The sequence below is a fragment of the Triticum urartu genome, chromosome 1A (genome assembly GCF_056163025.1).
Source record: "Triticum urartu cultivar PI428250 chromosome 1A, HENAU_Tu73, whole genome shotgun sequence".
Lineage (NCBI taxonomy): Eukaryota > Viridiplantae > Streptophyta > Magnoliopsida > Poales > Poaceae > Triticum > Triticum urartu.
Genome location: NC_141873.1, coordinates 527262245 through 527334333, shown reverse-complemented (window position 1 = coordinate 527334333; position 72089 = coordinate 527262245). Strand labels below are relative to the sequence as shown.

Sequence of the window (72089 nt, the reverse complement as noted above, 5' to 3'; positions counted from 1 at the left end):
TGGTCAAATCTGTTCCCATTGGCGCAACTGACACATGCAACAGCTGCTTGCTCGGACCATGTTCCGATTGTTTTGACATTCTCTGATGATCTTATGCAGAAACACGGTGTGCGCCCGTTCAACTATGAGCTTATGTGGGATACACACCCGGAACTGAAGGCCTTTATTGACTCGGGGTGGCAGAAGAAACCAAGTAGCCTATCAGTCTTGGTACTTCATGAAAAACTAAAGGGGCTCTCAGGTGATCTTTCTAGCTGGACCGGAAGACATTTGGTAATGTGAGGCATGAAATTAAGAAGCTGAAAAGGGATCTTGAGATCCTTAGAGGAGTTCCAGGCAGGTTGGGCCCCTCCCATGACGAGTTAAAGATTTCAGAGAGACTAGTTGAGTTGTATTACAGAGAAGAGATCCTTTGGAAATAACGTTCCAGAATTGAATGGCTAATAATGGAGATAAAAATACTCGCTACTTTCACATAAGAGCTTCAATGAGAAGGAGGAAAAATCTGATAAAATTTCTGAAGAAGGCTAATGGGGATATTATGAATGATTTGGTGGAACTTGAGGAGGAAACCACTCAATTTTATAAGGACTTGTACACATCAGAGGAGGTCTCTAATATGCGGAGGAAGTAAAGACTGCATTATTCCAAATGTTTCCTACTAGAGCTCCAGGACCGGATGGCTTCCCAGCCCACTTCTTCCAGAAGCATTGGGATATTTGTGGTGATGAGGTGACACGAGTGGTGCTACACATTGTTGAAGGAGAAGAGAGTGCACAGGCAATTAATAATACTATCTTGGTTCTTATACCAAAGGTAAAAAAACACATCCTCTCTTACACAATTTCGTCCTATTAGTTTATGTAACGTCATGTACAAGATTGCCTCCAAGGTAGTAGCCAACCGCTTGAAGGAGATCCTTCCAGAGATTATTTCGACGAAGCAATCAACTTTTGTCCCAGGCCGTCTCATCACTGATAATATTATTGTGGCATACGAATGCTTGCACTTCATGAAGAGAAACAAAGCGATAAAGCACCGCTATTGTGCTCTGAATCTAGATATGATGAAAGTGTATGACAAAATTGAATGGGAATATCTGGAGGCAATAATGAGGAAACTTGGTTTTTCTAACAAGTGGGTGGCACTAGTTATGAGCTTTGTAAATTCAGTATCTTACTTGGTTTCTTTTAATGGTAAGAAGCTTGACGAGTTTGTTCCAACAAGAGGCATACGGCAGGGAGATCCTATTTCACCCTATCTTTTCCTGCTAGCAGCAGAGGGCCTTTCAGGCCTCCTCAAATCCAGAGATCAATCGTCTCAACTAGGTGGATTACAAGAGGCCCCTTCAGCGCAGCTGGTTAACCACTTACTGTTTGCAGATGATAGCCTGTTGTTTTTCAAGGCGAATGGTATGGGAGCAATGGAGGTGTCAAACCTGCTTTAGTCATATTGTCAAGCTTCAGGGTAGAAAATAAACAACAGTAAGTCTTCTGTTTTCTTTAGCAAAGGGTGCCCAAGGAAGAGGTGAAAGGAGTTCTGAATGTGTAAAATGAAAATTTGAGTGAAAAGTATCTTGGTATGCTATCTGACATTGGGGCATCCAAACCGGGTGCGTTTAAGTATCCGAAGGATATTTTATGGGGCAAAGTTAAAGGATGGATTGAGAAACTAATCTTGGCAGCAGGCAAAGAAATTTTGATCAAGTCTATCGCTCATGCAGTATTCCATGTCATGCTTTAAATTGCCCAGGGGTTTATGTGAACACTTGAACAAGCTCATCCGACAGTTCTTTTGGGGGAGTAAAGAAGGAGAGCGTAAGCCTAACTGGGTTGCATGGAAGGATATGATCCAGCCAAAGCACTGTGGTGGCCTTGGGTTCAGAGACTTGGAGCTCTTTAACATAGCATTATTGGCCAGGCAGGCGTGGAGGATCCTTGTGTCACCGGAGGCACTAAGTTCCCAACTACTTAAGGCCATCTATTTTCCTAACACGACTATTTTTTAAGCCGAGTTGGGTTCACACCCGTCACAAATATGGAGAGCGGTCTTGGAGGGAAGAGATGCTTTGACGCATGGTATTATTCGCAAAATTGGCAATGGGCATAGACCTAGGGTCTGGGATCACAACTGGATTCCAAGGGAATCATCCATGCGCCCCTTGGTGTGTCTTGTGCCAAACCCCTCAATCCATGTGAGTGAAATGATTGATAGTAACTCTGCTTCATGGGGCACAGATATCTTGGACAAATTTTTCCTACCAACGGATGTACAAGCAATCAAACAAATACCCTTGTGTACTAGTAATGTGGAGGATTTTTCGGCAGGAATATCCTCAATACGATCTGCTTACAGGCTTCACTAGTAGAAAACAGGGCTTTGGTCCAGGCCGGGTCAGCCCATTAGTCCCGGTTCAGTCCAGAACCGGGACCAATGGGGGCATTGGACCCGGTTCGTGAGCCCAGGGGGCCGGCCGGGCCACGTGGGCCATTGGTCCCGGTTGGTGGGACGAACCGGGACCAATGGGCCTCGCTCCTCGCCCACCATCATTGGTCCCGGTTGGTGGCTTGAACCGGGACCAAAGGCTCCCCTTTAGTCCCGGTTCATGCCACCAACCGGGACCAATGAGGTGCCTATATATACCCCCTCGTGTAAGAGCAGAGCACACTGCTCTGTTTATTTTTGGCCGAGGGGGAGAGGGCTTGGTGGTGCTCTAGCTCACCTCCTATGCACACAAGGTGTTCGATGAAATACCCGAGCCACACTACTTAAGCTTTCTCCACTTCAAACTCGACCTCCAAGCTTCATTTTCCTCAATATTTGTCTAGATTTAGCGGCCCGTCACGCCCCGTCCCCGTCTTCACCGCCGTCGATCACCCGCGCCGAGCTCATCGCAGACACCACCGTGGTGAGCCTCTTGTTCTTATCTTCTTTCTGAAAGGAAAAATATTCTTACTTGTATGTTTACATAGATACTTGTATTATTTTCTTACTTTTATTATTGCATCTTATATAGTGCAATGGTTTTGGTATCCACCCCCGTCGGCCCTCGTCCTGTCTATGATTCGGATGTGGTATATATATTATCTTTATAACTATCGGTTCGTTTATTGTTTATGAAAATTATGCCGACCAACGTGACATAGATTTTATTTATGTAGGATGTATGTGAATCGGAAATGCCAACCGACCCTATTGTCGAGAGGTTAAATTTAGTTGAAGAAGAAAACAATTTATTGAAGGAAAAAATAAAAAAAATTGAGGAGGAGAAGATGATATTGGAGTTGCATGTTGCGGATGTCGTCGATGATCACAAGATCAAGATGGATGCAATGCGCTTGAAGATTAGAAAGATTAGAAAATATGTCATTCATACCGAGGCTTGGTATCATTATGCCGATGGATCAATTGTTACCTTGGTTGCGATTATGATCGCATTTGTTTTCGCATTGAAATGTTTTACATAGTTTCAATGTATGGTTTAATTAATTAGATGCTCTGGAGAGCTATATGTTGTTAGATGAGAACTATGTATGCACTTTGGTTTTAATGTGATGATGAACTTCTATTAATTTGGACACTTAATTATATATAATGCACGCAGATGAACCGGCAATGGATGTATGGTGACAGACACACCTCCGAGTACATTAAGGGCGTGCATGAGTTTCTCGATGCGGCTGAGGCAAACAAGCAGAATGGTTTTATGTGTTGTCCATGCACTTAATGTGGGAATACGAGGTCTTACTCTAACCGGAAAATCCTTCACTCCCACCTGCTTTACAAGGGTTTCATGCCACACTATAATGTTTGAATGAGGCACAAAGAAATAGGGGTTATGATGGAAGACGGCGAAGAAGAAGAGTACAATGACAACTATGTGCCCCCTGAATACGGTGATGCTGCAACGGGGGGAGCTGGTGAAGATCAAGAGGAACCAGACGATGTGCCCAATGATGCTGCAATGGGTGAAGCTGTTGAAGATCAAGAGGAACCAGACGATGTGCCCGATGATGATGATCTCCGCCGGGTCATTGTCGATGCAAGGACGCAATGCAAAAGTCAAAAGGTGAAGCTGAAGTTTGATCGCATGTTAGAGGATCACAAAAAAGGGTTGTACCCCAATTGCGAAGATGGCAACACAAAGCTCGGTACCGTACTGGAATTGCTGCAGTGGAAGGCAGAGAATGTTGTGGCTGATAAAGAATTTGAGAAGCTACTGAAAATATTGAAGAAGAAGCTTCCAAAGGATAACGAATTGCCCGACAGTACATACACAGCAAAGAAGGTCGTATGCCCTCTAGGATTGGAGGTGGAGAAGATACATGCATGCCCTAATGACTGCATCCTCTACCGCGGTGCATACAAGGATCTGAACGCATGCCCGGTATGCGGTGCATTGCGGTATAAGATCAGACGAGATGACCCTGGTGATGTTGACGGCGAGCCCCCCAGGAAGAGGGTTCCTGCGATGGTGATGTGGTATGCTCCTATAATACCATGGTTGAAACGTCTATTCAGAAACGAAGAGCATGCCAAGTTGATGCGATGGCACGGTGAGAACCGAAAGAAAGATGGGAAGTTGAGAGCACCCGCTGACGGGTCGCAGTGGAGAAAAATCGAGAGAAAGTACTGGGATGAGTTTGCAAAGGACCCAAGGAATGTATGGTTTCCTCTAAGCGCGGATGGCATTAATCCTTTCGGGGAGCAGAGCAGCAATCACAGCACCTGGCCCGTGACTCTATGTATGTATAACCTTCCTTCGTGGATGTGCATGAAGCGGAAGTTCATTATGATGCCAGTTCTCATCCAAGGCCCTAAGCAACCCGGCAACGACATTGATGTGTACCTAAGGCCATTAGTTGAAGAACTTTTACAGCTGTGGAATGGAAACGGTGTACGTACGTGGGATGAGCACAGACAGGAGGAATTTAACCTAAAGGCGTTGTTGTTCGTGACCATCAACGATTGGCCCGCTCTCAGTAACCTTTCAGGACAGACAAACAAAGGATACCACGCATGCACGCACTGTTTAGATGACACTGAAAGTATATACCTGGACAAATGCAGGAAGAACGTGTACCTGGGCCATCGTCGATTTCTTCCGACTAACCATCAATGTCGAAAAAAGGCAAGCATTTCAAAGGTGAGGCAGATCACCGGAAGAAGCCCGCCATGCGTACCGGTGATCACGTACTTGCTATGGTCAATGATTTACACGTAATCTTTGGAAAGGGTCCCGGCGGACTAGCTGTTCCGAATGACGCTGAGGGATACACACCCATGTGGAAGAAGAAATCTATATTTTGGGACGTACCCTACTGGAAAGACTTAGAGGTCCGCTCTTCAATCGACGTGATGCACGTGACGGAGAACCTTTACGTGAACCTGCTAGGCTTCTTGGGCATGTATGGGAAGACAAAAGATACACCTGAGGCACGGGAGGACCTGCAACGTTTGCATGAAAAAGACGGCATGCCTCTGAAGCAGTATAAAGGTCCTGCCAGCTACGCTCTTATGAAAGAAGAGAAAGAAATCTTCTTTGAATGCCTGCTCAGTATGAAGGTCACGACTGGCTTCTCGTCGAATATAAAGGGAATAATAAATATGTCAGAGAAAAAGTTTCAGAATCTAAAGTCTCATGAATGCCACATGATTATGACGCAACTGCTTTCGGTTGCATTGAGGGGGCTTCTACCGGAAAACGTCCGATTAGCCATTGTGAAGCTATGTGCATTCCTCAATGCAATCCTCAGAAGGTGATCGATCCAGAAATCGTACCAAGGCTAAGGAGTGATGTGGCGCAATGTGTTGTCAGTTTCAAACTGGTGTTCCCACCATCCTTCTTCAATATCATGACGCACGTCCTAGTTCATCTAGTCGACGAGATTGTCATCCTGGGGCCCGTATTTCTACACAATATGTTCCCCTTTGAGAGGTTCATGGGAGTCCTAAAGAAATATGTCTATAACCGCGCTAGGCCAGAAGGAAGCATCTCCATGGCCCATCAAACAGAGGATGTTATCTAGTTTTGTGTTGACTTCATTCCTGGCCTTAAGAAGATAGGTCTCCCTAAATCGCGGTATGAGGGGAGACTGACTGGAAAAGGCACTCTTGGAAGTGACTCAATAATATGCAGGGACGGATATTCTTGGTCTCAAGCACACTACACAGTTCTACAGAACTCTACCTTGGTGACCCCGTATGTCGATGAACACAAGAACAGTCTGCGCTCCAAACACCCGGAGCAGTGCGACGAATGGATTACATGTGAACACATCAGGACTTTCAGCAGTTGGTTGGAAACACGTCTCAGAGGTGACAATACTGTTTGTGATGAGTTGTACTTGTTGTCCAGGGGGCCATCTTTGACTGTATTGACTTACAAAGGATACGAGATAAATGAGAATACATTTTACACGATCGCCCAAGATCAAAAGAGCACCAAGCAAAACAGCGGTGTCCGCTTTGATGCAGCAACCGAGAGCGGAAAGAACAAATATTATGATTACATAGTGGACATATGGGAAATTGACTGCGAACATGATTTTAAGGTCCCTTTGTTTAAGTGTAAATGGGTCAATCTGTCAGGCGGCGGGGTACAGGTAGACCCACAGTACGGAATGACAATAGTGGATCTGAAAAATCTTGGGTACACTGACGAACCGTTCGTCCTAGCCAATGATGTGGCACAGGTTATCTATGTGAAGGACATGTCTACCAAACCGAGAAAAAGAAAAGATAAGGAAGCGAATACATCATACGATTAGCCAAAGCGCCACATAGTTTTTTCAGGAAAAAGGGACATCCTGGGAGTGGACGGCAAGACAAACATGTCTGAAGATTATGAAAAGTTTCATGAAATTCCTCCCTTCAATGTCAAGGCTGACCCAAGCATCCTGATAAACGATGAAGATTATCCATAGTTACGGCGCAATAAGCAAATGACACAAGCGAAGAAAAAGTGAAGACTTTCTCCCGCAACTATTATGATGATACCATGCCAACTTTGTAACACACAAGTATGCTATGCCAACTCTTTCAGAGTTCATTTGAAAACTATGAATTTAGGTCGAATTTTCTCTATAGGTGCATCCATGTTCATTTTTTTAGTAAAGTTAATCACAAACTTGTGATTCACACAAATTTTAAAGAATTCAAATTTTAACTATTCAAATTTGAAAACTAATGGCACTAACAGAAAGTTTATAATTTTGCTCACCTAAAAGCAAAAAGAAATAAAAAATAAAGCAAAAAACAAAAGAAAATAAATAATGTAGAAAACAAAACAAAAAATCTGGAAAACAAAAAAAATAGTAACAATAAGTATTTTTTTGTAAATAGAAACAAAATAAAATAAATAAAGCAACAAAGAAAACTAAAATACTAAAATACTAAAAAAGTGTTTTCAAATTTGAAAACTAATGGCACTAACAGAAAGTTTATAATTTTTCTAAAACTAAAAGCAAAAAAGAATAAAAAATAAAGCAAAAAACAAAAGAAAATAAATAATGCAGAAAACTAAACAAAAAAACTGAAAAAATAGCAACAATAAGTATTTTGTTGTAAGTAGAAACAAAATAAAATAAATAAAGCAACAAAGAAAACAAAAAAACTAAAAAAATGTTTTCAAATTTGAAAACTAATGGCACTAACAGAAAGTTCATAATTTTTCTAAAACTAAATGCAAAAAAGAATTAAAATATAAAGCAAAAAACAACAGAAAATAAATAATGCAGAAAACAAAACAAAAAAACTGGAAAAAATAGCAACAATAAGTATTTTGTTGTAAGTAGAAACAAAATAAAACAAATAAAGAAACAAACAAAAAAGGGCCACCTACTGGGCCCCCACGGCCTGAATACGACTAGAAACCCTACCATGGGCCAGGATTCAGGCCCGCAGGAGGCCCAGTAGGCCCACAGGCACACAGTGCAGGGTTAGGCCCGAAAGCCTGCATTTGAGAGGAGCTCGAGAGGGAAGGCGCAGTAGCGCTTATAAACCACTCTCGAGCTCTCTCAGCTAGCGAGGTGGGACTAAAGTTTTGGTGCGGGGCAGCACAAGGCCTTTGGTCCCCGTTGGTGCCAGCAACCGGGACTAAAGGGGGCATTGGTCACGGTTCGTGGCACAAACCGTGACCAATGCCCCCCTTTAGTCCCGGTTGGTGGTACCAACCGGGACCAAAGGCCGCCGCTTCCCTCCCTTTAGGCTGCTGAAAAGAGGCCTTTGGTCCCGGTTGGTGGCACCAACCGGGACTAATGGGGGGCATTGGTCACGGTTTGTGCCACGAACCGTGACCAATGCCTTTGGTATATAACCAGGACTTGTGAAATTTTCAGATTTCCCTCGCCAGTTGCCCCTGACGACGCCGCCAGGCTGCCCCGACGCCGCACGCCGCCCCCGCCGTCGCCGTCGCCCGCGCCCGTCGTTGCCGTCGCCCGCGCCCGTCGTCGCCGTCGCCCGCACCCTCGCCGGCCATCGCCCGCGCCCGTCGTCGCCCTCGCCCGCGCCCTCGCTCGCGCCCTCGTCGCCCGCGCCCGTCGTCGCCGTCGCACGCGCCCGTCGTCGCCCGCACCCTCACCGGCCGTCCCCTGCCCCGACGCGTCGCCGCCTCTGTGAGCACCGCGCGTCTGCCGCCCCCCGCCGCCATCGTGCATTTTTTTAATTATACATGTTTTTTTACATGTTTTTAGATTTTCATATATATATGTATGTATGCATCTTTTAGATATATGTTTTTGTATGTATGTTCATATATGTTTTTTTATGTATGTTCATATAGGTATATATATATGTATTTTTTCAATTCTAATGATGTTTTAAAAATACATATATGCAAAAGTTAGATTTTTTATTAGAAAAGTTTTATCTATATATGTTCTCTGATTTAGTACATTTTAGGTTAGTTTCATTTTAAAAAAAGTTTTATATATTTAGGAAGAAGGAATAGAAGGAAGAAGAAGGAAGAAAATGTTTTATATATGAGGGTTGAGAGGGGGTCGACGGTCGAGAGGGGGTCGAGAGGGGGTCGTCGAACATGAGAGGAAGAAAAGGATAAAAAAAGAAGAGGAAGAAGAAAAAAAAGAGGAGAAGAAAGAATAGAGGAGACTGAGGAGAAGAAAGAATAGAGGAGACTCCTCTATTCTTTCTTCTCCTCTTTTTTTTCTTCTTCTTCCTCTTTTTTTATCAGGAACGAGGGTCGTCGAGGGTCGCCGAACATGAGAGGAAGAAGAGGGTAAAAAAAGAAGAGGAAAAAGAAAAAAAGAGGATAAGAAAGAATACAGGAGTTCTTCTCCTCTACTCTTTCTTCTCCTCTTTTTTTCCTCTTCTTCCTCTTTTTTTATCGGTAACGGGGGTCGTCGAGGGTCGCCGAGGGGTTGAGGGTCGAGAGGGGGTCGATGGTCGCCGAGGGGTCGAGGGTCGAGAGGGGGTCTAGGGTCGCCGAGGGGTCGAGGGTAGTCGAACATGAGAGGAAGAAGAGGATAACAAAAGAAGAGGAAGAAGAAAAAAAGAGGAGAAGAAAGAATAGAGGAGTTCTTTATTAGAAAAGTTTTATCTATATATGTTCTCTGATTTAGTACATTTTAGGTTAGTTTCATTTTAAAAAAGTTTTATATATTTAGGAAGAAGGAATAGAAGGAAGAAGAAGGAAGAATTTTTTTATATATGAGGGTCGAGAGGGGGTCGACGGTCGACAGGGGGTCGACAGGGGGTCGTCGAACATGAGAGGAAGAAAAGGATAAAAAAAGAAGAGGAAGAAGAAAAAAAGAGGAGAAGAAAGAATAGAGGAGACTCCTCTATTCTTTCTTCTCCTCTTTTTTTTCTTCTTCTTCCTCTTCTTTTTATCAGGAACGAGGGTCGTCGAGGGTCGCCGAACATGAGAGGAAGAAGAGGGTAAAAAAAGAAGAGGAAAAAGAAAAAAAAGAGGATAAGAAAGAATACAGGAGTTCTTCTCCTCTATTCTTTCTTCTCCTCTTTTTTTTCTTCTTCTTCCTCTTTTTTTTATCGGGAACGAGGGTCGTCGAGGGTCGCCGAGCGGTAGAGGAAACCCTAAATAGCAAGTATCGTCGGTGTGAGATACATGTGGCCGTCGGTGTCGGACAGTACATCCACGTCCCACAAGTGACGCGGGCTTCGACGCCCACGTCACTTGTGGGACGTGGATGTAGTGTCCGATACCGACGGCCACATGTATCTCACACCCATGATACTTGCTATTTAGGGTTTCCTCTACCGTTCGGCGACCCTCGACGACCCTCGTTTTCGATAAAAAAAGAGGAAGAAGAAAAAAAGATGAGAAGAAAGATTTCTTCTTCTCTTTTTTTTTCTTCTTCCTCTTTATTTTATGAGGAACGAGGGTCGTCGAGGGTTAGGGTCGCCGAGCGGTAGAGGAAACCCTAAATAGCAAGTATCGTCAATGTGAGATACATGTGGCCGTCGGTGTCGGACACTACATCCACGTCCCACAAGTGACGCGGGCTTCGACGCCCACGTCACTTGTGGGACGTGGATGTAGTGTCCGACACCGACGGCCACATGTATCTCACACCCACGATACTTGCTATTTAGGGTTTCCTCTACCGCTCGGTGACCCTCGACGACCCTCGTTCCCAATAAAAAAGAGGAAGAAGAAGAAAAAAGAGGAGAAGAAAGAATAGAGGAGTTCTTACTCCTCTATTCTTTCTTCTCCTCTTTTTTTTCTTCTTACTCTTCTTTTTTTTATCCTTGAAGCGTTGTCGAGGCCACCCCAAACCCTAGAGAAGCAGCGTCGAGGCCACCCCAAACCCTAGAGAAGCAGCGTCGAGGCCACTAATTAATATTAGTTCTACGTTTGCCACTAATATATCCATCTGTCATGTTTGAATAATAATTGCCATGTTGTAAATATTTGTAGAAACTATGGACACCACCCGAGACGAAGTACAAGAAGAGTTGTTGGGGGACATAATCGCACGAGGAAGTGATGTTGTCTGCTCGTTGTTTCTCAACGACACTGATGGTCTGGAAGCAGCTGGCTATGATTATGATGGCTCCGGTGACCTAATGCCGGTGCAAGAAGGAGACCATGAGGACGGCTCCGGTGACCCAATGCCGGTGCAAGAAGGAGACCGTGATGACGTCTCCGGTGACCGAACCGATTCCGGCTAGGTATATATATTAGTTAAGCTTCTGCTGACTAGCTAATTGATGCATTCATTGTTTTGATATGTACACATATTAATTAAGTCTTTGTTCTTTTTTCTAGCCCTCCGGATCGAGCACAACTTCGGTAAAGAGACGAGGCCCGAAGAAAAAGTTGATCTCGGATGAAAAGTTTGAGATCATAGCAATCGCGCCCGACGACCAACCGATTGAACCCCTCCAGACAAAGAGCGCATTTGTTGCTCAGTGCGGGGTTTTGGTTAGGGACAAGATCCCGATCAGCATCCAGCAATGGTTAAAGCCGGCTACAGAAGACCCTGAGGTGTCTTATGTCAATGATATGCAGAAAAATGATCTTTGGACTGAGCTGAAGTCAAATTTCACCCTACCGCAAGAGGATGATCCGGAGAAGCCAATTAAAGAGCAATTAATCAAGTCTTTTGCTCTTAAGAGGATGGCAGAACTATTCAGGAGGTGGAAGAAAGAGCTGAATAAGTTTGTCGAAAATAAAGAGACACCAGAATTCAAGGGCAGATATGAGATGATCAGAGATCACTGGCCCGCATTTGTGGCCCACAAGACATCGGAAAAGAGTAAGAAGATGTCGGCGACAAACAAGCAAAATGCTGCGAAGAAGAAGCATCACCATCGCACGGGGTCAGGTGGCTACCTCGTAGCCCGGCCTAAGTGGTCCAAGACTGAGAATGATCTGGCTGATAAAGGGATCGAACCAGAGACAATTAACTGGCCAGACCATTGCCGGACTTGGTTCTTCGGGGCTGGCGGAACCTTGGACCCTGTATTAGGGAAGTGCATTTGGACGAACGATCAAATGGACATACCAGTCAAGAAGCTTCAGCAGTATATTGAAGCAGCGCAGCAAGGGACGTTCGTTCCAGACAGAGAGAACGACGAGCTCACAATGGCCCTCGGGAATCCTGAGCACCCTGGACGGACACGAGGCACGCCAGGCTCCACTCCGTGGAAGGTTGGGTTTCCGGACGCAGGCGGTTACAAATGCCAGGAGAGGAGGAAAAAAGTGCAGCAGACCCAAATGTAGGCGCTGCAAGCAAGGGTACAAGCGATAGAGGAACGAGAAGAAAATCGCAGCAAACGAACTGCCGAAGCTGCCCCCGAAGCTACCTCGCCATCTCAGCGGAGAAGCAGCGTGGCTTCCACCGAGCTGCTTCAGCCGGAGCATGTCTTGATGGCTCCTGCCAGCTATCCCGTGGATGCTATCACGGAGTCTCAAAATTGCCACCTTATAACGCAATGGATTAATATGAAGGTCAAGGCGGCTGTTGGCTCTGTTTTTCCTACTGAACCCGGCGCAACTTTTCACTGCCGGCCGATTCCAGAAGAATATGCTAGGGTGATGGTGGATGAAATAACGGAGGGATTTGAGGACCTCCAGCTTGACCACCCTACTGGTGAAGGGGAGACTCGGCTGGGTTGTGCTCTGAAGATTCCATGCCTATGGCGGAAGGAGCTCATCAACCTTCCGAACTGGGCGCCTCCGCCTCCTCCTCCTCCTCCTTCGGCGAGTCAAGGCACTCCGCCTCCTCCACCGCCTCCTCCTCCGGCGAGTGACGATCAGGGCACTCGGCCGGCTCCTTCTCCGGTGCGTGGCGGCACTCCGCCTCCTTCTCCGCCTGCGCCGGCGCGCCCGAGCAGCCAGCCTCCTCCTTCTCCGCCTCGTCAGCAAGGGCGGAAGAGACCTGCCGCCGCTCCGGCTGCTCCGGCGCGTCGTAGTCCTTCTCCTCTGCCTCGTAAGCAAGTAAAGAAGACAATCGCTCTGTCTGCTCTGCCGGCGTCTAGCAGTACAGCCAGAGGCAGGAGGACATACAGATTCGGTCCTTCTCTGAAGACTCCAGAGAAGTTACCATACGAGAGGACCCCGGAGGAGAACGCCGAGATCGCAAGTCAGGGCACTCCGCCTCCTCCACCGCCTCCTCCTCCGGCGAGTCAGGGCACTCCGCCTCCTCCACCGCCTCCTCCTTCGGCGAGTGATGATCAGGGCACTCGACTGGCTCCTTCTCCAGCGCGTGGCGGCACTCCGCCTCCTTCTCCGCCTGCGCCGACGCGCCCGAGCAGCCAGCCTCCACCTTCTCCGCCTCGTCAGCAAGGGCGGAAGAGACCTGCCGCCGCTTTGGCTGCTCCGGCGCGTCGTAGTCCTTCTCCTCCGCCTCGTAAGCAAGTAAAGAAGACAATCGCTCCGTCTGCTCTCCCGGCGTCTAGCAGTACAGCCAGAGGCGGGAGGACATACAGATTCGGTCCTTCTCTGAAGACTCCAGAGAAGTTACCATACGAGAGGACCCCGGAGGAGAATGCCGAGATCGCGCGAGAAGAAGTGAGGAACTTCTTTGAAGGGGTGAAGGCAAAGAAACATCCACCTCCGGAGGAGAAGGTAGATCCGGTGAAAGCGAAGCGCACCCTGGCTGCCCTGACAAAACCACCCAAGTCTCCGCCGAAAGGAAACTATGAGCGCATTATTGGAAAGGAATTTGCCGAAGCGGAGCGGTCGGGAAGTACTGTCAGTGATCAAAGGCTGAAAGAACGACGAGCTGGGAAACAAATTGCACAGCTCGGTGAACAAGCGAAGCAATCGTGCCCCCCGCTCAAGGTGCCTAGCGACATCATCGCTAATGATCCGAGTATGGTGCCCGGTTATAGCAATCTCGGAGATTACCTGCCCGACGATGTACATTATGATTTCATGGAGGTGCAGATACAAAGATACGAGTACGGGAAGCCTCACGTCAAATATGAAAGATCTCTATCAACGATGATGCGAAGATTGCATGATTGGTACTTGAAAATTTGCAGAGAGTCTGGGGGGAGGAGTACTTTGTATGTGAGAGTTAAAAAGGAGCATGACCTCGTTGGAATTGATCTGTTGCCTGTTCCATTTGAGGAGTTCTTTCAGTTTTTCAATCAATTGGCCCTCGATAAAGCAATGGTCACCTGCTACTGTCTGTAAGTAGTACTACTTCTGTCATTAAGTCTCTCTATATAGCTCAGCCATTTCATTGCATGTATTTATGATTATCCTCACTATATTATGCAGATTGAAGATCGTCGAATTGAAGAAAAGACAAATCGGTGATATTGGGTTCATTAACACAAATATCATAGATGCAACTCAGGTTAAATTTCATGCCGCGGATACCGAGGCCAACTTTCTACGATCGTTGGTAATAAATGAAAACAAAGATATAATACTCTTTCCTTACAACTTCAAGTGAGTGTTACTGTCTTGTGCGTATTCGGTCTCCCTTATATATTAGTCAAGGTTATAGTAATGTAATTGATGAGTATGCATGCGTGTGCAGTTTCCACTATATTCTCCTAGAGAGTAAGCTTGAGCAGGGACTAGTAACCGTCTTACTCAAGACGAAAAGATCCTTAGGACTATGCGGACATGACTCAAATGCTCGAGAAGTAAGTTAAATCGATCATTATCCACCATATCAGCAACTTTGTTCATTTCCTGATATATCAAGTAATTGTTTTCTTTGTCTCGAAGGGTTTGGAAAAAATTCACCAAAAAAGCTCCGGGACTCCCGAAGAAGCTGCAATTTAGACACCCGAAAGTACGTACTATAGTAGCATGTTCCGCGCATCTCCTATTGATTCAAGCGCTAGTTTCATCAATACCATTTGGCATTCTTGCTTATCAGTTTGATTGACCTCTATTTCTTGTAAAGTGGTTGTGGCAGGAACAAGGGAATGATTTCTGTGGATACTACGTTTGCGAGTCCATCCGCCACACGACCTGTGAGCGGGGCTACTCTGACGAACAATATGAAGTGCGTAAATAACAACATTCACAATTTTATTTTATTACCATCATTTGTGTCGAGTTTCATTCATTCATATATATATATATATATATATATTGACCCCCTTCTTCAAATTAGATGTTTCGGAAGCGGGATGAACTCCTAGCACCAGCTCGCATGCGAGCAATTCAAGAGGAATTGGCGGCATTCTTTCTTGACCACGTGATCGCTGAAGACGGAGAATACTATGTGGACCATGAGTCCGTATGTTAGGAGATTATATTTGTAAGGGATAATTATTGTATATATGTAGCTGGTAGTGTCGGATAGATATACGAGAACTTGTTGTTCGACCAATCTCTCGGAGAAGGAGAGGTGGTCGATATCACTTCTCTTTGTATGCATATATGTTCATGACGATCTTTTGTTTCCTTCTTTGCTTACTAGCTAGCTAGCGTGTCTAGTCCTTTCTATACGTATGTATAGTACATAGCGTCGACCAAGCACGGACATAAGAGAGGACACTTCTCTCTATTAATTATAGCTAGCTAACACAATATATGAAACACCTAAATTAACCCCCCAAAACCCCCAACCCCCCCCCTTTCAAAAAAAAAACAAAAACCCCAGCCACAGAAATGCTGCCGCGTGGATGCCTATTGGTCCTGGTTGGTGCCACCAACCGGGACCAAAGGCCCTCCTGCCTGGGCTCCACGCACAGGCCACGTGGAGGCCCATCTGTCCCGGTTCTGGATTGAACCGGGACTAAAGGGACAGGGCATTAGTACCGACCCTTTAGTCCCGGTTCAGGAACCGGGACAAAAGGCCCTTACGAACCGGGACAACAGGCCCTTTTTCTACTAGTGCTTTTAGCATTGATCAAACAGAACAGAGAAGCCGAACTAAAAGGAAGGGCCAGCTCCTCCAACTCTTCTTATGAAGGAAAGGGTTGGACCTCTCTCTGGAGTACTCAAGTCCCGGCAAAGATTAAAGTGTTCTTATGGCGCCTTGCGAGGCACTCACTTCCCAGGGAGGATGTCCGACACCACCGACACATGTCTAACACTGATAATTGTCAGCTCTGTGGTGCTCTGGATTCATGGAAGCACTCGCTTGTCGAGTGCACTTCAGCCAGATGAGTTTGGGCTCTCGTGGACGAAGAATTATCTAAGAAGTTGATCGATATGAGTGACCCAAGTGTGAAGCGGTGGTTGTTTGACCTTCGTGATTCATTATCCCATGTGCAATTTGTTAGGGTTGCTGCGACTTTATGGGCAATATGGACCGCTAGAAGAAAGGAAATACATGAAAATATATTTCAAAGTCCAATGGCTACTCATTTGTTCATTGGACGCTTCATCAGTGAACTTGATTCTGTCAAGGTGATCAACCCCCCTTCACCTCCTCGAAGAACTGTTCGACCTAATGATCCGCTGTGGAAGCAACAAGTTGAAGGTTTTTGCAAAATACATGTTGATGATGGGTTGTCAACTGATGCAAAACTGGTGACTGCGCCGCGATCTGCAGAAATAGAGATGGAAGCTACATGGGTTCCTCATCACTTGTTCTTCCCGGAACTACAAACCCGACGACTTTGGAGATGCTTGCATGTCGTGAGGCATTAGCTTTAGCTGAAGATCTCTCGTTGTTGAAGATCGTTATTGCATGTGACTGCATGACAGTGGTGGAGGATATTACAAAGGGGCGAGGAGGCTCCCACGAGGCTATTGTAAAAGAGTTTATATTTAGATCTAGTTCTTTTTCAGTTGCCTAGTTATTTTTGAAGGTAGAGCTTCGAATACTGAAGCACATAATCTTGCCAAACACGCTGCTATACTTGATCAGGGTTGCCATGTGTGGCTTATTTCTCCTCATGACCCAACTTGTATTCCCTTAAACATTATCGGTGATCAATAAAGTGTTGGCAAAATCTCAAAAAAAAAAATCACAGTTTTTTGTTTCACAGGAGCTATTGCTGCGATTTTTACTGTACAGTGAGCTTTTCTATGGGACATGGAGCACCAAATATGCAGCAATTTTTTTGGAAAAGAGCAAAAACAAAACTCTCAGTTAACACGAGTTATAATATAGAAGAAAAACTAGTTTTGCCGTGTGTCATACAACAAAAGCTTCATTTGCATATAAGTTTGCAAATCAAAATGATCACACATCTAAAGACATGAACATGATTACTTCACCAACTGAGGGCAATGGCGGTAGCTAGTTCATGCCCGAACAAATGCATGTTAGGGGCACTTTCCGCCGGTACTGAAGCATCCGACGCATTTGGGGGAATAATGTACTTCTTATATCTATCTGGAATAGTTGGAACATAATCCGAATCCCTCTCACACCGAAGAAAGTGGATATCCTCCTTGTCATCGAGGCGGACGTAGTTGTGTAGTGTCATATTAGCCGTAACAATCATCTTTTGTGTTTTAATCGAGTAGTTATATTGAGCAAGATTTGCCGCTTCATCTTCCAAACGCCAAAAGTTCTCTTTATGGTGTTGCGCTTGGAGTAGGTCCGTTTGAACTTCTCTATAGGAGTAGTTGGGGACGCACCTGTTTAGAAGTCAAATTTTCCAGAGTGACAATTGTGATACACTGTCAAAATCTAAGAATCACAAAAGTGAAATGAAAAAGTATTGCTTTTGCTAGGGAATGACATCTGTGATATATTATCGAAAGCTAAGTGAGGCAAAAGTGAGATGTCAAATTCTACAATGACATAAGTAAAGTGGGCAAAAACTAGAGTGGCAAGAACAAAGTTTCCCCGTATTGTTGTGAACGATGTCATACAGACTAGCGAGTAGAGAATCTTCACCTTCCTCTCGTAGAAAAAAAATTGAGAATCACCATCATCGTTAAAAGTCATATTCTAAACAGCGCTTTTGAAAAAAGAAAAAGGACAAACGAGCTTCTTTCTCACATTTTTATCAAGCGTTATCTCGTTCTCATTCACATGTGTACAAAAGCCAACAAAAAACATTACATGTGAGAAAATTAATCAACAAAAAACTAATCATCGAAAAGACTTGAATTCCCTTGAGATAAAACGGAAAAGAACTTATGGATTGGAGGTGGAGGCCATTCAGTATCCCAATCCCCTTCTCACCTCACAGCTGGACCTGTAGACATTGTTGGTACTCTGCCCAAATGTTCCATCTCAAATGCAGAGCTACTTTGGCTCACATTAGTCGACATGCCAGTGGCATACCCACCGTAGCCATCCACGTTACCGCCACTCCCAGCCGTGTAGAACCCTGCATTCATGTGGTTACGCGCGGCCTCAAGCTCAAGGCACTCATGCAACAATGCCACCACCTCGGTCATTGAGGGTCGCTGCTCCGCCGCCTGGGCAGTGCACTTGAGTGCGGTGTCAGCGACTTTCCATACGCCATTGACATCATGGTCGCCGTGCATGCGTGTATCCACTACACCCTCAATATTGCCACGGGCAAGGCGCTGACGCGTCCACTGAATGATGCTCATCGGCTCTGGATCGTTCAGGAGGGGTGGTTTCCCTGTGACTATCTCAAGTAGCACTACACCGAAGCTGAACACGTCACTCTTGTTGGTCAGCTGAAACGTAGCATTGTACCTGATAAGTATGAAACACATTAGTGGGTCTAATTTCAAGAACAATCATGCAACATGGGTTTGGTTGAGACATCTTAATTAGATTCAAGCGAATTCCAAGAAAACAATCTGATTCTTGCATAAATCAAATGTTTTTTCTTAGGCTTCAATCACTCGTTTGTAGGTCAATTGTCAAATTTAAGGGAGCATGTTATGAATTTGATCACCCTAGGTGAGTCATGCTACTTTTGAGACAACCAAAGCATATTACTTCAGCTATTAATAACATGCAAGATGATTTTGAGAGCATAATCAACAAGAATTTAGAACGATGCACTTACTCAGGGTCAAGGTAACCGGGTGTCCCAATCACCCTGGCTGTGGACACGTGGGTATCACAGTCGTTATTGAAAGCCTTGAGCAGGCCAAAATCGGCGATTTTAGCCTCCAGCTTTGCATTCAGCAGAATGTTGGATGTCTTCACGTCCCTGTGAATGAGGGGCGGATTGCACCCCTTGTGCAAATACTCAAGCCCTGCACATCCACATCACGTGCTCTCAACCCCCACCACATTTGTAGTGTGTGCTTCTATACATAATGATTCAATTACATGTATAAAAACTTGATTTAAACCTTACCTTGTGCGGATTCCATGGCGATAAGGAGTCTTTGTTTCCAGGTTAAAGTTCTTGTGTTGTTGTCTCTCCCTGCGATGCAAAAACTAAGAGGTGAATCACATGTACTGGAATTTTTGCTACATGTTCTCATATTTATGTTGCCGAAGGATAAGTCTGAATTATTTGAGTGATCTGCATGCCTCTAAGATGTTTGTCTAGGGCTCCTTCAGACATGTACTCGTAGACAAGAGCCATGGACTCCCTCTCCTTGCAGTAGCCAAACAGGGACACAAGATTCTTGTGATGAATCTTCGCTAAGGTCTGAGCCTGAACACGAAACAATACATGCATTATGAAACTGAATCTAGCAGCATCGATTGCACTTACTTGACTAGATCTTTGTTAGTTCTCACCTCTGCCAAGAATTCTTGTACTCCTTGGTTGGAAGATTCAGACAGCAGTTTGACAGCCACCTGGGTGCCATCCTCCAAGAAACCATCATAGACTTTCCCAAACCCTCCTCGGCCGATCACTCGTTGGAAGCCATTCGTGATAGCCTCTAATTCACTGTACGTGAATCGGCGATTCTCGAGTCGTAGTGAGGTGTGTCCATTCCTGTTAATTTCCTCATTTTGCGGCCTTACACTATTGGTTATTATTCCTTTAGAGTTGAAAGACCGACCACACAAACAGTGTTAGTTAACCCTTGACCTTGAATTCGTGTGTCCAAAGTCATGTGTTTAGGAGTGACCTCTCACCTTGCTTTCTCCTTCGCATGCAAATTAGTACAGACAAAAGCACAACCATCAGTACCAAAAATACAGGAACTGCAACATAGACAGCAACCATAGAGTTGCTCTTCTTTTTTGCAAGCTGACATGAGTTGCCGTTACTGCAGAGATTTGTATTATTACCATATCTGGCAACAGAAGAGAAGACGAGTAAATGGTAATGTTGATCAAGTAAGATATATGGTGCTTTTTGAAGAAAAAGATCACATGAGATCTGAGGAATCTCACTGGAAAATTCTTCTACTAGAATGTACCAGGTACCAACCTAATTGTTAGGGACTCATCTTGGGTTCTTCTGAGAAGTCCGGAAGGAATTGACCCACTGAGCTGATTTCCTGTTAAATCTCTGGAAGGAAACAAAGTAGTTTCCAATGTCAAACTAAAGTATGTTGTGTGTTGAATGAGTTTTGAAAACTTTTATAAACTATGTCACAAATTACATACAGAAGTGTGAGCAATGACAATTGTGAAAGGGCGTCGGGAATGGAGCCCGTCAGATTGTTGTGTGACAAATCCCTGCCAATTAGCGAGATCACGGATAAATAACTTATTACTGTACTTCTCAAACAAATTAGCATACAATGTGTGAAATAGTTGGCTAACAACATCCTACTTACAAGTACTGTAAACCTTTGAGGCTTGCAAAAGAAGATGAAATGTTGCCACTCAGACCACTGGAAGATAAATTCCTGCATTGTGTGTATACAACAAAGGCTCAGATAATTCCGGTCACTGCTACTATTAATACAGTACCGGTTCCCGTAAAAAGTGCGGTACCGGTTTTAATTGAAAAATATATCAATCAAAATAACTCACAAGCCTTTGATAGTTGGTGGGGTAGAAACAGCATAGCTACAATGCAATCCCTTCCACGCGTAATTCGTGGGCGCGCAAGGATCGCCCATCCAGTTCTTTTTCACTTGGTACTTGTCCTTGATGGTCGTCATGGCAGAAACTGTAGCATTTCTCGGTAGCAACACATAAATAAACTATTTAGGCTCAGGGATCTATATCACTGGAAAAAATAGCGCGCTATATAGCATTGCTAATAGCACGCTATAGCGTATTGAGAATTTTCTCGCTAAATAAATCAGTGTACAACGTCTCGCTAATAGCACGCTATAGCGCGATATAGCACGCTAATAGCATATTCTGAGGCCGCCGCTATTTCTTTTCCTTGATCTATATACATAAATATGTTGAAATACTAGCTTCATGAATCATCCACATGATTCTAACCATAACCGCGGACTCTGTCTTGATCAGAGTAGTGTGAGCGATGATGTCTGGTTTATTCTAAATAAATGAAACCGGGGGAAAAGAAACCCATTTTCTTCTATAAAAAAGGCATAATTGCTTACCTTCCTGAGCTGCAGTGGATATACCAGTGGTCGGAACGGCGGAGAAGATCTCAAGGGCGTTAACGATGGGCGGGAGCGTGGAGTTGGTGGTGGCCTCCAATGAGAAGATGTATTGGTGGGAGGCGTAATCAGGTTTTTCATTGTACATGACAGTCGTCTCGAGGTACTTCAGGCCGAGAGTTTTGGTGTTCCAGAGCTTGCCGTTGAGCTTGACGTAGAACTGGCGGAGGGCGTTGCTCGGAAGAAGTTGCAGCTCTGCCATGTACATCATGAAAACGTACCTGCATATAATTTTCTTTATGGATACTTCCATTTTGGATCTATTTTCAAGTGTCTAATTATCAGGTTAACTGCATAAACCCATTCACAATAATTACATCGAGCAGAAAATGGAGATGATGATCTGATACTGGTGAACTGCATGCGCTCCTCCGCAATAAAATACAGAGTTGAAAACATGGGAAGGAGATGGATTTGGATCCCACGGATGACGGATATGCAATTTGTGAAATATCTAAGAATAGTTAGTACTTAGTAGAGTTCTACGTACCCGGGCACTAGATCTTTGGCGTTGCCATTGGGTTGTGCATCCTGGGTGAAAAAGATGGGTCTGGAGGAGTTGATGGACGTTACTCCGGTTTGTGTCACGGCGGATGGTGCCTCGAAAACGTCATTGACGTCGTTCTGCACCTCGTAGGTCGTTGAGATCGGCGACCATCCATACCCCGTGGGCAACTTGATCCATATACGGTCATGTGGATCGTCGGGGTACCTGATCCATGGGCAGATTAACCGTTCCACACCCATAAACACACATATATGTTACGTAGACATATATATGTATCCAATTCTAATTACCTGATGGATTTATCGGAGCCAATGTTGGCCCTCGCGACGAGAACCAGTGCTTGGGACGCGTCCGACTGCGGGTAGAGCTTGTTCTTCAGAGGCCTCACCTCGAGGCTGGAGATGAACGGCGTCCCGGAACCGGTGTTCACGAGGCACACCTGGACGGATTCGCCGGAGATGACAGTGATGATCTCGGCAATCACAGGCATGTCGCCGTCTGTTATGTTCACAGTCTGCCAGTAGTTCACGCCGATGTGAATGTCAAAAATGGGCCACCTCTTGACGCCGTCGTAGTTGCCGTGCATGAACATGGCCCGAATGAGATACTTGAGCCCGAATACGAGGGACCGAAGCGTGTAGCAGTTCCGCACGCCATCAGGGAAGCTGCGGACATTACGCCAGCTCTTACCTGCCTGGTACTCAGGGGAGATGTTGCGGTTGGTGCCGGCATCAGTGTAGCCGGCGTCCGGGGTGTACCAGAGCTTGGTGGTGTTGTCCGCGTAGCCCGTCTCCCCCGGGAGACCGCAGTCTATGCTTATGAAACCTACATGTGGGCACACGGCAGAGACTGATTGATGAAGCAAAATGGCAGAGAGTGATTGATGAAGCAATGTCTGTGCAGCTAGCGGCAGCGGCCATGCATGCAAGCGCATACACGATGTGCTCACCTAAGCTATCGACCTGGCCTTGGACTTGAAGAACGCCGCCACCACAGCCGGCGACTCCGAGAAGAAGCAACAACAGCCACCGGGATGCCATTTCTCTTGTGCCAAAGACTACACACTAGAACACAATATAATGTATACGTCTAAGACAAGTTTTCGCTTTATATAAGAAGAACTTAAGCATATGCAGCACACTTACCCAGCTGGGGAAGATCACATGGACATGGGGGCGCCGTGGGTTGACTTGCATGCAGGCAAGTCAGTCAACCGCCTTAGCTGGGCTCACAGGGTGGGCTCATGGCCAGGGATGCCCCAGGTCGAACTTGACCGAAATCGTGGATTTTTCGCCTAAAAAATTGACATCGTGGACTTTTGACTGTTTCCTGCGCGATTCTCGCGGCAGACAGCTCGTTTAACAACCTCTATGATTACTGATTCGATTGGCAAATTGCTGCAGCCAAGCACGTTAGTCTCGGTGTTTTAGAGCAAGTTGCACCAAGTATCTTGAACTTGGAGCATATCGTGCTTGAGCGAGGTAACAAGTGCTCTGGACTGGACATGCGGTGACTTTGCACCCGTTTCTGTTCCGTGGCTGGACAGAATCATCGAAGATCACACGAAGAGTCTACTACGTAGGAGCATCTTCACTCGTTCGGCCCCCCAGCGCATAGGCCGGCGCTATTTCGGGCGCCCGCCCGGCGCTTTCTAGGCCATGGGGCGATCTAGCTCCCAGCCACGCCCCCAAACGCCGCCCTTCAAGTTGCAGCAAATTCAAACTTGATCATTCCCGCTCACAAAAAAAGCCACAAGTCCGGCGATCAGCGGCCCAATTCGTCGATCACCTTGGCACAGTTCGGCGTACAAAAATAAGAGAGGACGCGTGGGCAACGCACCAAACGGCGGGGGCGGCCTCCGGCGTCGACAGAGTCGGCCTGCGTGGGCTTGGCGGTGTTGGAGCTGCTTCTGTGCTGGGCGGCGTCGGCGCGGCTTCTGTGCTGCTGGGCGTCATGGGGGCATCATCGCTCGGGCTTGGCGGCATCGTCGGCGTGGGCGTGGGAGTTGGCGGCGCCGTCGACGGCGGCTGGTTCATCATGAGGCTGTGCTCCGCCAGGTACCACGCCTTGAGCTGCTCGTCGTTGCTATGGAGCATGTCCGCCCCGTCCATCAAGAAAGCCAGGTCGGTGTTCTTCTTCTTCGCGGCGACGTTGGTCCGGAGTAGGTCGAGCTTGATGGCGATGTTCGTCATCAACGCCGACCACCGCGCCACGGTCTTCTCTTCACGCAGGGCGGCCCGGGCATGTGCATCGGCGAGGCAATACTCAATGGACTCCTGCACGCGCGCGGTGGCCGAGTCGGCGTGCTTCCCCTTCTTGGCCCCTTTGTTGCCTTCGGGGCGCCAGTCGCCCACGCCCGACGTCAGCGCGTCCGGCTTGTAGGTCTCCTTGGCCTTGGCGAGGGTGCGTCGGACATCCGCCCACTTCTCGCACTTCCCGATCCGCTTGAAGACGTGGAGGTGTTTGAAATCTTGGTCGCTGCTGTCCTGGTGATACATGGCGAACATCCGCAGCAGCTGCGCCGACGAACAAACAGTTGGCGGGCGCGCACGGTGAAAAGAAGTGGGAGACCGGCGTGCCATACCTGATCCTCAATGCTGGCGCCGCTCTCCAGGCGAGCCGCGATCTCCTCGACGATCCCATGCCATTTGTTGCACGCCGTTTGGATGAGCCCTCAGTGGTTCGATATTGCCTTCAACCCGCGCTGCATGTAGACGCCTTTGAAGTAGGGGTCGACGAGCTTGCGCTCGTCGCACTCGGCCTTGATGCGCTCCCAATACGTCTCGATGCTCTAGTCCGTGCCGGTGATCAGGTCGAGGCAGACGACTTTCCACGCTTCGGCGAGACACTCCTGCTCCTTGGACGCCCACTTGATGCGTGGCTCGTGGATCCTGGCCGCCTCCTTCTTCTTCTTCCGTTTCCTCGCCGAAGCAGGAGCCTCCTCCTCCTCCTTTGGCTCCTCCTCGCCGTAGTTGAGCTCGCCGTAGTCGAGATTGCCATCCATGTCGCCGTTGAGGTCCATTGTGTCGTCCTGGGCAGTGAACCCGGGGGACGCGATGGCGGCGGCCGAGCCGGCCGTGATGATGTCGTGGATGTCGGCTTCGGTGGCGTCGGTATCGCCGAGATGTGACGTGGAGGCTTGTGAGAAGGGCAGCACGCCACGGCGGAGAGGGGGCATCGGGAAGGATGCGTAGGCCGGCGGTGAGTAGGTGTACGGAGGGTACTGCACGCCGGCGAAGGCGGGCAAGGGCATGCGCTGGGCCAGGTGACCATGGGGGAAGGTGATGTTGGGGTTGAACCCGCCGTGCGCATCACCGTCGGCGTAGCCCGGCGACGGCATGCAGCCCCAAGGTTGCGGCGACGACGAGAAGCTGGCCAGAGTACCGACGCTTTGCTGGCTCCAGGAAGCGTATGGGGCGTGGCCGCCGGGCGGATTCATCATCCCCATGCGAGCCACCTTGGCTTGTTCGGCCGAGCGCTTCGCCTACTCCATCACCGCCGCAGTCGCGAGCGCCGCGCTGTCCCGGGCCTTCTTGGCGTTGGCCCTGTTCCGCCAGTCGGTGGTGACAGCCTCCCGGCGCTGAACTTTCGTTCTCCAGTCGGCGTTGGACATGCCCGGGGGCTTGGACGACGGTGCCCTCGGCTTCCTCTGCTTCGGCAGGGCGACGGCGGCAGACGCACCCGTCACGGCGCGAGGGACCACGTACTTCTTCGGCGGCATGGCGACCAACTAGGAGGGGAGGAGGAGATTGGCGGGAGGAATGGAGAGAATGAGAGGGAAGCCGGGGGAAAGCGGGAAAAAACAGCGGGAGAAGGCCCTCCTCTCGCCGATGGAGCAGCCCCACGCCCCTTTTCGCTTGTGCCGGCGCCCCCGGGTGCCCCCTAGCGCGCCGGGTTCGGCTCGGGTGCGCCGGCTGTTATTTCGGCCCAACCCGGCAAAAAAATGGACTCCTAAGGACTCGACTGGGCCGATTTTCGCCCGTTGGCACTAAAAAATCACCTGGGGGGGGGGGGTGTTGAGGGCGCAGCTGGAGGTGCTCTAACATGCGTGTGATCCCAGTAGCGGTGTACTCCGGGGAATCCGCACGCCCAGGCATGCCTCGTAAACACCGGCTCCTGGTGAGGAAATTCAAAAAGGATTTCCCAATATTTGATACAATTTCCAGTAAACATTTCAGTCATTTAACCTAAATGCAAACTGAAATCACTGAATTTCAGTGATTTTCGGTAGTGGCTGAAATATTTATGCAAGCCCAAGCAAAACTGCATGGAGCGGTAGTGGCACGGGTTTTCAACGGGATAGTTATAGCTAACTAGACCATCATGGCGCGCATTGCCGCGCTCGTCCATTTTTGCAATAGTATGGCAGTGAATTTAGAAATATATGGAGACAAATGTATGTTATTATGTGTTAATCAAAACTAACCACAAATCTAAAGTTGAAGGGTAGCTTTTCTTTTAGCCAAGGGATGCTCGGCCCTTGTTTTTCTGCTCTGGGTACCATGCCCACGCAAGTTTGCGTTCGTGCCATATGTTGTATCCTCTTTGTACTCATTTCTTTTCCTTCTATCAATAGAAAGATACGCAAGCTTTGCATATTCGCGAAAAAAACTTTTCTTTTAGCCAATCACCATGATGGGCATATACCCTCTTGATTTAAGAATGATAAAATGGCATGCCAGCTATACTCGTTGGTTAACTACAAAAATCTAATGCATCATTTTGTCGACAATCTTTTTCCGTAGATCTAGAACTTATGGTTACTTCACAATCTCGCTAAGTCGCATGGTCGAGAAAATTTCTGGAAACAAAATAGCTTAACAACATAGAAGAACATAGCGATGATGGTTAAAATAAACGGAGTTGACTATGCCACTACATCAGCTCTGACGGATGGGCCCCGCATGTTATAAACGTGTTTAAATCGTCTAAACTGGCCATTTTTCAAAAGTGGTAGTTTTTAGTCAAAAAATTAAAAAAATTTGGTAGTTATCAGTCATATTTTTTAAAGTGGTAGTTCTGTGGGAATGTAACCCCTAATGTGGTAGTTTTTTGTCTAATACTCTGATATAAATAGCATGCTGTAATTTTTTCTATGCATTGTTGCACACATTTGTTGCAGGCGTGCATGGCATTTTGTTAAAATCAGATATTATACATAGATGAGCGCACAAAGGAAAACTAAATAACAGAAATGGAAGTACTAACATTACTGAATCGACAAATGTGAGGATTTATATATACCTCCTTTAATAGAGTAACAGTTATATGATCAGGAGATGCTTTAATAGAGTAACAGTTATATGATCAGTTCACCTTTTAAGTTAGAAAACAGTGCAATGTATCCCTGAATATTGACTCGAATTTGCATAAATGTGAAAAATATGCGGATAATTACAATACATTACACTAACTATGAGCATATATACATATAGTCCATCTAAGAAGACAGGGGCTTCTATGCCTGTCTCAAATATGCGGATCATTGTGAAATCCACCTGCATGGGCGAGTTGGTTAGGGAATATAGCACAAGAGAATGTGAAAATGATTTTAATTTAATTTAATTTGATCCCATCTTAGATGCTAATACACTACAAACACTATAAATTGATTATTCAGACATTCACAATGAAAAGAACAAATCAGGCAAGATAAGGTAACATTAGCATGTGAATATGCTTACGATATTTGTCCCAATAATAAATCATATAGGTCTAGATAGACATATTGATATCTTAATTCTTCAGTAATCAATGTTCGTACAGGAAGAGAGCTAAAGATCTCATAGAAAACTTCCGTTAGAGGACATCAATGGTGGAATACTATGAAACAAAGATTTGCTATACTCCTAAAAAAGTATGTGGTAACCAAAGGGACCGTAATGAGACTAATATTTCTTATATATAGCAAATATATTCAATGATTTTGCTTGATTCAACTATCTCATAAAATCTAGATGTTGTTTTTACTCTTCATAACTAATCAAAAACAAACACTATCTGTGACAAATTTAATCAAAATGATAGAATCAGCGTGTCATGCCTAATTTGTGGTATCAATTTGTGAGGATAAAACAAGAGATTGCTGCCCCTAACTAATTCCATCTAGATCAAGCAATTTCTGCAGCATAAATCTAGTGTGGATCAATATTATCATATAGAATAAATCTATGAAGGGACGACTACACAAAAAATTTCTTGCCCGTTGTCACTGTCGTCGGGCGTCGATGGCCGGGCTCGGCCATTGGTGTGATATAGCAAACATATACACGGAATTGTATGTTGATACGTATCAAATTAGCAACCAATGCATCAAAACCAACATGTGCTGACTTGTTTGCTACTTCTCAGCTTCCTCTGAGCTCCAATCTTAAATTTACCAGGTACCTATATATGGATACATAATAAGAGAAAGAACTTTATAAGTTTAATAATCTGATAACTTACTGACAGAAGTAATCCTCTATATTTTGTGGTCTAACTTTCAGCAGGGCAAGCTTCAATAAATTGATTGACATCAAATTGCAGGAAAATAATATTGTAGGCTGAGATTTGGAACTCAGATTTGTGCGCTGCGTAATTTGTTAAATGAATGCCAGGATAAAGAATATGTCAGACATGCTAAAACCAGTGGAAATACATATCCTGAAATCTTAAAAGTGCACGCGCACTTTTTCGTAGGAACGGGTGGCTGGCTTGTTACTCACATGTGTCTTTTTTTGTCAGCTAATGGATCTTTTTTTGTTAGCATTAAACGGTTGCTCTAAAACTCAGTCGACTGAGTTTTTATGAAGTCTCAGTCGAATCTCTTTAACGTTAGATTTTTGTGTTGCTTTATGATATGTGCAGCCCTGTTGACTTGTAAACGAGTCCACGTAGGGAACGAACTGGGTGGGCTGCGTTTTTGTTCTGTTTTTTTGTGTGTCAAGGCAGGCTTTGGACAGTGGGCTGGAAAAGACAATTTTTTACTTTGTTTGTTGGGCTTTACTCTGGCCGGGTCAGCTTCTATTTTCTTATTCTTTCCAACAAGAGGGAATGGACATATATATACACTGAAGTGCCTTGTGTAGGTATTAGGAGCAGTATGAAGCATTTAGCTTACAAGCCTTGTAAATTATTATTATTATTACCTTTTTATTTTTTTTATTTTCCATTTTTGGGTTTATACCGGATTGTTATAGTAAGTTTTAGCCAAGTCCCAAACGACTCTTTGGCCGTTAGATTTTTCTATGCTTGTCTTTGTATTAAACTGAAATGTTTGAGCTATGGGCTGTTAGATTTTCCTATGCTTGTTTTTGTTTCTCTCGTGTCGCCGGTATGCGCTATGGGCTGACCTTTAGTGGTTATTTTTTCTTGTCTAGTTTTGGGATTTCCCTTTTTGTTTTTTAGGCTGCAATTTTTCAGCGGGGGAAACAAACCATCTGAAGAGGGAGGGGAATCGGTTGAGAACTATCAGGAGCAACAATTTTGTATCATCATCATTATTTTTTCTTTTTGTAAGTGTGTAATGTTTTTTTGTCTATGTTTCTTGTGATGATGATTTTTATTTTTGCATTTTGTATTGTCAACCTTCTCTTGCTTTTGTTTTTTATTTATCATTTTATTGTTCTTAAAACTCTTTGGTACCATTTTTCATTAAACAACTTTGGGGGGGGGGGGGGGGGTCAATTGCATGTCCGCCATTAGGCACACAACTGCGTGCCCGACTGTAACTCTGTGGTATTTTGTCAGGAGGTCAACTGCATGTCTGCCACCAGGCATGCAATTACAAGTGTCACCCTCGGTTGCAACTCTATTTTTCTGTGTGGGAGGGGTAGTTGCATGTTTGTCACCAGGCATGCAACTGCAAGTGTCATCCTTGACTGTATCTATGTGGTGTTTTTCGGTCGGGGAAGGGAGGCAGTTGCATTACTACCACTAGACACGCAACTACAAGTGCCGCCCCAACTGGAACTGCGTGCGACTGCATCTCTATGGTGTTTTTGTTCAGGGAGGGAGCAGTTTCATGTCTGCCACTAGGCACGCAAGTCTCAGTCGACGCGTCCACCGTTTGATTGGTATTTGCTTTAAGATTCATGATGTAAGTGGGTTTGTCTCGTTCTGGCCTGTTAATGCAGCCGGTTTTGTTTTCTTCAGGTCTTCTGGTTGTCTGGGCTTTTTTTCTCGCGGGCCGGAGGGTTTGCGTGGTGGGTTGAGGAGATGTGGGGGCCTTTTCAGTGTCTTTCCTGTGATTTGTGTTTTTTCTTCTAATTAGTTTATTAATAATTGTTTATAGTTTTAGCTTCTACTTTATTTGTATTTCTAGTTTCTACCTTTTTGTTGTACTAGGTTTTTCTGTTGTTGTTATGGTTACACTAAATCTCAGTCAACTGAGATTTAGCGAAGCCTCAGTCGATGGCACAAAGATTCGTGTGTACATATACGTTGGCTCGAACGAGCTCTCTTCTTTGTCGCTGCATGGGCGGTGGAGATGAGAATGCCAGCCTACAAAAAAAGTACTTTGTTTTGTGTCTTTTTCTCGCCCTACACAAGTGAGTTTTGCCTGTAAGTGAGGAAATCTTGGTGGCTTCTCTTTTTCCCAAAAGATATTTTCATTTTCATTTTCATTTTCATTTTTCATTTTCTTTACCTTTTTCTTCTTTTAATTGTTTTACTTTTCATTTACTTTTTATAAGTCTTTAACTTTTCTTTTTTTATTTTTATTTATTACTTGCTCGTCCCGTATCATATTTTTTGTTTTGTTTTTCTTCTTGTTAATTTAATTTAATTTTTCATTTTGTCCTTGCTTAATAATGTTGTGTTTTATTCTATTTGATTTTAGCATATTTTCCAACTTTCTAGCAGCCCTATTTTAGCAACGAAATTGCCTACCAATTTTTTGTTAATCATTTTCAGTTGCACACCCATTAGATGCTTTGTAAGTAAATGTTGGCTGCAATAGTTGAAATTTTATTAACCGAAGTCCCGGTACACATATATAGTCGTTAGATCACTGTTTCCATAAGATTCACGCAACACTGCTTGTCTAGTGTTACCCCGACCTGTTTAGCGCTCACTTCTTTTTTTTACTTTTCTCGTGTTTGGTATTGATGCGCACTATGCTGGTTGCAAGAGGCCTTTTTCATTGTTTTTTGTTGGACTTTTCAATTGCCATGTACACACCATATCTACCGCGGAGTACTTGTCTCAGGGGGAGGGGTTTTCGTCCCTCGGGGTTCTTCAGTTACATTTTTTTCATCTGTTTTCCCCTCTTTTATGCTAGATCTCTATTTGTGGATTTATTTATGTATGGATTTTATTTTTTATGCTTGTATAATGTAGGAAATGCTTTTTCTTTGATTGGAGGGGATTTTTGAACCATGTAGACATAAATGTTAGTGGGTATGTTGGTTGTTAGCAGGTTTTTTAACCATGACTTTTGTTTTGTATAGGACCGACATTTTCATATATTTTTTCTTGTTTATGCGTAAAAGAATATTAGCACATATTTTTTCTTGCACCCGGCTGCAAGTGCATGTCTTCTAACCCGACCGCAACTGGACTTTTTGTTTTGTCGGAGGGGGCGCCAGAAGATGGGCGGGCCAGTTGCAAGCCCGACAACAGCCCCGCAACTGCATGTCCCCCAACATGGTTACAACTCGACTTTTGTTTTGTTGGAGGGGGCACCAGGAGGGGGGGGGGGCAGTTGCAAGCCTGACAACAGCCCCGCAACTGCATGTCCCCCAATATGGTTGCAACTCGACTTTTGTTTTGTTGGAGGGGGCGCCAGGAGAGGACGCGAGCCAGTTGCAAGCCCAACAACAACCCCGCAACTGCAAGTGCCGCACCCGACCGCAATTGCATGTCCGCAAACATGGTTGCAACTCTACTTTTGTTTTGTCGGAGGGGGCACCGGGAGAGGGGCGGACCATTTGCAAGCCCGACAACAACCACGCAACTCCATGTCCCCGAACATGGTTGCAACTCGATTTTTGTTTTGTCAGAGGGGGCGTCAGGAGAGGGGGTCGGCCAGTTGCAAGCCCGGCAACAGCCCCGCAACTGCAAGCGTTGCACCCGCCTGCAACTGCATGTCCCCCAACATGGTTGCAACTAAACTTTTGTTTTGTCAGAGGGGGCGCCGGGAGAGGGGGCGGGCCAGTTGCAAACCCGACAGCAGCCCCGCAACTGCAAGTGCCGCATTCGACCACAACTGTATGTCTTTTAATCCGATCTCAACTAGACTTTTTCTGTTGAAGGGGACGCCGGGAGAAGAGGTGGGCCAGTTGCAAGCTCGAGAACAGCCCCACAACTGCAGAAGACGCACCCTGATCGCAACTGCATGTCCCCCAACATGGTTGCAACTGGACCTTTGTTTTGTCAGAGGGGCGGCGGGAGAGGGAGCGAGCCAGTTGCATGTCTGACACTAGGAATGCAACTGCAAGTGTCGCACCTAACCGCAACTACATGTCTTCTAGCCCGACCGCAACTGGACTTTTTTGTTCTGTCGGGGGAGGCACCGGCAGAGGGGGTGGGCCAGTTGCAAGCCCAACAACATCCACGCAACTGCAAGCGCCGCACCCGACCGCAACTGCATGTCCCCCAGCATGGTTGCAACTGGACCTTTGTTTTGTCGGAGAGGGCGGTGGGAGAAGGGGCGGACCAGTTGCATGTTTGACACTAGGAATGTAACTGCAAGTGCTGCACCAACCGCAACTGCATATCCTGTAACCCGACCATAACTGGAGTTTTTTGTTCTGTCAGAGGGGGGGCTTGTAGAGGGGGCGGGCCAGTTGCAAGCCCGACAACAGCCCCAAAACGGCAAGTGCCGCACCCGACCGCAACTGCATGTCCCCCAACATGATTGCAACTGGACCTTTGTTTTGTCGGAGGGCGTGCTGGGAGAGGGGGCGGGCCAGTTGCATGTCCGACACTAGGCATGCAACTGCAAGTGTTGCACCCGACCGCAACTGTAGTTTTTCAACACGACCACAACTTAGTGTTGTTTTCTTCCAGTTTTTTATGAAAAATTTATTGCACGCCATATCTCAATTGTAACTGCATGGGATACAAGTACCAACAACTAGCCACTCCCTACACCTTCATTATTTTCTCAAATGCACATTGAACATTTTAAAAATGCATTTTTATATTTTAAAGTATATGGCGAATATTTTTAAATCTATTTGGACATTTTCTTAATTACACAATAATTTTATCAACGCACAATGGATATTTTTGAAATGTACAAACACTTTTTTCTAAAGTATAACGACGAGTGCAAAAGAGTGTTTCCTTTTTTTTGGTGAACATGTAACTGAAAATGAAATATAAATAAAAAATTGAACAAACAACAGGAAAAATTAAATTAGAAACCCCGGGAAATAGAACCAAAAAGATAGAGAACACGCAAAAAAAGAAAACAAAAACTAGACACAGGAAAATCATACAATGAATAGGCCTAAGTATTTATATAGTGCTTTCTCCATTGTTTTTCATCTCCCCATTTTCCACCTGTTGAATAGGCCGAAGTATTTCTCTCAGGGGCCAGCAAGTTTGCTAGCCGTGTAATTTGTACCTGTAGCAGAATAGAGAAGGGAATTAAATCGGTCGGGCAAGCCCAGCCCAAGACGTGGAGACAACGAAGCAGCACCAGCCGCCAGCCCTGTGCGGGGAGCAAACAGGCCTAGGCCGATGGCGCTGACGTCAGCGACTGACACTCTCAGCATTAAATATGTACAGACTAGTCTGGAAAACAGATTCACCCACATTTATTTTGGCCTCTTAAAAATTTTTAAAAGGTCATATCTTTTAAACCACATGTCGGAATTCAGATCCGCTTTCACCGTTGGATTCATCGCGACGAGATCTTCGAAACTAGATCTCGCATGGTTATGTTTCAATTAAATTTTTTTGATGCCAACTTTGATGTTATATGATGCAACTAAAGTACTGCATTATGCAACTTTAGTACTACATGGTGTAACTTTTTTTAAAATCAACTTTGGAGCTACATGATCTAACTTCATATGAGGTTGCAACCTACCAACCATAACAACTTAATATGCAACTAGTCTACTACCACGACCAACTATCTAGTAGTGGATTGCAAGCCTACTACCCCGGCCAACTATCTAGTAGTTACACACATATGCTCAGTTGAGGCAGCAATGCAGTCTAGTTGCACACACATTGATGTTTAGTTGGCAAGACTATTGGCACACACATATGCTCATTTGGCGCGGCAATATAGTCTAGTTGCACGCACATTGATGTTTAGTTGACAGAATTACTATTGGCACACACATATGCTCAATTGGTGCGGCATGTAGTCTAGTTACACACATATTGATGTTTAGTTGACAGAAAGACTAGTTCGTCGAAACATCCTCACGTGGGATCTACTTTTGAAGAGTACGTCGCGAGGGTTTCAGACATGGGAATAAAGGGATCATTTCCAAAATTTTGCCTAGGCAAGATATGCCCTATTTGCAAGATGGAACACCCGTTGATATGGTCTTCAATCCCTTAGGAGTACCCTCCCGAATGAATGTGGGACAAATATTTGAAAGCACGGTGAAAACGGATTTGAATTTCGACACGTGGATTGAAAGTTATGCCTTTTTAAAATTTTAAAATCACAAAATAAATGTGAACAAACACATGCATGCACATGAGGAGATGCATATGCTCACATTTATTACGTAGCAGGAAAATGGACTGCTAGATGACTATTCTAATTAAAAGAGAAGACAAGAAATTACCTAAAATGACAGGTCGCTCCCTAAGCATCCCAGACGGCCATGCGCTGGCTAGAAGCGTCCATTACATATTCAGGCAGCATGGTTGACACTAAGTCAACAATTCATCTTTTGCTCAAAAAAAGTCAACAATTCATCTTCCCCCTTCTCCAAGTGTTCCATCCTTCCTAGTTCCTACCTACACCCTTTCCCCAATTCTGCATCGAGTTATAGTTTTTTTATTGACGCTATTCTTTGTACCCTGAAAATTAAAGCAGGTTCTCTCGATCCCTACTACATAGGGCAAGAATAACAGGCGGTACTGCAATCATTTCAATCAATCATAGAGAGTGGCATCATATTATATGAATAAAAAGGTAAATACACACAGATAGTAAGGTGGGGCACAAGTTAAATGAGGTATAACAACATGAGAGCACACTGATACTAAACTGTCCATTGATCACTGGATATTGGCAGATTTAGCTCCAAGAAAGAACAAAATCCGTCCTTCTAGGGTGTGTTCAGTTGGGGGACCAACTGTCATGGAATGGAATGGTTCCATTTCAGAGGAACGGGTCCGTTCCATTCCTGTGTTTGGTAGGAGCAAAAGAGTAGAACGGGTCGGTTCCGTTCTGCTGTTTGGTTGGAAGCACGTAATGAAAAATGGAACAACCTAAAATTTAAAATTTCAGCAGCATTTCGTTTGTAATTTGATTAAAAACAACATAACAATAGATATTGACAAGTTTATAACACATGAATGACAGCACATAACATAATTTTCAACAAGTTGCACATACAAACATATAGTTCACATAAGAAATTTCCAGAAGCATAAAAACAGCAGCCATTGCAGCTAGTGCAACAAAAACAGCAGCTCCCGCCGTCGAGCACCCGCTGCTTGGAGTCCTTCCGTCGAGCTGCTGCAAAACGATAGAGAAAGAGAGATTAGCAGGCATCCGGAAGGGAGGAAACGGCCGACATGGATGGGAGGAACCGGCCTCCATGGAGAGGAGGACCCGGCCGCGGCCGGGAAGAGGAGGAACGGGCGGCCAGGGATGGGACGAACTGGCGCCGACCGACTGGGAAGGGAGGGCCGCTGCAGCTCAGATCCATGGTGTGGGGGAGGAGGGGAGAGGAGGGGGACGGGGAAGGGGAGAGGAGGGGGAGGGGGAGGCAGCCGCCGGCCGACGGGGAGAGTGGACCGACAGTGGCGCAGCGCTGTCCAGATCCATGGGGAAGGGAGGAGGGGAGGAAGGGGAGGGAGGCGGCGCACCTGCGGGGCTGAGGACGAGTGCGAGGGAGGCAGCCGTTCCGCGTGGTCCGGCCGTTTTCGAGGTATGACTTCGTTCCGCATCTGGGCGGAATATTCGTTCGGGAGGAACCAGTGCGTGCTGGTCTGATTTCAACTGAACGCGAGAACGGGGGCTATGGGCGGGTCGGACCCGTGCCATTCCAGGCCATCCCTTCAACTGAGCACACCCTTAGAGAACCTGCAATCATTTTGAATTATTAGCAAAAGAATAGACATCCGTAAAAGGGGAAGCAGATTGCAAAAACTCAGATGATTACCCGCAGTGCACTGTGCACTTGGTCAAAGAATAATGCGAGCAACAAGGGATAATCAGTAGATGTCTCTAAACTGTTATAGTAACAATTCGAACAAAAAACATTCACAATAAAATCAGTGCATCACATTACAAATGGGTAATGCCTAAACCGTTTAATCCAGTATAATGAGCGAACCTAACAAAACGAACGTGAATTGTTGTGAGGAGAAAGAACAACATCATGGGCCATCATAGCCTAAACATAATGCCTAAACTGTTCCTGAAAATAAATGAAGAATTGGGGGAGAGGGGGTGTAGGAAGGAGGGGGATAGGAATTATTTAGAAACCTTAAGCATCACCACTCCCGGCTGGAGAATCGTTTGTGGAAGGAGCAGCGGAAATGTTGGGATTATATGGGCGAGCGTGAATTGAAAAGAATATGAATGGACAAACGAAACTTAATTACCTGCTTTTAATGGCCATTAACCACTCGATCAATCGTTGGCAATATAACTCCAATCAACACCCCGTTGCACCGTGCAAGTGCAACTGAGCCTAGACAACCGAGCGGACCCCGTGTCGTCACCCGACCAGGCCGACCATGCCACGCGACCTTGCGAACCAAAAGAGGGTTGCGATAGCCGCCTGATAGAAGCCCATTAAACCCGATTTAACAATAGAGGCCCAAAAAAGTCAGCGGAGCAGCGGCCCAGAACGGTTGGGGCTCAATTGCAGCGAACGAAGCGAGCGTACGTAGAGCTGTACTCTCAGATGAATTATGATGTCACAGGCTGGTCTAATAATTAAGATGAAACAAGAGTACATGACTGAAATTAAACTAAACCATCTCAGTTCAAGTTTCATTGAGTTAAATAGCAAATGGGTCTCATAAATGGAAAAGGACTAAATCCAGATTACGTTGAAACTATTTTCGCAAATAGACCAGATACATCTCCATTCCAATGTCGAAACTCATACTGCCAAACTGACAACATGTACCAATCAGCTGCTGCAATTCCATTTCAATGCTCCAAATTAAGTAACTTCTAATCAAAGTTACAGGTAGCAGCTTGATCTGAAATTCAAAGCACTATATTAGTTTCCTTCCAGGGCACACATGGTGATCCATTTATAGAGTGTGCATCAAAATGTAGAAACAACTATACATTGCTACATATATAAACTATAAAATCCATGCCACCACAAACCACAAACTATATCAGTCAACCTTGAAGTCACTGCAATTAGTACACTGAAATGGGCAAGCATGCTTGATAATTTGATCATGATTCATGCATTCCAAAGTATTGAATACTCAGATAATTCTACAAAATAGTTTGGTTAAAGAGCAATGATGGAAATTTAAGTTTGTCACTTCAATTGATTGAGATAACTGAAGAAACTATACTGAAGTTAAGCATATAAGTCATGGGTGCAAATTATGACCCAATTCTTGGTGCGTTGCTGAAAACCAACTGAACGTAAAATGCATTTATATACAGACAATTCAGCTGCTAACTACAGTCTACGGACCATAAAGTGAAGTCTCAAGTCACAAAAGAAAAATACCGCCTCTGTAAAGAAATATAAGAGCATTTAGATCACTAGGAGTAGTGATCTAAACGTTCTTATATTTCTTTACAGAGGGAGTAGTAAACAAGCAAGAAAAAACAGTTATCGGTAACGTGGAACCATTTCAAGAAGTAATTGATTTCCCTTAGCACACTTGTACTCGCAAGCGGTAAGTCTGACTCTCATGATAGGTTTGCAATATTTCAGGAAAATTATTCATCACTAAATAAACAACTCTCGAGACAGGCTTTCGCCCCACTTTAGAAATAAAGCAACATCCGAACATAGTACACGGCCGAATGATACAAAATGCTGAGGTAGCCCTCTTAGAAAGCCGATCGTGAGATATCCGGCACACGTAGGACGCACGCGACTAAATAAACAACTGAGTAGTTCCTTCTTAAACTTTTGATCCATATATCAATAGCCCAATAGACAAAATGGATTAGCACTCAAACAAATCATCTGAGGCAAACCAGACACAATCAAATCAACAGCTTCTGGAAACAAGTCAGATACTTTTACACATGCTGCTGAGTTCTAGAAAATTAATTTGGAAAACAGGGGTACATTCATTTTAAGGAAGGAAGTCCCAATTGAATAATCTGGGAAACTGGTTGGTGCTAAGTAAACTGAACAAAAGGTGCAATGTACAACTATTTATAATACTAACAAGTTACAAAACCATGAAAGTTTTCAGAACAGGGACCTGATCTCCCCTAGGTCACTAGGTGTCATGATCCGGATGGCTTGATGAGCAATTTGCACAGATAATTAAATAGCTCGATCAATCGAAGTAGAAACAAGAGACATAAATCTAGCAAACGGATCAAATAGGAGATTACCTACTCCATGCTATCAAGCATCTTGATGCTCCTTGTCATCATCTGCGGCGGGCAGTGGTGGCAACCGCAAAAAGAATGGAAAAGCAGCACCTCTGTAGCGCTCATCCGCATTGTTGCGAAAGATTTGTTGCAGCTTGACGGTGTTCAGATTGAGCACAAGAATATAGGATTCAGACTTCCTTATGGACCAGAACTCCATGTAGACATAGCCGGCTTTCATTGAGAGGATGCGCAGCCTCTTCATCCATTCGTCGCCACGAATCCTCTTCAAGTACCCAAACTGATTCAGCAAGGAGACCTCCTTCTTGACCACCCATCCACCACTGATATCACGTACCCAGAGCAGCACGCATTGCTCCTTGCTGGACACGATGCACAGCCCGCCGTGCTCCGCCATGTCCGCCACGCAGTACGATTCGCCAGCCGGGAACGGCGCGGTTATAACCGACCACACCATGGTTTTCGTGTCAAGCACATATATCTGCTCTTCATTGTCATTCATGGTTTTCCTTTTGGTGTTGGACCGCCAGTACACGAACCGCCCAGTGGCCATACCGTCATCCACGCACATCCAACTGTGTAGCGGCACGAGTTAACCACGACCCATTTGCCGGCGCCGGAGGAGAAGACGGCGAAGCGATGGCTGTGCCAGGGACATATGGCGATGACCTGGAACGAAGGGCCGACCTTGTCCGCGATGATGGCGTAGCGGACCATGTGCCAGCCCGCGGGTGGCTCGAAGAAGATGGCAGTCCGCTGGAGAGGGTCGTAGACGGCGAGCTTCGACGAATAGCGGCCGCAGGAGAGGAGGAGGAGGCCGCCGTCGCAGACACGGAGGCGCCACCTGTCGGCAGCTTCAATCCCGGGGTGGCCTTGGAAGTAGAAATCGCCATGCGCTGCGGCGGAGCCCAGCTTGGGGTTACGTGTCGAGGAGGCCCTCACGAAGCGGAGATCGTTGCGGTGGGCGGCGCACTCGCGGTCGCGCTTGGTGAGGATGACGCCGACGAGGGGGGGCGTCCGGAGGAAGAGGAAACGGCGGAAGATGACCGGGTCGGAGGCCACGCCGCCCCAGCCCTTGCAGACGAGGGCGGCGCTGGCGAGTGACGCCATGTCGGGGAGGCGGCGGAGTATTTCTCCGAGGAGATCGTCGCTGAGAGCGTCCATGGGCGGCGCCATGGGCTTCTTGACGCTGGCGCTCTCGCTCTCGCTTCTCTCCCATGGCTCCATCTTTTTCAGCTGTTTGTCGCCGATAGATTTCTTGCGACTTTTAGCTTCGATCAGGATCTCACGCCAAAATCAAACACGTTTACCGGCGCCAATTCTAACGCATTGGAGTCCTCCTGTCTAGCGCCTTTACTGATCTTTTTTTATATTCGGCCGGTAACTATAAATCTCGCTAATTTTTCTTCCGTTTATTTTTCAGTTTTTTTTAGTTGTTCTATTCTTTTTTTATTCATGTTGTTTTTAAATTCACGACATTTTTCAAAATCCCGATTTTGTTTTCCACATTCTTGATTTTTTTAAACGTGAACATTATTGGAGCTTGTGAACTTTTTATAAATTCATGACCTTTTTCTAAATTCGTGAAAAAAATAAATTCAAGAAACTTTTGAATTTGTGAACGGTTTTCAAATTCATGAACATTTTTTCAATCTGGGAAATGTTATTCAAACACTATTTTTAAAGGCATGAATATTTTTTAATTTGTAATTTTTTTGAAACCATAGACATTTTTTAAACTCGTGATCTTTTTTAACATTTGTGAACTATTTTTAGCTGAAAAACTTTTTTTAATTTGCAATTGTTTAATTCAAGAGCTTTTATTGAATTCGCGAAGATTTATTTGAATTTCACGACATTTTTTGGAATTATTAGAAAACCAACCTAGGAAAAATACGAGGTAGTTCTTTTAGGCATGTACGAGCTAGGTAAAAGAATCCAGGTGTAAAATTGAAAACAAAAATACAGTCCTAGGCGGGCCCATTAGCAGGAGGTTGTGAGCGATCCCCGATACATATCACATGAAGGATACATGCCAATGCCCAAGAATATAGGGCGACGAAAATAAAAATCCACGTTTGGAGAAAAATCCACGTACGGTTGAAAGAAATGGTAGTTCGGTGTTGGCTGGTATTATTCTAGCTAAAAATCCAACCAAGCCACTATTGGCTGATGTCCATCACAATGACATGGTAGCCACGACAGTCTGGTATGTGTGGTGGGAGCGGCGCAAGTTCACACATGGCGAGCTCCTGTACGAGCCAATTAGATCAGGGCAAGCAATCTCAACACTTGCACAGAATTTTTCAAGAGCTATGTCCAACCATAAGAGAATTAAGAGGCATGGCTGGGAGAGGCCAACAGAGGGCATGATAAAGTTAAATGTAGATGCTGCTTTTGACCCCGACAAAGAATCTGGAGCTACGGGTGCTGTCCGTCGAGATCACACAGGTTTCTTCATGGCGGCATCATGCAGTGACATACCGTTTACGAGATGGACTTCTCCTAGGAAATGAAATGGGCTGCAATATGCTATGCGTGGAAGGGGACTGCATGGAATTTACTGAGATCATGCAAAACGGTGGGAATTCTCTTGGCCCGGCAGCGGCAATCTACGAAGAATGCTCTTTTCTAGCTCGTAATTTTATACCTATAGTTTTTTCTCATTGTTCTAGGGAGGTTAATATGGTGGTAGATTTGTTAGCTAGGAACTTGGAGGTCTCTCGAACTATTGTTTGGAAATCGGAGCCTTCGGGGTTTCTGGTTGATGTTTTGACAACCGATGTATCATTGTTTACACATAAATATAAACTGCCATGATGGCTTTTATCAAAACAAAAAGAATGTAGGGCGACGACTTTTGAGAGAGGGATTTGGTGGCCGGGCTATAGGCAGGCCGGAATCCGGTCCATCTGTATGGGCTTTAGCATTTGGACACGGTTACTTCGTTGCAACAACTTGGCAGGCCTAGTGGGGGAAATAAGGTCCACCATTGTGTTCGGCCCACCCCCCGCGGCTATTCCTGGGCTTTGGAAGCACTGCATGGCCTGGACCGGCATTCTATTGGGACATGTTTGGGTTCGAAACAGCACAGGTGATTGGGCCCCGTGACCTTAGTGGGTCACATAGAGCCACGAGTCGATGAATCTTGTTGAGTATTATGTTTAGTTAGGAAATATAAGATAGATTAGGATATGTTCTGGCTTGTCTTGTACTTCAAGTTTGACTATGTACTCCTATATATATACCCACGAGACTCAAACAATACAACGAGCAATTCCACCAATCCTCTCTCCCTTGTAACATAGTATCAGCCCAATCGATCCTAAACCCTAGCCGTCGCCGCTTCCGCATCCGCGCCGCCCCTAGGGCGGTCAGCCGTCATGACCACCGCCGGGGGCCGCTGCCCATACCTAGGGTTCGTCCGCCGGTCGTGTCGACCGGTTGCCCTAAAGAGTCGTTTTCCCGATCTGTTGATCGGGGTTTTTCTCTCTCGCTGATCGTATTGATCGGCGTTTTTTTGTGTTCCAATCTAAAATCGATTTGGATCGCTCACCGCCATTTGTCGTCTTCAATGTGCATCTACTTCATCGTCTTCTGCTGGATCGGTAGCCGCACAACGCTCGGGCTATGCTGCACGTCAGCACGCTGCTAGGCAGCCGCTAGCGCAGTCGTGCGTTGGCCTGCCGTCGCGCGCCTGCGCGGGCATGCTGCATGGCCACGCGTGACTGGTTCCACGCATGCGGCTGCTGATCGTTGCCCGTGTTGGATTTGCTCCTTGCATGCGTGTATGGATCTTCTTCTTTGCACAACGTGTGCACACGCATCAGCTTGCCTGCCCGACATATGTCCGGCCCTACCCCCAGGGCCGGTCCTGGAATTTTGGGGGCCCGGGGCAAGACAAAAATTTGAGACATCTGGTATAACAAATAACAATTTAATGCAACCAATTTTGATATTTACATTCAATACTTTTTATATATTATCCTAAAATATTCTTTCAAAATCCCGCTGGCCATCAGGACCTAGTGGTAAGGCCATGATTCACATGGCAAGAGGTCACTCATTCTTCTATATGCCACGGACATATGTACGAACAAAAGCAAACATCCATCTATCTTGAGAAACATCTGGATAACTCAGCTACGGAACGACTGAGCAAACACAAAGTACAATAAATTGATACATAAGATCAAGTCTCTTAAAATAATTCTTGATACAAAGTCACTTATAATAGGTCAGTGTAAGTTTTATCCAACAATTTTTATAGATGCGTAATATTTTTAAATCATTTAGCAGTGGAAGATATGCATCATATATGTTACAATTGTTATGGTGATTGGCGATTTTACGAGCCGTCCATCCACCCTAATCTGACGGTGAAAAAATAGGAGTTACAGGGAGTTATAAAACTAAAATTACAGGAAATTACAAATAACTGTGGGACCATTACAAATTTTTGATGAGACCAGTTAGTTTTTCAAAGGGTAGATCCGTCATATAGTTTGGAATATTCCTCACCCGATCCCGTCGTCTCCTCTAACCACACCCTCCACGCTCAAATGGCTCCCCCACTCCCGCGCCGCCGCTCCTCTTCCGCCCGCGCCGTCGATGGGATCCGCTCCTCCTCGCCCGGACATGCCCGTCCCCGGCCTCCTCCTCCCCTTCCCCGTCCGCTGCGCCATGGTCGACCTCCTGAAGTCCTTCGCTCCTTCCTCGTCCGCTGCGCTATGGTCGACTTCGTGGATTACCTCAAGTCCTCCTTGTCCTCCGGCGAGGTGAAGCAGCTCTTTGCCGCCGACCAATTCCGCAAGTCACCCGGCATGCCACCCACCCGCCCACTTCAAATTCCCCAAAAAACTCATCTCACTTGTGGCAAACATTGCATGATAGATAACGTCATCTTTGCTCTGTTCAGGATCTGATGGTGCAAAGCTTCTGGCTACCAAGGCAAAGGGCTTACCTCGCATCACCATTTCTCTCCATAGTGTTACTGGCGCTACGACGAGTGATGCCATAGCCGAGTTCTCGCTGTTGCTCTGTTCAGGTTCTGATGGTGCAAAGCTTATAGGACTGCACGGGAGCTTGCACCCAAAGGTTGTTGTTTCTTGCTTTTCTCTACACTTAATTGCCTATCTGGTAGTTACGTTTGTTGCTGACTAAACATCAAATTGTGACTCAAAACTATACTCAGTTATGTGCTATTTATTTTATTTATTTGCAGAACAAGAACAAATGTCACAACTGATGGGGAGTCCGTCAACTGAAAGACTAGGTCATCTTATCTCCTGTCATAACCAATACTTTCGAATAGTGTTGTTCGTGTTGTTGCTGCTGCTGCTTGATGAATACAGTAGTGTATATGGGATCATGAGTGTCACTCACTGAATCTACATAATTTCTTGTTCTGTCGAATAGTTTTCAATATAGTAGTTTAACAGCTTTCATTCACTTTGTACATGGCATGTTTTTTGATCTCTTCTTCGAGTGCCACCCAAGAGCTTGGTTTTACAATGAGATGGAAGAAGTCATGTTCATCTGTCCATCCTTCCCCTGATCTAAACTTTTGCAAGGTAAGTACAATATTCTTTGCATTGTCACCGTTTAGACACATCTCTTATCCTACTGGGACAGCATGTTGTCTGGCATTCTGTTTTCTTAAGTACAGTAATAATGGTTTTTGCTCTTCCTGCCAAACCTGACATTCAAAATGCTGAATAAATAGCAGAGAACAAATCATTACATAATTTTCTGCTGAATTTCGTCATATGTATTTGATTCCTAACTCAGTTACTAGATGTTTGACGACCATTAGGGCATGTACAATGGTTGATAAGATAGTCTTATCTTAAGTTTTGCATGTAAATTAGAGATGACAAGAAAACATGTCTACAATGGGTCATCTCTTAGGGCATCTCCAGCCGTTGGCCCCCCAGGGGGCGCCTAAAATCGCTACCTGGGGGTGAGCCGGCGCAAAAATTGGGCCTGGGGGCGAGTTGGTCCCCAGCCGCCGGCCCCAGGGCCGCCCCCAGGCACGTTTTAAAATAAAAGAAGTTCGGTGAAGTTCGGCTTAAACACGATAAAATTCGGCCAAACACGATAAATTTCGGCCAAACACGATAAATTTTGGCACATTTCGGCGAAGTTCATGGATTTTCATTACATAGCACATATACATAAACTAATCTAAAGGAAAAATTGGCTGAAGTCGCCGCCATCGTCGTCGTCGGCCTTCTCCTCCTTGACGCTGGCGCCCCTGCTAGACCCCTGCCCGGCGTCGCCATGGCGGACTGGTGGCGGCGCATCGTCGTCGTCGTCGTCGCTGTCGCAGATGACGACGACTCCGCCTTCGACGCGGCCGCGTCAACACTCCGCGAAGCGAAGCAGGGCGGCGCGCTGGCGCTCCTTCGCCTTCTCCAGGCGCTCCTTCTCCATAGCTATGGAGTCCCTGCGCGCCCATTCCAGGGCCGCGTCGTCGTCGTCGAGCTCCGTCGTCACCGGCGCGGCCGGCTCCTTCTTCACTGGCGCGAGCCTCGGCTCCGTCTTTGGCTTGACGAAGCGCGGAGGAGGAGCCGACGAGTAGGCGCACCGGCCGCCCTCGTTGATGACGATGCCGACGCTGCGAGTGCGCCGGCCGAGCGGCGTCTCCTTCGCGGGCTCGGCCTTGACGCCGAGCAGGGCCGGAGTGCCGGAGGAGTGCGATGAAGATCGGGAGGAGGAAGAAGAGGAGGAGGACCCGAACCTCCTTGGCGCCCATGGCCCGGCGCGTCGGTGCTGCGCTGGGGCGGCCGCCCTCGCCGGGTACGCCAACGGTGGGTCGTTGCCGCCCTCGAGGTACGTCAGCACGCCCTCGAGTGTGCGGCCGGGGACGCCCCACCACAGGTGGCGTCCCTCGCTGTTCTGCTGGCCGCCAACCACCGGCGCGCCGTTGATGGACGCCAAGCGCTGTTGCTGGCGGCGCTCGAAATACGCCGCCCAAGCCGCGTGGTTGTCGACGGCGTACTGGGGAGGGAGAGTTGGGCGTCGGTAAGGGAGGCGCGCACGACCTCGACTTCCTCGGTGAAGTAATTCGGCTTCGCCATGGCGTCGGGCAACGGGGGAATGGGCACTCCCCCGGCGCTGAGCCTCCACCCCGTCGGCCCGGCGCGCATGTCCGGCGGCGCCGGGATGTTCGCCTGGAACAGGAGCCAGGACTCCTGTTCGCGGAGCGAACGGCGGCCGAAGCCGTTGGCCGCCGCCTCGTCTCCGGGGTAGCGTTCCGCCATGGCGACGGGCTCGGGAGAGGTAGAGAGATAGAGGGAGGGGCTGGGTGGCGGCGCTCGGGAGAGGTAGGGAGAGGGAGGAGCTAGGCGGCGGCGAGGGGCGGGGCTGGTGTGGGCACAGGCGAGTGCAGGCCACCGGCTATATAGCCGCGCCGCACCCGTGTGTACGCGTGCGAGGGAGGGGAGGCGTCGGCGCGCCGTCTCGTGACGCGCCGCCCGTGAGGAATCAATGGCAAGGCTGACCGGCGGCAGCCTTGGCATTGATTCCCCACGGGAACCAAGGCCGTTGGGGGAAGACGAGGCGCCGTGTCGCTGACGCGGCGGGCCCGCGGCTGTTTCGTGCCAAAACAGTTCGCCCCGGTGCCCCCGGACGCACCCCAGCGCGCCGGGTTCGGCCTACGTCCGCCGGCGCTATTTTCGGCCCAGGCCGGCAAAAATCGGGCTCCTGGGGGCGCGACTGGGCCGTTTTTTTGGCGCCGGCGCGAAAAAATCGCCTGGGAAGGCCTTCCGGGGGCGCGGCTGGAGATGCCCTTAGCCTTATCTTCAATAATTAGTTGTTCCTAAAAATATGGTGAGACAAATTGTGCTAAGAGATCATCTCTTATTTTCTCTTAAATAAGATAAGATAAGCCTTCTCTTATGATTTCTCTCTCCTCGACCTCATCATTTATTCTACGTGGCACTCTTAAGATAGAACCATTGTACATGTCCTTAGTAGCAAAAATTATGGGGACGAAATGGTGTGCTTCAGTCTTGTCTTGTACTATTCCTCCAAGAATGGCTGGGATGGTATGTAATGTCTTGTCTTATCTAAGAGTGATTTGAGACTTGTACTGAAAGAATGTGCTAATGCAGAGTCACTGCGGCTGCCCTCTGTGAATGATAACCAGTTTGTAAGATATTTCAAAGACCATCTTGACATATTTGTCGTATTTATGTTAAATGATAGTCGCATATTGTCAGGTTTGTGGCAGTTTTGATAGCACTTTCTTGTATCTTGAGCAGGTAAGAAGCTTACAAGCCAAGTGCACGAAATGTTGCGCGCATAATGGACGATTTGGAACATTGTCACCTACTGCCGGTGTGGGGCGCTGCTAGTCTCATGCCGGAATTGTGTGCCTGGCCTGCCGCAGCCATTCAGTTGTGGCTGCTGCCAGGGACCTGTTGCCGCATATTATGTTGCCGTCGCCTCCTCTTTCAGCTGCCAATTCTGTCACATTTCAATACTCCTAGCCGTGGATCGTTTGCACTAAGACTAAATGGTTAACTTGTCACTTATTCACATATCGGTACATCATGTATATTTGTATGTTAGATGGATCATGAGTCTGTCAGTTTGATCAGTTGCTTTTATACTTCCGCGCTTGTAACAATGTTGCCCATGAGCTTGCAAATCTAGACACAATCTCTGAGTTTACGTATTGATTCCAGGAAGCCACTGCTCCAAATTGTACTGTTACTCTGTTACCTAGATTCAGCTGGGCCCCAGTTTAATACTCCCCTGTCAAAATATAAGACGTTTTTGCAGTTCAAGTTAAACTGCAAAAACGTCTTATATTTTGTACAGAGGTAGTAGACCAAGTTCAAAACCCAAAAAAAGGAGTTGAGAAGCTCGTTTACAGAATTATCATGTTATCATAACAAGGTTGCGCACTGAACGATTGGTGATACAACATTAATCGTTATTACACTAGAGAAAGGAACTAATATGTATCGAACTACAGGAATTTTTTTTAGGGCAAGCACAAAGCTTTATTACGAAACAGTCTGGGCTACATCGCCCGATACAGCATCAGCTACAATGGCTGAGACATTATCATCAAACACAAGACCGTCTCCATCATGGAGATTTAAACCTAATTGCGCTAGAGTGGGCAGGCACATTTGCAACAAGCTTACAGTGGAGAAACTCACATGAGGTGAACCAGAGTTCGGCCTGTACTTTGATGTCTTCTATCGCCTGGGCTTCCTTGGAGAAATCAAGTGCATGCCTGTTTAATGCTTGCTCAACCAGCTGTGCTTCTGTCTCCACCATCATCCTTACACCACCTAATTCAGCTGCCAAATCGATAGCTTTCTCCAGTGCTTGCAGTTCAGCAGCAAATGCATCATACACATTCAAGGCATGCCCAGCCCTGGCAGCCACAATTTGACCTTCTGAATCTCTGGCAATAACGCCCCAAGCTCCATGCTGCTGGCCCAAGACATGGGCCCCATCCACATTAAATTTAATGATGTTCTGCCGCAGATGAACCCAATGGTGTATCAAACTACAGGATTGGCAAAATACAGAAGCCGTGTACATCCAGTAATATCTGTCGTCATCTCGATAACAATGGCAATATCTGTTGTTGCCTCATGCCATTGACATATCTCCATAAATCACTAAGTTAGAATTCAAGCAGCATGACAGACAATTTATAGGCCGATAGAAATGGATAGTAATAATTCGATCATACAAGCTTTTTACAAATTAACCACCAACCAATCAAATTATACACAAAACATAAGGACAAAAGTGGCTAAAGTCATGGCAACACTTAGAGAACCTAATCTAACACTAGTAGAAAACAGGGCTATGGTCCAGGCCGGCTCAGCCCATTAGTCCCGGTTCAGTCTAGAACCGGGACCAATGTGGGCATTGGTCCTGATTCATGAGCCCAAGGGGCCGGCCGGGCCACGTGGGCCATTGGTCCCGGTTCGTCTGAACCTTTTGGTCCCGGTTGGTGGGACGAACCGGGACCAATGGGCCTCGCTCCTAGCCCACCACTATTGGTCCCGGTTGGTGGCTTGAACCGGGACCAAAGGCTTCCCTTTAGTCCCGGTTCATGTCATCAACCGGGACCAATGAGGTGCCTATATATACCCCCTCGCGCAAGAGCAGAGCACAATGCTCTGTTTTTTCTGGCCGAGGGGGAGAGGGCTTTGTGGTGCTCTAGCTCACCTCCTATGCACATGAGGTGTTCGATGGAATGCCCGAGCCACACTACTTAAGCTTTCTCCTCTCGAAGCTCGACCTCCAAGCTCCATTTTCCTCGAGATTTGTCTAGATTTAGCGGTCCGTCACGCCCCGTCCCCGTCTTCACCGCCGTCGATCACTCGCGCCGATCTCATCACCGACACCACCGTGGTGAGCCTCTTGTTCTTATCTTATTTCTGAAAGGAAAAATATTCTTACTTGTATGTTTAGATAGATACTTGTATCAATTTCTTACATTTATTATTGCATCTTATATAGTGCGATGGTTTTGGTATCCGCCCCCGTCGGCCCTCGTCCTATCTATGATTCGGATTTGGTATGTATATTATCTTTATAGCTATTGGTTCATTTATTGTTTATGAAAATTATGCCGACCAACGTGACATAGATTTTATTTATCTAGGATGTATGTGAATGGAAATGCCAACCGACCCTATTGTCGAGAGGTTAAATTTAGTTGAAGAAGAAAACAATTTGTTGAAGGAAAAAATAAAAAAAATTGAGGAGGAGAAGATGATATTGGAGTTGCATGTTGCGGATGTCGTCGATGATCACAAGATCAAGATGGATGCAATGCGCTTAAAGATTAGAAAGATTAGAAAATATGCCATTCATACCGAGGCTTGGTATCATTATGCCGTTGGATCAATTGTTACCTTGGTTGCGATTATGATCGCATTTGTTTTCGCATTGAAATGTTTTACATAGTTTCAATGTATGGTTTAATTAATTAGATGCTCTGGAGAGCTATATGTTGTTAGATGAGAACTATGTATGCACTTTGGTTTTAATGTGATGATGAACTTCTATTAATTTGGACACTTAATTATATATAATGCACGCAGATGAACCGGCAATGGATGTACGGTGACAGACACACCCGCGAGTACATTAAGGGCGTGCATGAGTTTCTCGATGCGGCTGAGGCAAAAAAGCAGAATGGTTTTATGTGTTGTCTATGCACTGAATGTGGGAATACGAGGTCTTACTCTAACCGGAAAATCCTTCACTCCCACCTTCTGTATAAGGGTTTCATGCCACACTATAATGTTTGGACGAGGCACGGAGAAATAGGGGTTATGATGGAAGACGGCGAAGAAGAAGAGTACGATGACAACTATGTGCCCCCTGAATACAGTGATGCTGCAACGGGGGGAGCTGGTGAAGATCAAGAGGAACCAGACGATGTGCCCAATGATGCTGCCACGGGTGAAGCTGCTGAAGATCAAGAGGAACCAGACGATGTGCCCGATGATGATGATCTCCGCCGGGTCATTGTCGATGCAAGGACGCAATGCATTAGTCAAAAGGAGAAGCTGAAGTTCGATCGCATGTTAGAGGATCACAAAAAAGGGTTATACCCCAATTGCGAAGATGGCAACACAAAGCTCGGTACCGTACTGGAATTGCTGCAGTGGAAGGCAGAGAATGCTGTGGCTGACAAAGGATTTGAGAAGCTACTGAAAATATTGAAGAAGAAGCTTCCAAAGGATAACGAATTGCCCGACAGTACATACGCAGCAAAGAAGGTCGTATGCCCTCTAGGATTGGAGGTGGAGAAGATACATGCATGCCCTAATGACTGCATCCTCTACCGCGGTGCATACAAGGATCTGAACGCACGCCCGGTATGAGGTGCGTTGCGGTATAAGATCAGACGAGATGGCCCTGGTGTTGTTGACGGCGAGCCCCTCAGGAAGAGGGTTCCTGCGAAGGTGATGTGGTATGCTCCTATAATACCACGGTTGAAACGTCTGTTCAGAAACGAAGAGCATGCCAAGTTGATGCGATGGCACAGTGAGAACCGAAAGAAAGATGGGAAGTTGAGAGCACCCGCTGACGGGTCGCAGTGGAGAAAAATCGAGAGAAAGTACTGGGATGAGTTTGCAAAGGACCCAAGGAATGTATGGTTTGCTTTAAGCGCGGATGGCATTAAACCTTTCGGGGAGCAGAGCAGCAATCACAGCACCTGGCCCGTGACTCTATGTATGTATAACCTTCCTCCTTGGATGTGCATGAAGCGGAAGTTCATTATGATGCCAGTTCTCATCCAAGGCCCTAAGCAACCCGGCAACGAAATTGATGTGTACCTAAGGCCATTAGTTGAAGAACTTTTACAGCTGTGGAATGGAAACCGTGTACGTACGTGGGATGAGCACAGACAGGAGGAATTTAACCTTAAGGCGTTGCTGTTCGTGACCATCAACGATTGGCCCGCTCTCAGTAACCTTTCAGGACAGACAAACAAAGGATACCACGCATGCACGCACTGTTTAGATGACACTGAAAGTATATACCTGGACAAATGCAGGAAGAATGTGTACCTGGGCCATCGTTGATTTCTTCCGACCAACCATCAATGTCAAAAGAAAGGCAAGCATTTCAAAGGCGAGGCAGATCACCGGAAGAAGCCCGCCATGCGCACCGGTGATCACGTGCTTGCTATGGTCAATGATTTACACTACGTAATCTTTGGAAAGGGTCCCGGTGGACTAGCTGTTCCGAATGACGCTGAGGGACACGCACCCATGTGGAAGAAGAAATCTATATTTTGGGACCTACCCTACTGGAAAGACCTAGAGGTCCGCTCCTCAATCGACGTGATGCACGTGACGAAGAACCTTTGTGTGAACCTGCTAGGCTTCTTGGGCGTGTATGGGAAGACAAAAGATACACCTGAGGCACGAGAGGACCTGCAACGTTTGCACGAAAAAGACGGCATGCCTCCGAAGCAGTATAAAGGTCCTGCCAGCTACGCTCTTACGAAAGAAGAGAAAGAAATCTTCTTTGAATGCCTGCTTAGTATGAAGGTCACGACTGGCTTCTCGTCGAATATAAAGGGAATAATAAATATGCCAGAGAAAAAGTTTCAGAACCTGAAGTCTCATGACTGCCACGTGATTATGACGCAACTGCTTCCGGTTGCATTGAGGGGGCTTCTACCGGAAAACGTTCGATTAGCCATTGTGAAGCTATGTGCATTCCTCAATGCAATCTCTCAGAAGGTGATCGATCCAGAAATCGTACCAAGGCTAAGGAGTGATGTGGCGCAATGTCTTGTCAGTTTCGAGCTGGTGTTCCCACCATCCTTCTTCAATATCATGACGCATGTCCTAGTTCATCTAGTCGACGAGATTGTCATCCTGGGGCCCGTATTTCTACACAATATATTCCCCTTTGAGAGGTTCATGGGAGTCCTAAAGAAATATGTTCGTAACCGCGCTAGGACAGAAGGAAGAATCTCCATGGGCCATCAAACAGAGGATGTTATCGGGTTTTGTGTTGACTTCATTCCTGGCCTTAACAAGATAGGTCTCCCTAAATCGCGGTATGAGGGGAGACTGACTGGAAAAGGCACTCTTGGAAGAGACTCAATAATATGCAGGGACGGATATTCTTGGTCTCAAGCACAGTACACAGTTCTACAGAACTCTACCTTGGTGACCCCGTATGTCGATGAACACAAGAACAGTCTGTGCTCCAAACACCCGGAGCAGTGCGACGACTGGATTACATGTGAACACATCAGGACTTTCAGTAGTTGGTTGGAAACACGTCTCAGAGGTGACAACACTGTTTGTGATGAGTTGTACTTGTTGTCAAGGGGACCATCTTTGACTGTATTGACTTACAAAGGATACGAGATAAATGGGAATACATTTTACACGATCGCCTAAGATCAAAAGAGCACCAACCAAAACAGCGGTGTCCGCTTTGATGCAGCAACCGAGAGCGGAAAGGACACATATCATGGTTACATAGTGGACATATGGGAACTTAACTACGGACCTGAATTTAAGGTCCCTTTGTTTAAGTGCAAATGGGTCAATCTGTTAGGCGGCGGGGTACAGGTAGACCCACAGTACGGAATGACAACAGTGGATCTGAAAAATCTTGGGTACACTGACGAACCGTTCGTCCTAGCCAATGATGTGGCACAGGTTATCTATGTGAATGACATGTCTACCAAACCGAGAAAAAGAAAAGATAAGGAAGCGAATACATCATACGATGAGCCAAAGCGCCACATAGTTCTTTCAGGAAAAAGGGACATCCTGGGAGTGGACGGCAAGACAGACATGTCTGAAGATTATGAAAGGTTTCATGAAATTCCTCCCTTCAATGTCAAGGCTGACCCAAGCATCCTGATAAACAATGAAGATTATCCATGGTTACGGCGCAATAAGCAAATGACACAAGCGAAGAAAAAGTGAAGACTTTCTCCCGCAACTATTATGATGATACCATGCCAAATTTGTAACAGACGAACATGCTACCATTGTCCGTTTTGTACATGCACATGCTATGTGGGTGAAATTATGATACCATCCCAACTTTCAACTTTTTCAAAGTTCATTTGAAATGCTTTCATGCCTTATGGTTCGAAACTTTGATACTTCGAAAGTGATTGTCCATTTTGTACACGAAGTGCATCAAGTTTTTGTCGTAACCCTCTCTACTTTTTGGAACATGCTATGTGGGTGAAATGATGATACCATGCCAACTTTCAACCTTTTCAGAGTTCATTTTGAAATGCTTTCCAATTTCAGAGTCATTTAGCACAAAGAATGAATTAATAGCAAACAGAATGAACTACAAAACTTTTATGAAAATAAAAACAATCAATTAAAATATTATGTTATGATCAACTAAAATAAAACTATAATATTCTTCAATAGCAAAAAGAATATAATTTTTTTGACCTAAAATCAAACTATAAGTATTTAATTGTAATTATAAATAAAAAATAAATAGCAAAGAAGAAAAAAAATCTATTTTTATAGTAAAGTTATTCATAAACTAGTGATTCACACAAATTTTTAAAAATTCAAATTTAAACTATTCAAAATTTAAAACTAATGGCACTAACAGAAAGTTTATAATTTTTGTGACCTAAAATCAAAAAGAAATCACTAAAAAACTGTAAGTATTTAGTTGTAAGTATAAATAAAAAATAAATAGAAAAAAATTCTATTTTTATAGTAAAGTTATTCATAAACTAGTGATTCACACAAATTTTTAAAAATTCAAATTTAAACTATTCAAAATTTAAAACTAATGGCACTAACAGAAAGTTTATAATTTTTGTGACCTAAAAGCAAAAAGAAATCACTAAAAAACTGTAAGTATTTAGTTGTAAGTAGAAATAGAAAAAAAATTCTATTTTTATAGTAAAGTTATTCATAAACTAGTGATTCACACAAATTTTTAAAAATTCAAATTTAAACTATTCAAAATTTAAAACTAATGGCACTAACAGAAAGTTTATAATTTTTGTGACCTAAAAGCAAAAAGAAATCACTAAAAACTGTAAGTATTTAGTTGTAAGTAGAAATAAAAAAATAAAAAACCAAAAAATGTAGAAATAAAAAAGAAAAAACCAAAAAAAATGCCTCCTACTGGGCCTCCACGGCCTGAATATGACTAGAAACCCTACATGGGCCAGGATTCAGGCCCGCAGAAGGCCCAATAGGCCCATAGGGAGTAGCAAGTTTAGGCCCGAAAGCCTGCATTAGAGAGGAGCTCGAATGGGGAGGCACACCAGCGCTTATAAACCAGTGTCGGCGCCCTTCAGCTAGCGATGTGGGACTAAACTTTTGGGCACGGGGCAGCACAAGGCCATTGGTCCCGGTTGGTGGCACCAACCGGGACTAAAGGGGGCATTGGTCTCGGTTCGTGGCACCAACCGTGACCAATGCCCCCCTTTAGTCCCGGTTGGTGCCACCAACCGGGACCAAAGGCTGCCGCTTCCCGCCCTTTGGGCTGCCGAAAATTGGCCTTTGGTCCCGGTTCATCGCACCAACCGGGACTAAAGGGGGGCATTAGTCCCGGTTTGTGCCACGAACCGGGACCAATGCTCTTGCTATATATACAGCACTTGTCAAAAATTTCATTCAGTTCCTCATTCTCGTCCTCGTCGCCCGCGCACGTCGTCGCAGCCCCCGTCGTCGCCCACGCCCCGCGCCGCCCCGTCGTCGCCCGCGCCGCCCCGTCGTCGCCCGCGCCGCCCCGTCGTCGCCCGAGCCCCGCGCTGCCCCGAGCCCACCGTCCTCGTCGCCCCTGCCCCGTCGCCGCCAGGCGCTGCCCCGACGCCGCCCGCCGCCCGCCCCCGCCAACGCCGTGGTCGTCGCCGACGCCATCGCCGCCGCCACCGCTGTCGCCCTCGCCGGCCGCCCCCGTTGTGAGCCGCCGCCGTCGAGGCTCTGTTTATATATGCAAAAGTTTATATATGCAAAAGTTTATACATATATGCAAGTATATATGTATTTTATATATGCAAAAATTTATATATCTAGCTAGGAAGAAGGAACAAAGGAAGAAGAAGAAAAACTTATATATGAGAAATGTATGTATTTATATATGAGAAATGTATGTATGTATAGATGTATGTATGTGGATACATGAGGGGGGGTCAATATACCCCCTCTTCGATAGCATTTTTGTGCATTTTAGGTTAGTGTATATATATATATATATGTTGATGTATATATGCAAAAGTTTTTCATATATGTATTAATTTTTTTAAGTTGTTAGTAGATATCGATTTTAGGTTAGTGCATTTTATCACTGATTTTAGGTTAGTTGAGCCTCTTTAGTGCATTTTATGTTTGTTGCATTTTAGGTTAGTGCATTTTATGTTAGTGGAGAGGAAAAAGTAAAATAAGGAAAAGGAAAATAAGTAGAGAAAGAAGGAGAAGAAGAAGGAGAAGACGAGGAGAGGAAGAAAAGGAAGAGGAGAAGAAGAAAGGAATAGAGGAGAAGAAGAAAAAATAGAAAAGTTCTTCTTCTCCTCTTTTTTTTCTTCTTTTTTTTCTTCGATCTTCTCCCCCTCCCGATAGGAAAGTTTTATGTAGAAAGTTACAATTTTTGAAAAGTTTTATATATGCAAAAATTACAATTTTAGAAAAAGAAGGATAGGAAAGAAGAAAATAAGAAGAGGAAAGAAAGAAGAAGAGGAGAGGAAAAGAAGAGGAGAAATAAATAAGAAGAAGAAAAAAGAAGAAAAAGAAGAGGAGAAGGAAGTCTTTCTTTCCTCTTCTTATTTTCTTCTTTCCTATGCTTCTTTTTCTAAAATTGTAATTTTTGCATATATAAAACTGCTGACCCCTCGGCGATCCTCTCGAACATGAGAGGAAGAAGAGGGTCGTCTAGGGGTCGAGGGTTCCAGGGTCGTCGAGGGTTCGAGGGGTTGAGGATCGCCGAGGGGTCGAGAGAGGTTAATTTCCTAGTGTCAAAGTATTGAAGAAAGCCATGCCTTCATCATTAGCCGGAAGTAACCAGGGCATGTTGGTACGAAGTTCTGCAAAGTTGTTCTGGAATGGAGTCCCGGATAGAATAATCCGCCTTTTGGTACGAATTCAGCAAAGGCCTTCCAAATAGCGATATTCGGAAGGCTTTTGCTGAACTTTGTACCAAAAAGCGAATTATCCTATCTGGGACTCCGTTCCAGAACAACTTTGAAGAGCTTCGTACCATCATGCACATGTTACTTTCGCCTAATGATGAAGACATGGTTTTGTTGAATCCTTTGACACTAGGCAACCTCCCGACCCCTCGGCGATCCTCTCGAACATGAGAGGAAGAAGAGGGTCGTCTAGGGGTCGAGGGTTCCAGGGTCGTCGAGGGTTCGAGGGGTTGAGGATCGCCGAGGGGTCGAGAGAGGTTAATTTCCTAGTGTCAAAGTATTGAAGAAATCCATGCCTTCATCATTAGCCGGAAGTAACCAGGGTATGTTGGTACGAAGTTCTGCAAAGTTGTTCTGGAATGGAGTCCCGGATAGAATAATCCGCCTTTTGGTACGAATTCAACAAAGGCCTTCCAATAGCGATATTCGGAAGGCTCTTGCTGAACTTTGTACCAAAAAGCGAATTATCCTATTTGGGACTCCGTTCCAGAACAACTTTGAAGAGCTTCGTACCATCATGCACATGTTACTTTTGCCTAATGATGAAGACATGGTTTTGTTGAATCCTTTGACACTAGGCAACCTCCCGACCCCTCGGCGATCCTCTCGAACATGAGAGGAAGAAGAGGGTCGTCTAGGGGTCGAGGGTTCCAGGGTCGTCGAGGGTTCGAGGGTTCTTCTCCTCTATTCTTTCTTCTCCTCTTTTTTTTCTTCTTCTTCCTCTTTTTTTTATCGGGAACGAGGGTCGTCGAGGGACATAGATGTAGTGTCATCGTTGTCGATATATACCCCCTCCCGATAGCTTACTATGATTAGGTAGCTAGTTCTACGTTTGGCACTAATATATCCATCTGTCATGTTTGAATAATAATTGCCATGTTGTAAATATTTGTAGAAACTATGGACACCGCCCTAGACGAAGCAACAAAAGAAGCGTTGTTGAGGGACATAATCGCAGAAGGAAGTGATGTCATCTCGTTGTTTCTCAACGAAACCGATGGTCTGGAAGGAGAGGGTGAACAAGCTAGCTACGGTGACCTAATGCCGGTGCAAGAAGAAGAACATGAGGACGGCTCCGGTGACCCAATGCCGGTGCAAGAAGGAGACCGTGATGACGGCTCCGGTGACCGAACCGAGTCCGGCCAGGTATATATATTAGTTAAGCCTATGCTGACTAGCTGATTGATGCATTCATTGTTTTGGTATGTACACATATTAATTAAGTCTTTGTTCTTTTTTCTAGCCCTCCGGATCGAGCACAACTTCGGTAAAGAGACGAGGCCTGAAGAAAAAGTTGAGCTCGGATGAAAAGTTTGAGATCATAGCAATCGCGCCCGACGGCCAACCTATTGAACCCCTCCGGACAAAGAGCACATTTGTTGCTCAGTGCGGGGTTCTGGTTAGGGACAAGATCCCGATAAGCATCCAGCAATGGTTTAAGCCGGCTACAGAAGACCCTGAGGTCTCTTATGTCAATGATATGCAGAAAAATGATCTTTGGACTGAGCTGAAGTAAAATTTCACCCTACCGCCTGAGGATAATCCAGAGAACCCAGTTAAAGAGAAATTAATCAAGTCTTTTGCTCTGAAGAGGATGGCAGAACTATTCAGGAGGTGGAAGAAAGAGCTAAATAAGTTTGTCGAAAATAATGAGACACCAGAATTCAAGGGCAGATATGAGAAGATCAGAGATCACTGGCCTGCATTTGTGGCCCACAAGACATCGGAAAAGAGTCAGAGATGTCGGCGACAAACAAGCAAAATGCTGCGAAGAAGAAGCTTCACCATCGCACGGCCTCAGGTGGCTACCTCGTAGCCCGGCCTAAGTGGTCCAAGACTGAGAATGATCTGGTTCATAAAAGGATCGAACCAGAGACAATTAACTGGCCAGACCGTTGCCGGACTTGGTTCTTCGGGGCTGGCGGAACCCTAGGCCCTGTAACAGGGAAGTGCATTTGGACGAACGATCAAATGGACATACCAGTCAGTAAGCTTAAGCAGTATATCGAAGCAGCGCAGGAAGGGACGTTCTTTCTAGACAGAGAGAACGACGAGCTCACAATGGCCCTCGGGAATCCTGAGCACCCTGGACGAACACGAGGCACGCCAGGCTCCATTCCGTGGAAGGTTGGGTTTCCGGACGCAGGTGGTTACAAATCCCATGAGAGGAGGAAAAAATTGCAACAGACCCAAATGCAGGCGCTGCAAGCAAGGGTAGGCGCGATAGAGGAACGAGAAGCAAATCGCAGCAAACATACTACCGAAGCCTCCCCCGAAGCTACCCCGCCATCTCAGCACAGAAGCAGCGTGGCTTCCACCGAGCTGCTTCAGCCGGAGCATGCCTTGACGGCTCCTGCCAGCTATCCCGTGGATGCTATAACGGAGTCTCAAAATTGCCACCTTATGACGCAATGGATGAATTTGAAGGTCAAGGCGGCTGTTGGCTCTGTTTATCCTACTGAACCCGGCGCAACTTTTCACTGTCGGCCGATTCCAGAAGGATATGCTAGGGTGATGGTGGATGAGATAACGGAGGGATTTGAGGACCTCCAGCTTGACCACCCTACCAGTGAAGGGGAGACTCGGCTTGGGTCTGCTCTGAAGACTCCATGCCTATGGCGGAAGGAGCTCATCAACCTTCCGAACTGGACGCCACCGCCTCCTCCTCCTCCTCCGGCGAGTCAGGGCACTCCGCCTCCACCGCCTCCTCCTCCGGCGAGTGACGATCAGGGCCCTCGGTCGGCTCCTTCTCCGGCACGTGGCGGCACTCCGCCTCCTTCTCCGCCTGCGCCGACGCGCCCGAGCAGCCAGCCTCCTCTTTCTCCGCCTCGTCAGCAAGGGCGGAAGAGACCTGCCACCGCTCCAGCTGCTCCGGCGCGTCGTACTCCTTCTCCTCTGCCTCTTAAGCAAGTAAAGAAGACAACCGCTACGTCTGCTCGGTCGGCGTCTAGCAGTACAACCAGAGGCAGGAGGACATACAAATTCGGTCCTTCTCTGAAGACTCTAGAGAAGTTACCATATGAGAGGACCCTGGAGGAGAACGCCGAGATCGCGCGAGAAGTGAGGAGCTTCTTTGAAGGGGTGAAAGCAAAGAAACATCCACCTCCGGAGGAGAAGGTAGATCGGGTGAAAGTGAAGCGCACTCTGGCTGCCCTGACAAAACCACCGAAGTCTGATCCGCCGAAAGGAAACTATGACCGCATTATTGGAAAGGAATTTGCCGAAGCGGAGCGGTCGGGAAGTACTGTCAGTGATCAAAGGCTGAAAGAACGACGAGCTGGGAAACAAATTGCCCAGCTCGGCGAACAAGCGAAGCAATCGTGCCCCCCGCTCAAGGTGCCTAGCCACAACGTCGCTAATGATCCGAGGATGGTGCCCGGTTATAGCAATCTTGCAGATTACCTACCCGACGAAGTACATTATGAACCCATGGACGTGCAGATACAAAGATACGAGTACGGGAAGCCTCTCGTCAAAGATGAAAGATCTCTATCAACGATGATGCGAAGATTGCATGATTGGTACTTGAAAATCTGCAGAGACTCTGGGGGGAGGAGTACTTTGTATGCGAGAGTTAAACCGGAGCATGACCTCGTTGGAATTGATCTGTTGCCTGTTCCATTTGAGGAGTTCTATCAGTTTTTCAATCAATTGGCCCTCGATAAAACAACGGTCGCCTGCTACTATCTGTAAGTAGTACTACTTCTGTCATTAAGTTTCATTATATAGCTTAGCTCTTTCATTGCATGTATTTATAATCATCCTCACTATATTATGCAGATTGAAGATCGTCGAATTGAAGAAAAGACAAGTCGGTGATATTGGGTTCATTAACACATATCTCATAGATGCAACTGAGGTTAAACTTCATGCCGCAGCTACCGAGGCCAACTTGCTACGATCGTTCGTAATAAATCAAAACAAAGATATAATACTCTTTCCTTACAACTTCAGGTGAGTGTTACTGTCTTGTGCGTATTCGGTTTCCCTTATATATTAGTCAAGGTTATAGTAATGTAATTGATGAGTTATGCATGTGTGTGCAGTTTCCACTATATTCTCCTAGAGATTAAGCTTGAGCAGGGAGTAGTAACCGTCTTAGACTCTAAACGAAAAGATCCCCAGGACTATGCAGACATGACTCAAATACTCCAGAAGTAAATTAAATCGATCATTATCCACCATATCAGCAACTTTGTTCATTTCCTGATATCAAGTAATTGTTTTCTTTGTCCGGCAGGGTTTGGAGAAAATTCACCAAAACAGTTCCGGGACTGCCGAAGGAGCTGGAATTTAGACACCCGAAAGTAAGTACTATAGTAGCATGTTCCGCGCATCTCCTAGTGATTCAAGCGCTAGTTTCATCAATACCATTTAGCATTCTTGCTTATCAGTTTGATTGACCTCTATTTCTTATAAAGTGGTTGTGGCAGGAACAAGGGAATGATTTCTGTGGATACTACATCTGCGAGTCCATCCGCCACACGACCTGTGAGCGGGGCGGGTACTCTAACGAACAATATGAAGTACGTAAATAACAACATTCACAATTTTATTTTATTACCATCATTTGTGTTGAGTTTCATTCATTCATATATATATATGTATTGACCCCCTTCTTCAAATTAGATGTTTCGGAAGCGGGGTGAACTCCTAGCACCAGCTCGCATGCGAGCAATTCAAGAGGAATTGGCGGCATTCTTTCTTGACCACGTGATCCCTGAAGACGGAGAATTCTATGTGGACCCTAAGTCCGTATGATTATATTTGTAAGAGATAATTATTGTATATATGTAGCCGGTAGTGTCAGATAGATATACGAGAACTTGTTGTTCGACCAATCTCTCGGAGAAGGAGAGGTGGTCTATATCACTTCTCTCTGTATGCATATATGTTCATGACGATCTTCTGTTTCCTTCGTTTGCTTACTAGCTAGCCAGCGTGTCTAGTCCTCTCTATACGTATGTATAGTACGTAGCGTCGACCAAGCACGGACATAAGAGAGGACACTTCTCTCTATTAATTATAGCTAGCTAACACAATATATGAAACACCTAAATTAACCCCCCCAAACCCCCAACCCCCCCCCCCCCTTTCAAAACAAAAAACAAAAACCCCAGCCACAGAAATGCTGACGCGTGGATGCCTATTGGTCCCGGTTGGTGCCACCAAGCGGGACCAAAGGGTCTCCTGACTGGGCTCTGCGCTCTGCCCACGTGGAGGGCCTTTAGTCCCGGTTCTGGATTGAACCGGGACTAAAGGGGGGAGGTATTAGTACCGACACTTTAGTCCCGGTTCCGGAACCGGGACTAAAGGCCCTTACGAACCGGGACTATAGGCCCTTTTTCTACCAGTGTAAGAATGGTATAGAATGATAATTTCTTTGAAGATCTCTCCTCATTTGCGAGAAATCCTCCTGCCTGTCGCAGCCATGTCGAAAGCTACCTTCCTCTCCAGTAGCTCCCGTGGTGGAACTTGAGATTCGTGTTATTGTCGATACCGAAGAATTGGGGGTCAGGAATCTCCATTGGACGATCCTTAGCCACAATTTCTACATCAAATAACTAAATAACAGGAATAATAGGTCAATAAAGTATCATTGAATATGAATTTCCTGTTGGCAGAGAAATTGGAAAAAAAAATCAAAGAGAAGTTGATACAAAAGCAAATACCTCGATCAAGGAATCTGAAGGAATTGGAATAGATCAGGCGATACTAGTGAGCTCAGACAAGTAAGATGGGTACTTGTGACTTAAGTCAATCTGCAATACATCGATAGTGTAGCATCTGATATCACTGGATCAAGCAAACACAGTGCAAAATATATGCTGTGATCAAGTGCTTGATTAAAAGGAATAACTCTGGTACTGGACTTACACATGGCACAAAGAAGAAGGCATCATGGCATGATTGGATCAGTGAAAGGGAACTATAGGAAATGACATGGTATTAAAATTACACAATGCATAACACCTACACCATCAGTGCAGAACAATATGAACTGAACCTTTATGAGTGTTGAATAATTAGCAGTAAATAAGTAACTTCACGTTCATTTGATGCTTTAGATAATCAAAGTTCCCAACTAACAGAAACAAGCAGCTGATGGATATGTGGAGTTGCAATCAGCTACGCAATTCAGTCAACTAGTGGTTTCCTTTCAAAGCTGTAGTACAGGATATGTGACAACAGTTGGATGGTACTGTAATTACGATTGTTCAGAGTTCAGACATGCAATTCAGTGGTAGACAAAAACCTACGAAGATTCTAAGGGGAAGATGTAAAGGATGGGGGTATGTGGCCAGACCGTGAGGCGTCACCGGCGGAGCAAAAGACGCGACGAGGCCACCCGAACCCTAGGGATGAGGCAGTACGGCGTCGACAGGATAGTGGCGCCCGTCTCCTCCGGCAGGAGGTGGCGGCGCACCAGTATGTTCCTCTGCCGGATTCGTGGAGGACGAGGCGGCGCACCAATATGTTCTCCCGCCGATGCCACGCCCTCCGTCCCGGGGGCCGCCGCCGCCGCCGTTGTCGACCTAGGGTTCGCGTAGGCGTTCGAGCCGACTAAGCCACGGAGAAGGTCGTGAGTGAGGCGGCCGCCGGGATACCGCAGATGAGGAGGGGGCGGCGTTCGACCTGGCTGGAGCAGGAGGACCTCCGATCTGGTGGGTAGCGACTAGCGACAATCGGGGATGGGGAGAGGAGCAGGAGATTTTGGTTGAGGGGCGGTTGCTACGGGCGGGATAAGATCGTGGGGGAGATTTTTTTTTTTTTTACCGGACGCCGGTGGCGCCATCGGCTAGCAAGGGTACAAATTTTTGGAAAAAACAGAGGGAAATGGTATTTTCGGCGTAAGCATGTGAAATGTTTTCAAGAAATTAGAATTTTTTTTAGTGTGCTCGGGCGACTATGATTGATACTTGTGGGCCCGGCCCGAGCAACCAAGATCGTTACTTGCAGGCCTGGAAGACTAATATTGGTATTTCTGAACCCGGACGACTATGATCAGTATTTGCAGGGCCTGACGACTAAGATTGGTACTTGTGGGCCGGGACGACTATGATCAATACTTGCAAGGCCGAATGACTATGAGCAGTGGACTATGAGTTGTTTCTACGTGAGTAGATGGGAATGAAAGCTCCCTAGCCTCCCCGGCCTTATATACTCGAGGAGGCTAGGGTTTTACAGAGAGAAACCAATCTAGGGTTGCCGCCGCACCAACTAGGAGGTTAAGTTGGTTGCATGGTATAACACCGTCAGTAGGACCTCGGTTAGGTCTTCAACATTGGCAACTAGGTGGGTGGTTGGTGGGTCGAAAAATCCAACCTTCCCACATGACTCCCAGATCCGATCATAAAACAGAGGGCTGGCCATCTAATATTGCGAGCCTATGAATCCGATCTATCATCTCATTCAGAAGGGTTTTGTTGCAGTCACTACTAGGAAAAAGCCTAGCAGTAGCGCGAGTTTTTGGCCTATCAGTAGCATGCGAAGCCGCGCTACTGATAGGGCGCTACAGCTAAAGGTAGCAGTGCGCCGACTTACACGCGCTACTACTATACGTACTTAGTAGTAGCGCGTTTTGTAGAAAGCGCTACTGGTAAGTACTAGCAGCGCGCCTTTGTGCCCGCGCTACTACTACTATTGCGTATTCTATTTTCTCTTTTTTATGTCATATTCATACATCATTATACAAGTTTTCATACAGTAGTAATTTAGAGATTGTTTTTACATCATAATCATCATCATGATCATCATATCATTACAACTTATCATCATAATACATCACTATCATATAACAACTTCTCATGATCATCATTGTCATATAACAACTCCTCATTGTCATATAACAACTCCTCATGATCATCATCATCAACTCTAGCTAACACATTGTAGCACATAATATCATATTGTACCTAGGACCTACTTCTCTTAGATAAAATAGCATAAAACAAGATAGGCCCCGACTCTCCATTATGGAGAATGGAGATTATCCTGTCTTCAATTCTTGCACTTCGCAAAATGTTGCTTCCAAGTAGCTCCCTATGAGTGACCATACATTTTTTCCAATCTTTGATTGTCATGTGTTCATCGGTTTTAAAAATCCGGTATGAACAACTGTGATGCGTAGGACGATGAACTGGCCGTAAGTTCATAACATCAAGGCGACCTTTCGGAAACATCAGATGAGGCATGGTTCATAACATCAAGGAGGAGGGAGGGGAGGAGGGAGGAGTGACTACCTCAGTGGAGGAGGAACAGCGGCGGCGGGCGATGACGACGGTCATCGGGGAACGGCGGCAGCGGCGGATGACGGGGGTGCGGGGGAGAGTGAGGGGGTCGTCGGCCGCGTGGGGACGATAAGGTAGTGATAGTAGCAGCTCGTGTTGCAGAAAAGCACTACTACTACGGAGCATAGCAGTAGCGCTGGATAGGGATACACGCAGCTGCTAAGTGGGGCTAGCCATATGCGCCCAGTTCAAACTTAGCAGCAGCGCGTTTTGCTAAAACGCGCTACTACTAACAAGATAGCAGTAGTACCTCTTACTGGCACGCGCTACTACTAAGTAGCAGTAGCGCCTCATTTTATCCAGCGCTACTGCTAAGATTCTGTGTATAAGGTTTTCCCTAGTAGTGAGTCCTCCTAATCCTGATCTGACATCAGTGCCAGGGGAAGTTTTCCCGAGATCCGATCTGACATAGATCTGGGGTGTTCCTGCGATGTCAGGTCGGTTGTCGAGCACCCAAGCTATGTTGTCGGATCCGAGATTGTGACCAGGTATGATGTAAGGTTTTCTTACTCGTCCTGAGCCTTATCTTACCTCGGCGTTCGCACGGGCATGTCTTTTGTCCCTCGATCTGGTCTGACACCCAAGTCGAGAAGGCCAGCTCCCCGCGAGAATCCGTGGTATACTCCAAGTTACCAAATCCCATGACCTAGCCCGGAGCAAGGTTATCAAACTGGCCTAGATGGCCGGTCGAGTTAGTGGAGAGCATGCTGCCGCCGAAAACAAAGATCAGGCCTGGCATAAAGGTCATGCCAGAACCCATCTGCTCACCCATGTTGATCGCCATTGATTCGCGGCGGCTACGTTGCAAGACCTGCATGGGCCACCAATGATGGAGTCGATTCTGCGAATCTCAGTAGGGGTCCCAAGGTAGTACCCTAGATGCAATGATAAAATTGGATGGTTGTTTTACCCAGGTTCGGGATCTCTCGAAGAGATAATACACTATCTCCTGCTTTTTTATTGTATTAATTTATGACGGAGTAGAGAGTACAGGTTTGTCCACCACGAGATTGTTGATGTCGTCTACGAGCCCTACCCCCAAGTTTGTATAGTTACCATGGGGTCTAGGGTTATAGATAAGTCGACTATGTATGTGGTAGATCGTGGTGTAGACGACATCTAAGTCTTTTGAGTATGCACCAAGTCTTCGAGAATAGTCCGTCTATACGCCATGGGCCTTTTGGAATGGCCCGTTAATGAACCGAAACGGAGGTCCTCGGCCCGGCCCACCTGCCCGAGAGATGACATGGTGAGTACCCACTAGTTCAGGACACCATAACCTGAACCTGGTACAATTTCTTAACTCAGGCCAGCCTGACTGGGACGATGAAAGGCCTCTTTTGTTTACTGTTCGCGACGATGACCTGGAACTTCTAGATGACGCATAACAAGATGATTATTGAGTGTGTCTTCTTACGGGGGGGCAACCGACTCTATATTCAAATTGCCTTTTCGCAACACTGACACTCACTTAATGGGCAGTAGGTCTTGAACCGGCTTGGCAGCATGATGGACTCGATGACTATAGCATCATGTCGCCTTGCCTCGCCATTGATCAATAGGCCACTTGGTGGCTTCTTTTTACCTTTTCATTATGGCATTGATCAATAGGCCACTTGCCCCAACAGACTTGTTTTTTAATTTTCTTGCTATTGAACTGGTTGTATGGATTTGGTGGTTGTTTTATGTATAATAATAGTCTATCAAAATACGAATTAATAGCCCTACGCTGAAGCCAATTCAAAGTAATAGTAAAAATCATTATAGTACAAATGTATACAGTTTTCTTTCAATAATGAGTGATAATCTTCACGTTCCTAAAAAAATTCATAGTAATGGTCATACAGAAAGAGCCTCATGATTCTAAAAAAGAATCTGATTAATAGCTAAAATACAGTACAATCTTCAACAATTCAGAATTCAGCATAATAAGTACAATATCATTTTCCATGTGACATCCTCTTTTCTTGGCAGACCTTCCTCTCTGATTCTTGGTCCTGCACACAACAAAAACTGAATCATTTCAGGCAAGAACACATATTCAGCTACAGGTCGAGAAAAAAATGATTTAATAGCTGAAAACTTCATAAAATTCTAAAACTGCAAAAGCACATTTGCCGAAGGTGGTCCCTTTCCGGTAACAAATGGAATCAGACATGAAACAATTTCCAAGATGAAACAACTGCATAATATAATATCCGTATTACCCAAGGGTTGTATATACATCTAAGCATACCAAGAACCAGTAGCATATCATGAATCCATAAGCCAAAACCAATACTGTATGTAAGACAGATAACAATCGACAAAGAATAAAAGCACAGTAGTGGCCATGAAAATTCAGAATTGGGCTATATAAAACTACATGTGTCATCACAAATACTGTCTGTGTAGTTGTCTTCAGAATTCATATCTTATATAATTTGATGAGTAGGCATCTTGCGTAAAAACAAAAACAAGAGGCTGTCACTGCATAGCCAAGTCGTCAGTGTAAGCCTTCAAAAAGAAGAACCAAAATAAATAAATTAATCGGTGATATGCATGCTCAAGGTAAAGGGGGCACCGGGAAGATCTTAAACAGTACATTTCAAACAACACCCTTTCCCTACAGTACACCTCCATTAAGCATATTAAGATGACACCGATTTGTATCTGCAATAGCACACAAGTGCAACCTTGTGGCATTATGAAGTCTTGCGTTGGGAATTTGCAGGGTAAGAAACAGTGTTTGCTGTAGAATACAGTGATGCTCATTTTTTATTTGCTGTAGGAATTCTGCAGTATGACAACTTGCAATCAGCCATAGTATTTGATCCCGCCGGAGATCTCTCATTATCTACTTGCAATTAGCAATCGCTGCTCTATAGTACAGATTGGAAAATGACTGTTCAGTAACCGTATGTACGTACCTTCGTCCCAGTCAAGGCCGAGCGAGGAGAGGTCGCCGAGGATGGCCTCCTCGGAATTCTTGGTGGACCGCTCGAGCTCGGTGTCCTCGACGCAGAGGTGTCCATTCCGCAAGTTAGCGACGCCTCATCCAGGTCTTCGGCGGCAGCGGCGGCGGCGAGGAAGGATCGAGTGGGGATCGGGCGGTGGGGGCAGGTCAGCTGATGCAAGGCCACCAGGACAAGAGAGCAGCGCCGCCCACATGGTAGCCGCGGCGGCTCCGCACGGGGAGGGGATTGCAGACGCGCTGGTGGGTTAGGGTTGACGACACGATGGGTTGATCGATCCAAGACGGAACGGCAGTCCAAAAGAAAAAACGGAACGGACCCTTACTAATTTAACTTAATAATTTTTATTACGTGTTTAAATCGACGGTCACAAAAAATCAGAGATTGAGTTACATGAAATTACAAGTCGTAACTCGCCAATCAACGTAAAAGAGCTCCATATATGTATGTGAAGGTAAATTAGTTAATCAACAACCAGCAAAAAAGATATTTTACTTAATCAGCAATATAAATAATAGGGAATAGTACGAATGATATACCTCGGACCAATTGCATTGGCGTCCGTGAGTAGGCGCTCAGTAACGATGCGATGTGGAAATCAGGCGGGAGGCACTCAGCGATAATACTCCCAGCGCCTGAAAAGTGGATAACGGACGCACTCGCACTGTCAATTGCAGCATGGCGACATGCGTGTGAGTCCTACGTGGCCGCGTCCAGCTACTCAAGCTGCCGGCGGCCTGCAACTTGTAATCTGAAGGTTGGGTGTGGGAATAGAGAATAGGGTAGTGGATGACTGGATTAGGGATGTAATCTCACATCTCAAGATTTACCCCACGATTGCGAGCCTACATCAATGTGGGGCTAATTTTGTTTGCTTGAGCTAATTTCGTTTCGGGAGAAGTAGTAAATTACTGATTGCCTACTTCCCTACTTGATTTCTGGATTAGTAAATTACTGATTGCCTACTTGTCTTTTTCTTTCGCGTACTTGCCTAGGCTGCTACCTCTCTCCTTTATTTTCGCTAATTTCGTTTACGGAGATGATATGGCCTATGGGCCACCTCTGTACCGCATGTCTGGGAGGGGCCCCCTGGATTTCGGGGCCCCGGGGCGGCTGCCCCCCTGCCCCCCCCCCCTCCAGGCCGGCCCTGCCCTACCCTGTACCGCTGCGTGATGCATGTGGCCGGATTTTGTGAAGATTGTCTATGAGTACAGCGCCCCTCCACCATCGAGCAACGGGCTGCCGTTGCGTCGTTCCATCGGGCCGTAGCGCCGCCGCCTCGTGATTTTTCCCGTGGCTGCATCGATCCACGTTGTCGTTGCATCGCCCCTTCGGGCCGTAGCGCCGCGACACGTGGTCCTCGTCGTCGCCCTGAGGTAGTTCCCGTGGTTCCACCACATCGCGCTTTGCCGCTGTGTCGCCCCTTCGGACCGTAGTGCCGCGGCTCGCTGTCAACCGCCGCACCGAGGCTGTCCGCTCCAGGCCGTCCCCGAGGCTGCACCGACCGTCGTGTTGTCGCTGTGTCGCTCCGTCGGGCCATAGCGAGCGTGGCACGCGATCCCTGCAACCGCCCTGAGGTCTTCCCCGCCGTCGCCCCGACTTGCCCGCCGCCGTTGCGTCACCTCTTCGGGCCGTAACGCTGCGGCCCGCGGTCCACCGCCGTCCACGCACATTGACTTCCATGTGATATGTGCCGCGCCGCCTCCCTTGGCGCGGGAACGTCACCGTCCGTGCCGGTCTTCGTCACGCTGTCAGGTTCATTATCGCCTACTTCAAGCACCGCCACCGCGCTCCTTCTCTAGCCGCTGCCGCCGCCTCCCTAGGCCGCCGTTGCTCTTCTTACGCGGCTCCACGGCGACTACCTCGACACCAGTGACCCCCAACTCGACACCGACCACGGCGTTCTTCGCACGGCTACCTCGACAAACGGCACAAAGGGCTACCGCCTTGCTTGAGAAACCTCATCGGTTTCCACTCCAGTCATGACTCCGCGATGCATCGACCATTATGACTGTGGGGGGGGGGGGGGGGTCCGTCGGCTTCCCTTTGGATTCTTCTCCGGTCTCACCATCTCCGTCGCTACCATTGTGACTGCGGGGGATGTTGAGTATTGTGTTTAGTTAGGAAATATGAGATAGACTAGGATATGTTCCGGCTTGTCTTGTACTGCAAGTTGACTATGTACTCCTATATATATGCCCACGAGGCTCAAGCAATACAACGAACAATTCCACCAATCCTCTCTCTCCCTTGTAACAATTCTGAATCGGCGAGATGTCCACCGACAACCTTGAGCTCGACGGGTATGTTCATTTTGCTGGGCTGCAGGTTTCCTTCTTCCATCTACTGCGTGTAGATTCGGCGGCGCGTTGGATTAAAAAATTGTTGCCTCATGGCGCTAGATTTGATTGTAGCGGGGGGGGGGGGTGTTGTGTTCCCAGTGGAGTCCCAGGATTCCATGAGTGCACTAGCTCTAGAGATTGGCAAGGTCGGCGAAGCAAAGCAAGCTGGAGATGGACACAGATATGAGGTGTGCTCTAAAGCTACGAGCGGCTGGACACAGGTTAGTTTGGCTTTGCTCGTATTAGCTTGCAGCTACTCAGCAGGGTTATTCTTGGTCGTAGATGAACTGGTTAGATGATTTTTTGGTGGAAGATGAAGCTTTGCTGCTGGATACATGATTTGTTTTAGTTTAAGTTTGAATGTGTGCTTATTTCTGCTCATTATGTATTATTTGTATTTTTGCTCTGTGCCACGGATAGCATGTGTGTTGTTAGGGTTGTTGTCCACAAGAATAAGTGGTTCATTTTTGTGCAGGTGTGTGGCCTGTTTGATTGGTTTTGCTAGTGTTAGTTGCTGTAGTTAGGCACAAACTGGATAGGCGTGCAGTTAAAAAGAGTATAAACCATTTGTCGTGCCATGGAGGGGCCAGATGCATGAGCCATTGAACACTGAAGTTGGGGGAATTGTTGATTTTTCGGTTCAGTTTCTGGCTATAGTGAAAAGGGATGGATTGGTTTCGGATTCAGTATCTAGTTTGCGATGTTTTCTGATTCAGTTTTTGGCTTAGGATTGCATTGGAGGTGGCATAATACTTATTAGTAGAAGTTTTCTGATGGTGGATGCATTTCAACAATAAACTTAGCAAAAATGTAGGTTGGTCCATTCTTTTTGCTCACATTGCCTGGTTTAGGGGATTTTCAGGTATCCACTGGTTGTGTTTTGTTTGTTGGTTGTTGGAACGATGGCATGTTCATTTAGTTTCACATGATAGTGGATGGACTTCTTGGTTTGGCATTAACCATAAGCATTTTCTATGTTCTCTGAAGCTACAAGTGGTTGGACACGAAGGTTAGTGATAAAGCAGTGCGGAACATCACATCTTCTATGTTCTTTACAGTTATGTGTGGTAGTTCGAGTTTTGGTTGTTAGCATATATAGTGATCGGAGAATTTTTTTTTTGGATAGTGATGGGTGGTAGTTCGATTTCACCACATATGGTGTTAGTTTCTAGAATTTTTTTAGGTGCAATGTGGGGTGGGTATGGTAGTGCTAATTGGTTTGTCATAGTATACACTTCTTGGTTTTAGTTTCAATGCTAACTGGATTGTCATATCATATACTTTTTGGGGGCACATGATCCTAGGCTCGGTGCTAATTTGGATTTGTTAATGGATGTACGCTTTGGGGACGTGAGGAAATGGGACTCGGTCAAGCTTTCATTCGGTTTCTTAGCATTCTTGGTACATGACCAAAGTGGGATTCAGTACATGGCCAAAATGGATTGCCCCGACGAAAATGTGATTGCCCTGAGATTTAGGTTTGTGTCAATCAGTAGGAGAGGTCTTGTGTGTGATGAGCTTCGATCGGTTAGACTAATATGTCACGTATCGTGTCATATCTCCTAATTCCCTAAACCGAGGAGTATCAATATTATTGTGGTCTCCCATTTATGGTTAGGATTGTAAATCTATCTATATATTAACATGCAATGGAAAATCCCAAGTGTGGCAAACATTTCTAAGTCTTCCATGGTATCAGAGCGGAACCGTCCATAGAAAATGTGTGAAATCATCAAGAATGACTAGAAAGTATTTATTGCCAAAAACACTCAAAATAGGTGAAGTCCAAGGATCACAATGCACTAACTCGAATGGACGAGTGGTACGAGAAGTAGAAGAAGAAAATGGCAAACATACATGACGTCCTAGTTGACAAGCATGACATAAAGTGTTGGATTTATTTTTCTAATACAAGGGAGAGAAATATGCTGCGAGAGGCGACGGTAAGCGTCATGTCCTGGGTGACCAAGGCGACGGTGCCACACATCGTGAGGGGCGGTGAGTGTGGCGAGGGCGCGAGGAGGCGAAGGGCATGCAAACATGTAAAGCTCCCCTGTACTATTGCACCGAAGGATCTCTAGCCGGGAATGAAGTCCTTCACAGAGAAACCAAAAGGGTTAAAAGTGATGATGCAATGGTTATAAGTAGTGAATTGACTAACAGAAATAAGATTTTTGATAATACTTGGTGTGACTAAGACATGACGTAAATGAAGTGGTCTGTTGAGAAAAAGAGAGGGAAGGGAAAAATGGCCGAATGTGGTGACGGGGATGGTGGAACCGTCACCCACAACAACATGACGATATATAGGATGAGGAGGAAGAGA

At 46.1% G+C, this 72089-nt stretch overlaps 2 protein-coding genes and 1 pseudogene across 2 annotated transcripts; 1 reads left to right on the top strand and 2 right to left on the bottom strand.

The window, feature by feature from the left end:
* Positions 1–17844: 17844 nt before the first annotated feature.
* On the bottom strand, positions 17845–22942 carry LOC125530325 (putative LRR receptor-like serine/threonine-protein kinase At1g05700). Its single transcript, XM_087528626.1, has 14 exons — positions 22792–22942; positions 22133–22667; positions 21825–22046; positions 21275–21555; positions 20730–20868; positions 20531–20602; positions 20358–20429; positions 20179–20259; positions 19881–20041; positions 19536–19783; positions 19323–19449; positions 19144–19212; positions 18847–19039; positions 17845–18527 (listed from the first exon to the last, which is right to left on the bottom strand). Exons 1-14 carry the CDS (start codon positions 22880–22882, stop codon positions 18038–18040), a joined length of 2781 nt encoding a protein of 926 aa, XP_087384752.1. The 5' UTR covers positions 22883–22942; the 3' UTR covers positions 17845–18037.
* A 15593-nt stretch (positions 22943–38535) lies between these two features.
* On the bottom strand, positions 38536–39756 carry LOC147992216 (uncharacterized; annotated as a pseudogene).
* Positions 39757–43091: 3335 nt separating this feature from the next.
* On the top strand, positions 43092–43777 carry LOC147992215 (uncharacterized). Its single transcript, XM_087540005.1, has 3 exons — positions 43092–43350; positions 43448–43626; positions 43754–43777. The coding sequence occupies exons 1-3, from the start codon at positions 43092–43094 to the stop codon at positions 43775–43777; spliced, it is 462 nt and encodes a 153-aa protein (XP_087396131.1).
* Positions 43778–72089: the final 28312 nt, after the last annotated feature.

Coding starts and splice junctions, on each gene's coding strand:
- LOC125530325 (XM_087528626.1), bottom strand. CDS start 22,882: ATGGCATCCCGGTGGCTGTTGTTGCTTCTTCTCGGAGTCGCCGGCTGT. Junction 22,668..22,791: donor AGGCCAGGTCGATAGCTTAG/GTGAGCACATCG, acceptor GCCCACATGTAG/GTTTCATAAGCATAGACTGC. Junction 19,784..19,880: donor CATGCGAAGGAGAAAGCAAG/GTGAGAGGTCAC, acceptor TCAACTCTAAAG/GAATAATAACCAATAGTGTA.
- LOC147992215 (XM_087540005.1), top strand. CDS start 43,092: ATGGCTCCCCCACTCCCGCGCCGCCGCTCCTCTTCCGCCCGCGCCGTC. Junction 43,351..43,447: donor CCAATTCCGCAAGTCACCCG/GCATGCCACCCA, acceptor TGCTCTGTTCAG/GATCTGATGGTGCAAAGCTT. Junction 43,627..43,753: donor ACGGGAGCTTGCACCCAAAG/GTTGTTGTTTCT, acceptor ATTTATTTGCAG/AACAAGAACAAATGTCACAA.